The sequence below is a fragment of the Haliaeetus leucocephalus genome, unplaced genomic scaffold, assembly GCF_000737465.1.
Source record: "Haliaeetus leucocephalus isolate CR32 unplaced genomic scaffold, Haliaeetus_leucocephalus-4.0 Scaffold141, whole genome shotgun sequence".
NCBI classification, from domain to species: Eukaryota; Metazoa; Chordata; class Aves; order Accipitriformes; family Accipitridae; genus Haliaeetus; species Haliaeetus leucocephalus.
In genome coordinates, this window is record NW_010972577.1 from 2,764,850 (window position 1) to 2,836,938 (window position 72,089).

Genomic DNA, 72,089 nt, shown 5'->3' on the forward strand with positions numbered 1-72,089 from the left:
GAAGACACTGCACTAGAAGTCTCACCTTTCCAAGATTATGGTATATTTATACCCTGCTTTCAGCATAAGTCTGAGCATAAGTTACTGCATTTGACCTATGCCACAATTGATTAATTCATTGTTTTCAATGAAAAGTCAAACAATATACTATACTATTACAAAAAACAAATCAAAAGAACCAAACCAAACAAAAAACACACGTGAGCCAGCACACACACGCAATCATTTTTTCCCTTTTATTTGTTCATAACATTCAGTATTTTATATTGCACAAATTAACATATTAAGTATAGTCCTGTTCCCTTATATTATTTTCAAAGGAAAGAGTGAGAAGAAAAAAGGGATTTAGACAAGCTTTTGAAATAAACACTTAGGTCTTTCTCAACTGTATATACGAAATCAGTGGCAGAATTCCTATTTTAGAAGTATATCCATTACAAAGTAATAAGAATTTTAGAAATATCTTTCATTTGCCTTTGTAAAATCAGACTTAGCCTTAAATGTCATAATAAGACTGACTGTTTTATTACACTGTTTAGAGAGTTACTTGTCCTGGAGGGCCCTATGAGAGGGTTGTATTAGATTCTCAGTAAAGTCACCTGCATTAGTGTTCAGACTCTTCAGGACAACTCAGCTGAGTAACTCTGCATTTTGAACTCTCGGTAGTTTTTCGTTCTTCATCTAAAATGTCTTGAAAACCTGTTCCAGATGATTGGCTTCCATGGGACACTGATGCAAAAGTTTTAATTTTACAAGATTGTAAGAGTTTGCCCTTTGAATCAGTCTGTCTCGGCTGTACCGCGTGCTTGGTTCTCCGTCTCCTTACACCTCAGGCTGTATCTGCATCTGGGCAAAGTGAAATGGTATCACTCCTATTTTATAACGTTTTATTTCTACCTGTGAGAGCAGTGTAGAATGAAGCCTTGGATGTCTGTCACAGGAATACATGTAATTCTCAGTCGGGGGAGAGCAGTCAGAGCCCTTTCGCTTGCTGCTTTCCAGTTCACCACAAAGAGCTACTCTGGAAGCAGCCAGAAACACTCCCTTCCCCCAGGCTCGAAAGCAATCCTATCTGGGAAGATCTACCCTGCTACCTGGCTGAGAGACAGGATTCAAATGGAATTATTTCATATGACATGCTGATGCCAGCCTCAGATCTGGATTTTTCTTTCTTGGTCTATTTTTTAACCTCAGACTTCCCAAGTTCCTCAGAAATCTTGGTTTAATTGAACATTTAATTGGACTTTGGAGTATCAGTAGTGTATGGAGATTCTGATTTTCATTCCTTTAGGTTAATGTAGATAATTTACATTTCCTTTCAAGAAGGTTTAAACTGTTCCCAGCAGACAGTGGAAAGCAAATGCACTGTTGGCAAAAATATCTGAAAGGTCTTGATGTGAAGAGAGAATTGTGTTATGTTTATATGCCAGTAAATGAAATCAGAACTCCACATGACTATTCCTTGCTGTTATACTGCTATACTATTAATTAGGCTTGTAGGGAAACCCAGTGTTAACTTTCAAGCTATACTTTTTATATGCTTTTTGTAACTATTCTGCCTTCATTGGATGTCCTTCCTACTTCTGTCTTTCTCTTAAGCTTCATGCCCTAGCCCTGAAAGATGAAACAGTGCTACCATGTATCTCATGCTCATGGCTCTCTCATGAAAATCCTGCCTGCTCCCTGCCTCCCCACCTTTTTTTTTTTTGTGGCTAACCAGTCCAGTGCAGAAATTCATTGCAGTTTAGGTTTTAGGCGAACGTTAGAGTTGCTGGAGGAGTTGCTGGAGTCCTGTAGGCTTGCACAAACGTGAAGGAAGAAACATTGGCCATTTGTCCTCTCTCTACCTTAAATCCCAAATTGTCACAGCAGAAACCAACCCTCTCAGCTCTTATTAAATGAAGTAAAAAGATGGCAAGAATGAATTTATAAATCGGCAGCAGTAAACAATTTATTATTAATGTTTTTTGGGGAAAAAAAAAAAGGTAAGATTAAAGCAGCCGCTCCTTTTGGCAGAAGGAATGAGCAGGGTGGAAACTAGACATCAGATTGCTGATTCAGAGTTTGATCCCAGATGTGGGAGGAGAAATCTTTCTGGAGTTCCTCATAACTCACTGAAATAAGGTAGGCTGGTCCTGCTTCGGAGCAACAAAATGGATTAGATCAGCATGGGAGAACAGATAGATAAGGAGAAGGACCTGAATTACTGTGGTTTCAAAGAAGTCGGAGAAAAGGAATGTGCTGCAGAGAAAGATTAATGCATCAAAAAGTAGGAAATCAATGGGTTTCTGAAGTGTTTCTCTGAACACGGCTCTGTCAGTTGTTATAGAGTTTCTAAACACAACCTACGGTAGTGTATTGGAGCATACATTGGGTATCTATTGGTGTTATTGGTACAGATCTTCAGTGTATTATGAGCTCTGCTGTAGCTTTTAAAATAAGAACTTCATCAAATCACTTAATTATGTGTTTACTTTTGTCATATGTAGAAGAAACTCTTTATCTAGCTCTTTAATATTCATTTGACAATATTAATCCCTGAGCCTTTTCAGAACATTTTTAAATTCTTGGAAGGTGCTAGAAAAACTTAGAGCAACATTACCAGAAAAGTATTTTGAATAAAATCTGTGTGCATGTCATAGATCTCTAGAAATATTGTTTTCTTACTTTTCTCTCTTTACAGATACATTTCATCAGCTCACGAATGGAAGTTTAAGAGACTTTATACAAAATATATGTGAAAATGGAAACTTCATCTTTGCTATCGTCCTTACATGATGAATGCAGACCAGACAACTATATTGAACCTCATTACAAGGAATGGTACCGAGTAGCTATTGATGCTCTAATTGAAGGAGGTTTAGAAGCCTACAAAGAATTTCTTTCCAAAGAGAGATGCTCAGAATTCCTAGCCGATGAGGAAATTGATTATATTTTGAACAACGTTCACAAACTTCCCCAAAACACAATTTATTCCTCTAACAATGCCATTGATGACACCTCTTCCTCGGGAACATACTGGCCTATTGAATCAGATGTGGAAGCTCCAAATCTTGACTTAGGTTGGCCCTACCTGATGCCTGGAATTTCTGGTGGCACAAATATTGATCTGCTTTTTCATCCACCACGAGCACAGCCTTACACGATAAAGGAAACTATTCGGAAGATGATACGAGATGCAAGAAAGGTAAACATGAAAAATATTATTGAAAAGAAAAGTGTGGCAATAATAGTCTAGTTGGTGTTTTACTAGAGGCTTTTTTTTTCTTCTGGCAGGAAAAAACAGTCTGGCTGCTAACAATTCAGATGGAAAGGTTTTCCACAGACTGAGATCAGTCCATTGATATCACATGCACCAATGTTATTAACCTTATTTACAAGGGACCAGGAATTAATTGGATGGATTAATGAAGCATAATTACCATTTTATTGTAATGCTGACCAGTCCATGAGAAATTTGTAGATAATCAGCACACCTTTTCTTTGACCTCAGTTGAATATACCTCAAGTGATACAATTCTGTCTAACTTGAGGATATATCCTAAGGTTTCTCTTTTGTGTCAGTGGAAACATGCATCGATTTGGCACGGTAGACAGCTGTTACAACAAAATAACACCTTGGTGTACATCTGACTCATGTACCTTGACAGTCTCAGGTTTTGTGATTTTGCATGTCAACTGTCCTTGCAGAAATTAGTCAGAAAGTATTAAAGAGAGCTCAGAATAAAAAAAAAAAAAAAAAGAGGCTTAGGCAACAAGAAAATAGATTTTAGTTGGGTACTTACCTTAATTTCTGACTAATGACTAATTTATAAGAAATGTGGACACTTCTGCAAATGTACTTGTCTCCACTTAAGGGCACTTGCATCTTGAGTTTCATAAGGCACACCCAGCTTACACCTCAGTGTAGGGGGTGCTGTATGTATAAACCACCTTTTGCTTTCCAGTGTCAATTTTAAAAAAACACCAAAAATGTATTAGCATGCAGTCTGTTTGACCCTGGGCCACGTTACCTCTTTAAACAGATGTGACAAGGTTTCAGAAGTATTCCTAGCAAGTACATCGCACTCCCCTTTCTTCCTCATGAAATAAATTGCGTTCTGCATGACTCTATGGGCTTCAAATTGGTAGGATGGGTTCTAGCTTGAGTGCATCCGTAAATGCTTCAGTGCCTGAAATGTGCATGTAAACGTGTGCAATAGAAATGGACTGAAAAAGGCGGGGAAGGGAAGGACAACATCTTTTTACAATGTCTCTCCTTTATTTAAGTAAAGCATATAATTTGTTGGCATAATAGAGTTATCACTAGGCCTTTTATCTTGCAGTTTACAGTCTAGAATGACTGTATGCTCAAGGAAGAGGAGACTTAATTACTTCTCTACCTCTTTGTCCCTTTCAGAGTGAGATTTGGTATTTTCTGCTTTTGTATGTAGTGAAGCTTGACCGTGGCTTGCCCAGAATACTCTCCGATCTTTTTCAACTGCAGCTCCTGAGCTACCAATGTATCCACTGTATGGGAAACCACAGAAACTCTATTGCCAAGACTGGTTCAGTTTTGGTACGAGGTCTTGATACGCCACGAAGAAAGGCTGCTTCCCGTTAGTTGCCATGCTTTTTGTGCCTAGCTAGCTGGCTGCATGCAATCCAGTCCCTTTCTGATGGCTCTCTTAGCTGGTGGTGCTGCCTTGTAAAATGCCATTGTAAGGAGTATGCCTCCTTTGAATGCAGCTGTGGAGAAAAATTAGATCCAATTCTTACCCCTCTTCAGAAAAAGGTTGAGTGCATAGTATATTGGTTCTCCAATGTGTTTGTAGTGCTTCCACTTTATAAAGAGGATGTTATGTACATGTCACTGTCAAATCTGACAGCTGAAAGGTTTGTTCAGTTGATCAGCACAACCTAAACAGCAACAGCCATAACACTTTTGATACAGTGATATGGGTTGGTCGCTTCAGGAAGCAGCAATTAAATCCAAAAGGCAAAGTGTTGTTCAGTCTCTTCTGTCTGCAGAGGCATAGAAAAGTTTAAAGGATTTCTAAGTAAGGTAAAGTAAGGTATTTAAAACATGCTTACAGTAGGCAAACACTTTGTAAATAGGCTAACCTACTTGTCCTAAGCCACTTATAAAAATATAGTTATATTAAACAGCATTCTTTGTTATACAGTAGTGGAGATGTGTAGTCTTGCGAGAATATTCAAAGGAAATAGGAAAAGGTTATACATGAAAAACAGAAACTTGTAAAGAATAAACAAGTTCTTCAGCAAATCACATTAAACCAATACAGCTCTAAGCAAAATCTATGGGAATTTCGGCAAACTTCTGTGGGAAAATAAACAGACTGTTGGAGGTGGGCATATTCATACCACCTAACTTTAAGCACCAAACCTGAGTGCCTGAGTTCAGGCACTGATTTCCTTGGGCTACGTGAACACTTGGTGCAGTAGGAAACCAGCTCCTATAAGGGCAAGGCAGAGAATGTTTCTGCACTGATTCACCCCATGAAGGAACCCATTCTATATATTTATATGTATATACTAGCCCAAAAATTCATGAAGGAGAATGAGCCAGTTGCAACCTAGATTCTTTTGAGTATTTGGAGATATAGAAGGATAAGATGACATTATTAGTGGACTTACTCTTGACCTCTTTCATGCTTGATGCATCACAGTGTCACTCCTTAAAATGATCATTACATATGTTAATTTTGACCTTAAGAAGAGATGTTGTAAAGAACATTAAGCAACTTGCTTGCTGACAGTGGTTTTTCCTGACTAAAGAGGAAAATCATTTGTAAGGCTATGCAACACTAGACTAAAAACAGTGACTATGAAAAAGTGTCGTAAGAAAATCTTGTCACTTACGTGTTTCTTAAATGCATAATCTGCATAAAAATTATGCACATCACCTTCATGGTAAGTACAGGCAATATAATAAAGGAGTTTTTCTTACATGAAGGATCAATATTTTTAAATACTAGAAAAATGAGCTAACCATTTCAAAGAGATGAAACCATGCTTGTGATATGTTTCTGAACTTATATTAGAGCAGGGGAAATGTATTGTACATGGGACGGCTTTACATTGCAGTCTATACTACAGCCCTTCTGAGGGACAGGTGTGATGTTAGCAGAGTGCCTTAGGTCAAACCTAACATGTCAACAAAATGAGTTTACTGTTGGTGTAACTAGACCTCACCTCCAAATGATAGAGCTTGCCAGCAACCCTCCTCTGTCAATACAATACTGTGTTCATACACGGAGCTGTTTGGCATGGCTGCCAAACAACTGGGGAGACACGAGTCTTTTTTAGATGTTGATATAACCGTGTGGGGAAGAAAGCACTGCAAGGTCTGTCTGACCTTAATGATGGATGGACTTCTGCAAACAAGCCGGTGGCCTTATTTCTCGTGTGTTTTGGAGGCTTCTACCTTTAATCATTGGCAGGTTTCCGGCTTCTCTGAAGCTTCAGGTGCTCCTACAGACTGACTCATCCCGGCTGGGCTGTCTGAACCACAACTGATAGTGTTTAGTAGTTTTTCCTGAGATTATTCATCTGGGAAATGGTATCAAGATGATTACTCATCTGTGTCAGGTTAGCGTGAAACTTCCTTCTCTTGCTATAAAGTAACACAGAGACTTCAATAATGAAGCGTCTTCTCCCTGTATGACTTGTCCTAAGAGTTGCCTCAAAACCGTCTGTTATGAGGGTTGTACATGTGTGCAAGAAACAGCTCATACTATCTTCTCAGGCGTGATTGACAGGGTGAGGCAAGAGGGAAAGGACAGGACAGAGCACCAAAGGGTCCTTCTGGCAGTGTGTTTTTCTCTTACTTCATTAACTGGATTCCTCTCTCCACCACTGAGACATTCCTACACAGTTTTAGAGAGAATGTATAGCTCTAAGTCTTTTAGATTGATATCCAAATAAGGATCAGCTCTTCCTGGAGAGAATTCAAACCTGTTGTTTAAAGAACCACGTTGTTTAGACAACTCAAGGATTTCTGGTTTGCAGCACAAGACAGAAAACACTGAAGGACTTCCCTGACATACTTTTGGGATTTCTGATGGAATGTATGAAGTTGCATGCTATTCAATAAATATGCAGTACTTTTCACTGATTTTATTTTACTCAAATAGACTAGCACTCTTAAGCTTGGGTTCGTAAAATCAGTGATAGTTGTAAGACTTTTTTTAAAAGTTAATTGTTTAGAAGCTTAAATAGAAATTTAGATGTGTGTTACCATTTTGGAAAATAAAAAAAGGCAGTTGTTTTTGCTGAATTACTCATGATTGGGCTTCTTAATGTGAGAAAGGGTTGCAAAACTTGGACCCTTGGGAAAGAATTATGTTACACTGTAAACAAGTGCAACTTGTTATTAAGTCTTACCAGACCCACTGTAGGTAGGCCCTTAGTAAGTCAAAAAGGACTTTCTTTGAATTCTTGTGAGAGTGAGTTATGTACAAAATCTAATGCCTGTGTTGTCTTCTAGAGCACTGGACCTAGTCAAATAAACAAAAACAGTTGACTCATATTAGAATCATATAAAACGGAAAATATTTTCTTATAGTTTGGGGTTGTTTTGTTTTGTTTTGTTTTGTTTCAGGCAAGAGTGAGAGGTTGTGTATTACAGAAAAAATGGTTATTCACTATTGATCTCATTTGGTCGTGTGTATAATACAATAATAATAGTCTAGTACTGGCTGCAGTCTAGTATGAAAGAAAGTCAAATTCTTTACATGCCTATATGAAGAGTGATGTTTTTATACAGAAAGAAACTTGTAGAATATGGGTGTGTTGAGCAATCTTTTTTTACTCTCTCAACAATACTCTTTGCCAACGATTTTAAAAATAATTTGAACGCAGACTGGAACAATGATAATGAATCGTGCTTGTGGCAATGCTTGTCTTAGCTTATTAATTGCAACAGTCCAACCAGATGAGAGAGGGGCTGCAGTTTTTTGTTCATAAAAGCTAGAGCAATCTGCTGAAGGAGAGAGAATAGATAAATGAAATAGTCATCACACTCAAAAGTTTTCTGTGTTATCTGTAGAGTGTCTGATAAACAGTGGATATGTTTTTTAAGGTGAGAATAACAGGTAGAAAGACTCAGTTCCCAGCTGAAGATGTATAGGCAACATTTTCCCTGCCAAAATATTCTACCCCACAAGGATTTCAGCAGGGGTTGTTTGGTTCAGCTGCTACACTGAAGGGTGCATTCATCATTCACTTCCACTCACCTTCTGTTAAATGACTTCCTGTTGGTTGAAAACCAGCATGGCACTCATGAGTATGGTTTCCAGGTGAAACATGATTTTTAGCTTTTGATAGATTTATTAGAGAGAGTGAGGTCATGTCCTAGCTTTTCTAATCATGCAGGGCACATGCCACGCGTTGGAAGAGGACATGTGTCTTGCTCTTGGTGCTATTATTGTGTGACTCAGTATCAATTTTTTGCCATCTGCTCAGAACAAGTAATTATTTCAGGTATTTTAGCTGCTTGGGTTTGCCTTTGGAGTCTTCACACTATTTTACTTGCCTGTCCCCTTCTCCTTCTGCCCTTCCACCCCCTCCATGTAAGGGTAATCCCAGAGCAGTCACAGCACTGCATTTATAATGCAGACAGAGAGGGCTGCTATCAATGGGACACATCTGCAAGCACTTTTATAATCTGGACAGCCTGGGACTTCTGCAAAATGTATTTCTTATACCCAGTTGCTCTAAACATGAAACCCACAATTTTTCCTGGTAACCCTCCTGTTAAAATAATTTTTAATCAGCTGTAGTGGGTTTTTACTCATAGATTTCTATCAGGCCAAAGCATTGCAAGGCTGTTTTGACATCTTTGATACTGTTATTTTATACTAAAAGATGTAATTGACTAATTTATAGGTATTGCTATTTTTATGTCACAACTGTGCTAATGTGTTATCAAAATATCACACCTCCATGATGGATTTCAAAATGGAATAGGGAAAATTGAAGGCCAGATCTCACAGGCAGCTGTATTTCATTATTAATGTCTGTCTCATTCACATATATATATCTGAAGTAAGCATACACATACGCTTTGTAGCAATATTTTTTCATTAAAATATTCTCATTGACATAAATCTTTGTCAGTCAAAACAAAAGTGCTGTTAAAAAGTCATTTACGCTTTTTGCACATTCAATAGCTTAAAATGTTCTTTATCATATTCAACAGTAACTTTGTACCAGAATATGCTGAAGCAATTATAGGTCAAAATATGCTATAAATACAAACCGTTGATTTCAAATAATTTTGCCCAGGCAGAATGTTTCTTTCAGTGCCCAGTCCAGTGTATTTGGGTTCGTCCCTCTCCTCTTCTTGCTTGTAAAAAAAAAACCCTGATAAAGTTGAAGTGCTATTTTTGTTCTTCTGAATTCCTATCCTCAAGAGGTCTGAGTTTTTCTAATTTTTTTTCAGCCAGGGAACAATCTTTCCTGAAGAACTATAGGCTTAATCACTTCACATTCATATTGCCATAGGCCTTTTTTGATCTCTTGCAGTTTTAGCATAGCTTTTGATCTCTGATAGCTTTCCAACATAGCCAGTGATGCTCTGAGGGATAGGGGACACATTTTGGGTTATTTTAAACTTTAAATTTGTTTGTTATGTATCAGAATTTGGAAACTAAAATATTATACTATCTGTGATAGAATTCTAAAGGAGCCTACCTTGGTATACAGATACCTGCAATACTGCAGCAGTATTTTTGTGTTACAGTGTGATAGAAACTACATGGGAAGTGGAGAACTGCTGATGTGGAGCAAAACAAAAAGCACAAAAATCCAAAGAGAGCTGCCAGTTCAGAATTTCCCATTCTTCTGTTTTGAAGGAGCGGGATTGAATGCCACGGAGTTATGTGTATTAAGTTTCCTCATAAATCAGATCTGAGTACCAGTATCTACTTCACTTGTAATTATTTCAGAACAATTTGTTTAATGCTCTGTTATTTTCCCCGAGGAGTACTGCAAGTGTTCCAGCACAGGTGATAGAGGAGTCAAAGTACACTTCAGTATTTACCTTTCTAAAAGAAGGGCAGACTTTGCCACTGATACAAGTGTGATCACGCCTTTCCGTTTAGCCTGTTGATAAAGTATGTCTGTAACCATTTTCTAATAAAGAGGTGCTTTTCTGTACAATAAAAGTTAAAGTCCACATTTTCAAAAATGCTGTCAGCATGCTTGAGATCTCACAGGGCTTTTACTCTTTAAATTCCTACAGTAATTTAGCTTTGGGAAGAAAGAAGCAATGGCCATCACAACAGTAACAGGGTGTAACTGGCATTGAGCTTGCAACATGAGTAGGATCTGCAGACACCCATAAAATGACTCACCTGAATAGAGCTGTTCAAACTGAAGAATGGCAAGATGTGGCTATGGCTTGCTTGATCGACAAAGTTAATAATTTTTCAGTATACAGTCCACTGATCAGTAAGGCAGTTGAATTTATGGTAGTGTGATTTGCATTATAAATATAGAGGTAGAAGCAACCAAACTAGCCATCTCTGCTTTCCTTGCCTTTGTTTGACGTCTTTTCCCATATCCTGGGTGTTTGTTTTCTGAAGCTGTAGACATAATTATGTTTCACTGCATGTCTGTATATCGTATGGTTTACTGGTATCTTAGTCTTCCCGATTGGTGCCAGCCAGTACAGACATACCACTACTGCAGTATAAACAGTAGATGAAGAATTTATGTGCTCTCCTTTATCGCTAGCCATCAAAGAACATGACCAAAGTGTGTGCAGTTTTATAGATGAGAATACTAAGCCACAAAAGCATTAAATTAATATATATCACAATTCAAAAAGAGATAAAATTATAAACCAAAAGCCTGAGAGTATTATACATCAGCAAACAGTGCTCAGAGCAACTAGGGGTCAGATAACAAGCTTTTATTTTCTTGTCTCTGTGGTTCTGGTTGATAAAAAAAATCATAGTCATGCATTTAGTGTTATAGTTATGAAAACTAATTTCTGAGGAACATCGGTACTTCTCCAAAAAAGTTTGCATTAGTATAGAACTGTAGCTTTGTAGTGCTTACTTTTCAAAAATATTTGTAAAAGCACAAAGTCCTTTCTTATCTTCAGATAAAGAGGGTGTATCTTCAAGACATACACGGGCTGTTCTCATACCTTTGCTAAGTAAGTGGATTATCTTAACCAGTTCTGTCTCCTGGTCTGGAGAGCTTGCACTGACTGTCCAGAAGATGTAAGATGGGAGGGAACCAGAACAGATTCCTCAAAAACAGGGTCTGCAGTGACCCCTGCTCTCCCCAGCAAGGTGTGTGGGCATGAAGCTGCCTTCAGAAAACTTCTGTGGTGCATCTTTTATCTGGGGGTTTTTGCTAGCTGCAGCACCAGATCTCCTCAGGCCTTTGCACTTCTGCCAGCAAACCTGCTGTAAGAGATGAAGATGGGTGATAGGATAATATGAGAAGTTATGCACCGTATCTCTTAGAGATGAAAAGAAAACTTTGATATCTGCTTCATCCACTAGCAGTCAGGCTCAAACAGTAGCACAGGATTGTGCGTTCAGGTAGCCAAATGGGTGTGCCTTCAGTTCAAATGGCAGATACATCATCTCAGCCTTATTTTCATGCTGTTTCCTGGAGCTGCAGGCGCTCTGTGCCAAGCGGGCTGCACTTCAGCTCAATAAACTCTCTCTATGGCTTAAGCACCAGGTAAAGCACTAGACATCACCTTCTAATTCAGGTGAATCTGAGTGGCATCAGCCCACAGAAGGTATTGCAGTTAGTGTTTTTCTACTAGGCTTTTGATGCTCAATAAGCCAGAAATAATAACGAGGATGAGATGAAATAACCAGCACAGAAGAAGAGCAAGTGCCTACTGATTCTATGGGGGACCTTTCTCAAGAAATGCCCACTAAGGGACAGCCCTTTTTCAGCTGTGCAGAATTCACTGCGAGTGGGCTGTACCTCCTGGTCAGAGACATCGGAGGCAGCAAACAGAAACGTCACTGTCAGCCAGCAAATCTGATTTCCCTCAAATGCCAGGGGAATACTGCCTGTCAGAGCAGCCAGGTCCCCATCCAGCACGACAGAGTACAATAATATCTGAAACTATCTGCTGTTCTGGTAATTTCTTGGCACTGCCTAATGGTGGATTAGCACAGGCATGCAATAGTTGCCTGAAAAGTCACTGTCAAGGGTGTGAGTTTCTTTCAAATAATAGGCAGGTAAATAATAAATAATATAAAAAATAGGCAGGTAAATAATAGGTACTGTGGCTGCACAGTATCTGTTTGATAGAGATCTGTAACCTGTCTTTGCTGAGGATGGGCCTAAAAATACCAACTGTCAACGGATCTAACTCTTACAGTAGTATGTACTGTTAAGAGTCTACAGAAAGCTGCTTTAAAATTTAACAAAAACTATATTACTTTGCTCAAAGGAGATACTTTTGAAATGAGAAAATTGAGCAGAGAGATGAAACTGGGAATTATGACTGATTCTATTTGTTTATTTATTTGCTATCACCTTATTTCATGTTTTAGCACTGTATGATCACCAGTAATATCACTATATTTTATGATAGATTTTATGTTGCACTATATGATTGAGGTGATATCATTATCTATTTTGTTCATGAATTCTAGGCTTATTGAATGACAGTAAGCCACTTGTGCCAGAAGTCTTAATTAGTCAGATGGTTTGATTTCTTATGCGTAAGTTAAATTTAATAATGGAAGTGTAGTCCATATCTGAAGTGCTGTGATACAGGATTGCAATCTCCCGTTACAGGATTTCTGACCCAAGCAAAGTCTTGGTACTAAGACTTGAAGTTCCGAGGAGTTAATCAGTGCCTTTGCAATGAGCTCTTGAGAGCCCAGGAACCTCTTCTGTGTAAACGTCAGAGCCTTGCAAAGCCAGGGCTCCAAGTGTTTTCTGGAGGAATAAAAAGGAAGGAAAAGATGTGCTTTTCTTGGGAGTTGGGAAAGAGGCATGTCAGAGGAGCAGGGATCTCTGGTAGTCCATTCAGTTGCTGGAAGGCTTCCATTAGAAACCAGTGCAGCAACTAAATGCTGTTTAGACCTCCTGAGGGACCATAACACCCTGGAGCCTGCACCCAGGGTGAAAATGCTGGCAGCTTTGGATTACTTCAGTCTTACATTGTCACATGGAAGGGGACAGCTTAAGACAAATGCAGATGGACCAATGTTCAGTTCAGCCGGGCTCTGCTCTGTGCTGCCATGTGTCGATCAGAAGTAACTCCATGAGAATCAGTATCAAATGGATGGAAGCAAGGCATGAAAGTTGTGCATAGTGTCTGTAAGATGCAGGCATTTCTGCTGTCTCCCTAAAGTGACCATACTTACAGTACCATAGGAAACATACGCATTTTCAGTTGTAGTCCCTCTTTCCTTCCCCTCCCTCTTCGCCCCCCGCTCCAGCTCTTCCCTTTGGACAGCCCTCTCTCTTCTGCCTTTTCTCCTTTCATCGTGTACCACAGCCGGAGGTGAGCATTTACTGCCTGCTCTGGGTACTTTTGGCACCTTTCCTGACTGCAGTTCCAGGCGTGAGATGTGGGAATGTGAGCTCCCTCTAAGGTCAATAAAAAAGGGGGGTGCCTTGGAGGATGCCGGTCAGCACACCTGGAGCAAGTGCTTACAGGAGGGGGTTTGAGTCTTTTCCCCATCCTCCATCTCTCCCAGTAAAAAGTGGTAAAACACCATCTGTTAGAAACAGAGCAATGCTTTTGAATTTCTAGTCAAATCACTCAATTTTATTGGCAAGTTGCTGATAGTAGATGTAACAGATTCAATATTAGGGGAGGTATATTTTCTGAATAGGGCTGTCTTATTCGCCCTCTGTTTTATTTTGCAGTAAATTGAAGTTTTTGTCAACAAGGATGAAGTTTAGAGATAGAGCTTTTGTGTATCAGAAATTACAATAGACTATTTAATTACAAAAATGACTGGTATGCACAATTGATTTTCATCTCATTTTGTGAAACAATGCATCTAATGAAACTTGAAAAGGATTTTTTTTCAGTATTTAGTAAAGCACAGGGAGAGAAAAATATAACACCTGCTCAGAGAAGACACTTTTTTCCTACCTGAAAAGGATTTTTTTAGGTATTTAGTAAAGCACAGGGAGAGAAAAATGTAATGTCTGCTCAAAGAAGACACTTTTTTTCTTCTTTAAACAAAATTAGATCCCTAATCCTGAGAGGATTTAAACACTTTAATTTGTGTACATGAGACGTTCCATTAACCTAATGTGCATATGTGTTTCCAGGATTGATACCTAGGGATATGACCATGTATCACTAAGATTCTGATTTTAAATAATTAATTAATCTATTTATCTTAAATCATGCCACAGTACTCTTGTAGTACAAAATGAGCATATATCTTCAGTTGATTGCATCCACTGTGAGTTACTAAAAAAGAATAATGTGTGTCCAAGCAGACAGCTGTAATTTTTTTATTCTAAATAAAAACTGTGTTGAATAACTGAATATCTGAAACCCAAGCAAGGCGTTGAAACTGGTGGAAGGTTTTCCTTTCCCCAGATGCTATTCCACCACTCAGTTCTCCTTTACTGATCCCTGCACACACACGCAGGCCAGGTCCCACAGAAGACTAACCCAAACGAATGGACACACATATGAATGTTACAGAAGACAGGCTGGTCCCTTAAAAAGAAATTCAAGAGCAAGACTAATTTATCATGTTGATGCATAAAGAGCAAGAATAGTTTCTGCCAATATAGAATGTCTATCACAGAACATTTTTTTTCTCTTAACTTTGTATAAATGGCCTCTACCAAAATGATTGACTTCTCTGCAAGCAAACCTTAAGCGTTTGTACTGGGGATAGAGGCTTTATTATCTTCTGCCACATTACAAGTGCTATTACTGAGCTCCTATACAGTGCAAGGAAAATTCTGTAGAGAAGTTTCTCAATTTGTACTCTAAGGCTTTTGAAATGATTGCAACGTATATATTAAAAGCACACGTGCACTTTTTCATGCATGCTGGCATGCAAGCAAGCAAAATGAAAGAAAAAAACAGTAAGAAGTGAACATCTGGATTTTAGTTATTATGGCAGAACTGTCCAATAGTTTATGGATTTTGTTTTTTAAATGCTACATATTCTTAAATTAAAAAAAAAAACCAAAACAACAAACCCTAAACACGTTGAGAAATAGTTTCATGGACAATTATGACACTATGCTGATACAAAATTGTGTGTACACAAATAGACATTTTGAATTTTGTTAGTGGTGTTTCAAAAAATCCTAAGGATCAGAATTTCATAATCTGCTAAATTCTATGGAGATACATTGCTTATACTATCTGAGGAGGTGACTCGCTACTTTTAATCATACAATCATCCCTCTTGAGATACAAAGTAAAAGAAGAAAGCATTTCAGTTTGATAGGTTACTGTCTACTTTATAATACAGCTGTCTATTTTAAGGTAGTAGACTGCGCATAACAAAAATACAGGTATTTAGAAAAGGGAAAAGACCTAATTTCTGAAATATGTAATAGTACTTAAGTGCAGGCATTGAAGTTACGAAGCTGAGTAGTGTATCTGAAATCAGCATTAGAAATGATATTTGACAGACTTTTTTGCATAGAATGTAATAAGTCTAAAAAGAACACAAAAAGCTAGGTGTTTAAAGATTTGGGGGGATTTTCAGCAAAGTACGTTGACTGAAATGTTCTAGCAGCACAGGTATATAGCATTATCTGTTGTGGAAATACTATACTGAATGAGAAACAAAAAGTTATAGCATTTTAATTCCAGATACAGAAATCTCTCTGTCTTGTTTTAAAGAAGTAACAATAACATTGTTGGCTGCATTTCAGTTCACCCTGATGTTCACATAGAGTTTCTAGTTTTAAAAACCCAAATGGAACTTATTCAAAGCTGCTTGTTTTCATACAGTTTGTATGAGGACCCATACTATAATGCATGCAAAAAGAAATGGACATAGATTTAAGCATAATTTTTCCTGGGTCAGTAGATCCAAATTTCGGCAGACTCTTTGATCAGTCTTGGCTGAACGTGTGTCACAAAGTTTAGGCAAAAGAATCCCTGATATGGCACAGAAGTACAAAAACTTCTTGTCAATGCCTATTGGAGGCGTTGCTGTCCTAACAGTGGAGATGTTACTGATAATTATGCTAAATATTCTCCTCTTTGGAAATTTGGAAATTATGCAAGAAATTGCTTTGACCAGACTTTAAGTTACTTCTCTAGCGAAGAGAATTTCAGAAATATGGGAAGCATTGTAACATACAAATTAAAAATAATCCAGTACTTTTTTTTTTCTGAATTAGTGTCTTCAGTTGACTCTAAATCCTATAGTGCTGAGTTACAGTAAAAATACACTGAATTATATTTTTGTATCAAAGTATATCTATTTTTCAACAGCTATGAATAAAGCCCATAGCAATTACAATGTAAGTAACAAGCATTGATCTGGTTTGGTTTTGGTTTTAAATTGATTATCTGTGGCTCTGGATGGGATTTTAGCTTCAAACAGTAAAACATAAAGCATCCTGCTTGGTCCCTCTTATGACTATAACCTATATAAACCTAATAAGGGAAATTTCTTTACCTATAAAAAGGGAAAAAAGTGACATTAAATAACTTTCAAATGATCTGTATAAACAGGTTACATAATATTTATATAAATAAATATGCACACATAGGCTCTGGAATTTCATTGAAAAGCTTGCTGTCAGCAGCTCCCACAGTAAATATTGCACCACACAGGCTGAAATGCAGAACACCTATGAGTATGATGTATGTGAAAAATCTTTCATGGTAATTATTAACATATTCAACTAAATTAACACATTATAAAAATAGAGAATGGCATTTCACTTAGGACATTTTAATTCATTTCAAAGTCATGGTTGGCTCTTGAAGGTTGTCTGGGAAGGATTTTAATGTTAATAAACTATACCCTCTTTTTCTTTCCTTTCTCAAATTTGCCCAAAACCACAAGACCAAGAAAATCTCAAATTAAATGTTTCCTTTGTTTTCAAGTTGCCAAATATTCCTGAGTGTTTCAGGGAATCATTCATCTGCAGTTTTTGCTTGCTTGGTTGTTTCCAGGCATGCTTTTGGGTGCTTTGTGCCTGGGATTTTGAAGGGAATGAGTCTTCTGCGCTGCATCCAGTGAGACTTCCTACGCTCCAGGTTCATTCCCCTCAAAATCCCAGCAAGGCTTTAGTTTTGAGCTCGTTCATAGAGACATGTTCTCCTCCCCCAAGACTAGTAGTGATTCTTATATTTTAATGAATACGATTTTTTGTATTAATCACTTGTCTTTACTTCTTGATTTTATGCTGCTGCTTGTACTGTGTTCACATGTCCTCTCCATGGGTCATTGCTTTCGTTTTCAGGTATGATTTTCTAATTGATTTTATTGGAAGTTGTTTTGAAAAAGAGATGGGTAAACATGAACCTGTAATCAATGTTTGTATCCTTTAAAAACTCATAGTTTGTTACCAGTTTTGGGGGCCCTCCCTATTCATCTTCACAGCCATTTCCAGACTGCAGAATCAGCAGACGTTGATAAAACTGAGAGATTCACAGATTTTGATGCCAGAAGGGACCATTATGATAATGAAATCTGACTCCCTGCACAACACATGCCTGAGAGTGGTGCATCTTCAAAGAGCTGATACTAAGAATAAACCTGACCTTAAAACACTTGGGTGCTAGTCTTACAGTCAGCACTTCTGAATAACTAATTCATAATTGCTCAGGAGATCAGATGTTTTTTGGTACAATCACTTTTCTCTAAATGATGGAATTTGCTTGAAGAAACCCGTTTTGCAAGCCCAGACTAAGCCTGCCTGAGCTTTCTGCTTGTGTATCTCATCACTCAACATGACAGTCAGCCAAAAGAGAAGGTGCAGAGAATTTTAAATGCAGGACTGGAGGGTGAGGTGAGGCTGAGGATGCTGTGTAGCTGCAGGGATTGCTTTCGGAGGGACTTTGGGATGCTCAGTGTCTTTAAATATGGGTCATTAGCCTCTGAGGATCTGTTCGCATAGCATGGTAAAGTGCAGCGAGGAGATTACTGAGGAGCAGGGCGTTTTCACCTTCCCAGAGCATCACGTTAGTGTGGCCAGACTGTTTCCAGTAACAAAACTAATTAGCGATGGGGCTGACTCAGATGTCCCTGCACAGGACAGCGGTGTGACACACATACAGCTCCCCCCCATATATTTTCAGTTTCCCGGATAAAAATAGATGCAATAATGTTATTCCCACATTTATGAAATGGTTTGCACTTTACATATTAAAAGCTTTCTGTATGCACTTAAGTGTTATTGTAAGTAATTTAAGAGGAATTTAAAAAGCTGCTTATTTTTTCTGGTAATTTTTCTGAGTCTTTTATGACAGAGAAGTAGCAGACTTCAGTAAGTTTTAATTTTTTTAGTTATGCCATGGATGATTTGGAAGGCTATAAATAACAGTCTATGAAAAATATATTTCTATGCTAATATCTTCTAGAACTAGCTAAAATGCTTTTTTGGAGTGATTCACATGCTTTTCTAGTTCCACGCATTTCTATTGATTCAAAGACCTTTTCCATCCTTTAAAAAAAAAAAAAAGGTTATTCTTTATAACCTTTTATTTTTTCTGGATTAAAAGCATTGGTCTAGGACTTGCAAGACTTGTATACAAATTCCTTACAGAACACAGACTCCTCATCTGTAAGTGTGAATATTAGCTCAGCGTGATTTGTGAAGACATACGCATAGTTTGGCGTACTCATATACTAGGGGTCGTGAACAGTTTCAAGAGCTTAAGCTGGAATCGACCTTTTCAGGTGCTTCTAATGGTTTAAAACTTTATATTTTGCATCAACCTTTTGTGTATTTGTTCTTGTCCATGAGATTGTTTGTTTGCTTTAGAGCATTCAAGCAGAAATATTTGAGCCACATCCAAACACAAAGCAGAGAGTTGTTCACGTCCCCATTATCTGCCCATGTTCTGCTGTTACTTATTTCTCACAGTATACCTCTGTGCAGCTATGAGAAACAAGAAAATATCTTTGTTGTTTTTCACTTGAAGTTCTGTTTCTGATTCAGGTTGCATTTCAGTGAATGCTCAGTCACCCACGTGAATGTCATGAAAGTCTTACCTGTTGCATACCTGACTCATTTCATTGCAAAAATTGTTCCCATGTCAATTAAGATGATGTATATTGTATTTTTTATGATTGATAAGAGACTGGAGTATCTTTTAATTACCAACTACTGGTCACAGTTGACTAAAAATGATAAACTCCTTGAAAAATTCCTACCTGGCAGCTGCACCTCATCTCTCTAGTGATTGCCGACTGCACCATCTGCCAGCAGGTTCAGAATTACAAGGAAAGAGTCTGAAGAACAGCAAAAGATACACGCATTTTTAAGTGAGCAAGAAAAAAGGATAAAAGCTGTCCTGTTATGACATCTGAAACGACTGCTGTTTTCCACACTGTTGACAATACAATGCTGGTTTGAAAGTTTTTATCTAAAGGAAAGAGGCAAATATTCTTTCTTTTTCAGTCAGAGTGCATGCATGTGCATGCAATCCACTACATGCACACGTGCATCCCATGCTACAGAAAGCATGGTTTCGAGGTACGCACACGTGCACAGGATACATAGCAGTCTGGTACGGAGAGCCTTATTGGCATGAATTTGGAGTGGGCAGGTTACTCAAGGGAAGATCTTTCCTGAGATCGGAGAGGTACTTCATAAGAACAAATGTTTATTTGAAAGGCACTAGTTTGCATCAACAGACGGTTATTTTCCAAAGTGTTCTTGGAAAAAAATGTTCACCTCTCCTCCACAGAGGTATTGCAGGTTTTCATCTCCATTCTTATTGCAAGCAACTCAAGTCATGTAGTATAGTAAGCTATTAGCATGCTTGGCCCATTTTCAAGAGCAAATTTTCCAACAGAATGTGGCTTAATGTAAGACCATGCGTGGTTTGGTCAGTGATGTTTTTGCCTTTTGTTCCTTACAATTAGACAGGTTCTGTTTTCGATGGCAAAACAAGTGAATTTTCCTCTCTACCCCTCATGTTTGCTATGTGTATGAGGTATACGCCTATTCAGCATGGGAATGTTTTGTGGCTGCAAGGGCCTCACTGACACAAACAGGCAGTGAATTTCTCAAAGAAAGCTACTGAAGAGCTGCAGTAGGTGCCCCTGAGACTGATTTTCTTCTTCCTCCATTCTTAAATCCAGGTGCCTGCTGTGATGCTTTGGAAGAAACCCCCTTGTCCTAGCAGCAGCTTTGCGTGTCTTGCAGGTGTTCAACATGCTTCATGATTAGATCTCTGATTATCATTACCCAAACTGGGGGGGTATGTGTGAACCGGCACGCAATGCACATCAGGAGGAATTTCTAGAAAGGGGAATGATCTGACATACATGAAGTTGTACAATGGAAGGCTTGTGATAACATGTTTCTTTTCAACCCATTAATAAAACCCGATTATGTTGCCGTGTTGGTCACTAGCTCAATTGAGTACAAAGGGTTCAGTTCCTTGCACACTGATAACGCATTTATTTGAATAACTGTTCATTTTATCCATTTGTGAATGAGTGCTTCACATTATCCTTGTGAGGATGAGAAAAATGAGAGGAACAGACCATGAGCATAGGATGACAGCGCCCGTCTGTGGCTGAGGTGATGGGGTCTGCATCGCAGAACTCTGTCCTGCAGCCCGGCCGTGTGTCTGCTCCTCCCCAGACACGTCCTGGAAGTGGCCTAGGACTCTGATCTAAGAAAATATTATGAATACACTGAATAAACTTTTAAACATTAAAAATAAACTTTTACATTTAAATGGAAAGACTAGTAGATATTGAAGATGGAGCATTATGATTATCTGATCTGACTTTAGCGCAAAGACCAAATAATCTTTCCTGTGATTTTGCATAATTGAAGTATCAAATCGCAAATGATGAATTAATACTTCTCCTGTGGCCTTGTTGAGGACCTGTATGCAGATCAGTGAAAGCTGATCCTAACTGCATGTACAAAAAAATAAAGTGTCACCAAGATCATTTCTTAAGCTGTATGGTTTGTTGCTGTCTGACAAAGATGGTTATTCACAATTCAGCTCACGTAGAGACTAAAAGATCAGTTTAGCAAAAACCTGGCAGAAAGAAATAAGAAAGAACTGGTTTTTTAAATTTTTTTAAACTTGTTTCTATTAATTTCCTTTCTTATCCATTGACTTGCTACTCCCTCAAATGCCTCGCTATCTGTGGAAGATTCACCTTTGAACAAGAACTGTCAGGTTTCTCTTAAAAAGCTTTTAGAGGGTTTCAGAATTGAATTTTTTTTTAAAAAATACGGTATTTTAAAGCATAGTATTGCTACTGAAATTATAACTCTTTCAACTAGTAATAATTTTACTTGTAATTCCTCTCCTTTTCTTTTTTTTTTTTTAAGTGCTGCACTTGATCCAGGAATTAAATTTTGTGTAATACCTTATTTAGTTCCAATTCACTATCCACTCCACTGGGGTCTACGAGAATTACAGAATTACTTATCTGTTTCATTTCAGTTTGCTTCACAAGAGGTGTGAGCAGGGTTTTTTTAATTGTTTCCCTACTCTTTTAGATATCTTGCTCCATACAGTAATGTGCATAAAAATTTTAGTTTGTTTTCTTCCTGAAAAGCTGCACATAATTACTTATTAACTAGCTTAATCTTTTCTTATCTTTAGGACCTTCTGCTGATGCTTTCAGACTAGTCTGCAATTATTTTTTGTTTTTCATCTAATCTGTAATAAATAATCTAGCATACCAGGGTAATGGATTTCACCTGAGGATCTCAACATGATTTGCAGACAATAATTAATTAATTAGTTTCACAACCTGTCTTTAAAATAGGTGAAATTGAAACGCAGCCTGCCAGCACACGGTCATTAGCAACATGTTGCACCATTAACTGTAGCTGCCCTATAAGCAGGTGTTGTAATCTGCTTCTCCTGAGCGTCAGTGAAGGTTCCTGCTCAAGTGGCACCATGTTTAAAAAAATAAATAGTTAAAATCATCTGGTTGGGTTGTTTACCTTGTATTCAGATGTAATTATGTGCCATACGGACCTATGCAGGCATATCTTATATCTGTAATATATATTGCAGAATAGTGATCTGACATCATTGCTGTTGCTTTTTTTAGCAACATAAATGTTACTACAGGTATTTGTCCAGGCATGGTGTTTTTACTTATAAATGGATTTTACTATGTCATGTAGCTGAACTGGAAAAATTTTAAAGATACATATGAGGTGAACAGAGACTTTGTCAGAGTTACACCCTGAGGCAACTTCTTATTATTCTTCCTCTTCCATTTATACAGGAGAATCATTGACTTTCATTCATACTGACCCATCACTGACCTGTGGTCAGTAATTTTAAACAGCCTGGATTCTGTATTTTTCTGGTTTACCCCAATCATATTACTGCTTGAATTGAGCTCCTTAAACAGAATTAGGTACATCTATAGGGTTTGAAATTAGTGGCAGTGAAGTAAATAGCATCTGTAGCACGAAGCAAAAGCTTTATTGTGAATATCATAACATTATGGTCATAAAATGTGCAATAAAAAGTGATGTATTTTAAAGTTTTCATAAAATGCGTAGGAACCCATTTTAAGCCCACATTCAGTATCCAAAATAAGATTTTTTTTTTCCCAATCTCAAATTTAACTGAGTTTGAAGTTCTTGAAAGAGGGAGCGAAGGACATGAAGGGAGAAAGAAAGAATTAAGGGAGTGAAGGAGGAGAGGGAAAGGAGGGAAGGGGGAAGGAAGAGGAAGGCAGGGAGAGAGGAGGGTAACAGAAGTAGGCCATAGTAATTTGTAAATTATAGTTGTTTTGCTTGCACTTTTGTCACAGCAATATGAAAATCTTTAATATCATTGAGTCCTACAAGCTGCTAGAAATACTCACATGCAATCAAAATGTTTTCACAAGACAACTGCTTTAAACATCTGACCATTAACCAGTCCTTAAGTGTGTATACCTCACGTGTCTATTACTGACTCTTAATCACATGTATGAAGCTGAATACAAAAGCTGTAATCTTGAAAAAGGATGAAAGAAGCAATATTTGAAAAGATTTTTTTTCTCCACTTACCCTTCCCTAAATATATGATTAGCCTTTATTTCTGTATTCATTGACTCTTGTGTTGGTTTTCCTTCATAAGTCAGGCTGAGCAACCAACTTGGTCATCAAGCTGTTTTTTGAATATTGGGCATAAGTGTTATTTCCCTGATACTCAAAAGTTTAATTAAAAATGACCAACAGCAGAGCAGGGAATTCCTCCAGTGTCTTAGGTGTAAACTATCCAGGTCTGCTAATGGCAGTTGTTGTAAAAAATATTACTCTATTGCAACGGACTGTAATGTTTCTTCTTAACCTTGTAAAACAAGGAGATTATCCCACTTCTTTCCAGAGATGAACAGGAGCCTCTGTTGAGGACTGTTTTCTCCATGTTCACGTTACCTTTGCTGTACCATGAACGAGGGGACGTTTTTAACCAGAACTGGTTCTAATCTCAGTTGGGGTTGTTCTGTGGACATCTAACAATGTCTTCTGCGAGGACTTCCAATTTTTTATTCCTCTTTTTATTCTACATTTACCTCTGAGACACTTTCACTAGCAGTATTGCTTAGGATTATGAAATCTACCTTTTGGAAGAAGAAGTTTTGAGCGTCTATAGAGGACTAATCTCCAACAACTACTGATATAATTAGGGCTTGTTTCTCAGTATTAAGTATCATCAGGTCATGCTCATTGGTCTGTAGGCTTCCACTAATTTGAAATCTGGCAATTGAGTATGTTTTTTAATTGGGCACTGCCATCCAAAATAGATTTGGTTTCTCTTGAATGCAATGTCTTTTATGTTACAAAATAATAATAATCTTCTAATGAAGTTCTGTTACTTGCTGCAAGGTCACCCAGGTATGAAGCTGACAGACTTACCAGTACAACAGTCTGCAACTGTATGTTTTTATATTTTGACATACTAACAACATTTGATAGGCCATCCTTGTGGACTGTGGTTAACATACTGCATATAGGCATTCAAAAGTCCATCTTTCTGAATCATAAGTAACTCTGAAGCACATCAGGTTTGTGTCCTGACTTGGATCCACCAAAATCTTCCTGTGCTTAGAAACATAGAAAGTACGTCTTTCCCGCTTTTGAAACACTTATCTTCAACTACCTCCATTATTTTCCAGGGTCTACTATGGAAGCGGTGTTTCCACCTCTGTCTTAAGTCCCTGCCTTTCTTTTTTGATTCTTTTCTTATGTGCTCAATGTACCTGTAGTACATACTACTTCCTGTAAGTAACAACAATGGATTTCAGGCAGTATTAGACCTTTGAACAATCTAGTTATGTTTTATTGGATTTTTTTTTGTCTGAAATATATATATACTAGCAGCAACATTGAACCCTGTGCAGGATATTTTAAATATGTTGTTTATTTATAAAATATGAATATTAGATATTCAGCTCTTCCCGTTTCATTTCATTTCAGAAACATATGTTTACTATTAAGGTCTCAAAGATGACAAACAGGGCACAGTTCTTGCATAAGCAAACTTAAAAGCAAAATTATTCTTCCCAGTCTAGAAAAGTGGGTCTGAATCATCTCTTCTTCCTATAAATCTGCCTTTGACTAAGAGAATCTTTCGTTGTTTCCAAGTGTCTAATTAACAAATGCCAACAAAGTTGTCTACCTTAAAGAAATGTTGCTTGTTTTTATAGTTTAAAGTCTACAACCTATAAGTGTTCATTAATATTGTGGTTTTCCAAACATTGTCTAGTGTTTTTAAATATGTAAACTCTCAGGAAGTGGGGTTCAGTGTTTATAATGTGTTTATACAGGATTCTTGAGGAAACTGAGTGGAGCAGTGGGAAGGCAGGCTGACTTGGAACTTCATTCCAATCCCAGTCTGAGAAACCCTACCAATATGTACTCTTAAAGGTGGCAAAAACCCAAAATCTTTTCAAAAATTGTTACCCAGATTAACTGAAATCTCAGACATTTACTTTGAGTCTTTGATAAGCAGCAAATTATTGTAAGATTTCTCAAAGGAAGTTTCAGAAAGAGCCCTCAGAAGTGTTGGCATCCAGTCTAGTTTATCTTGGCATGAAGAATATTTGTAAGCAGGAGCAATTTGAATGGATAGTTTTAGTACATTTTTAAAAACGTTTTTGTCCCTTTGCATGCCCCCCCCCCAGTTTGAGGTGGCCTTTTCCCATGTTCTTAGCTGTGCGTGGTAATTTATGGCAGACATTCATAGTTTCAAGTATTGAAAGAGTTCTTAACCATACAGTAGTCAACTCATACTTCCCTTGGCCAGGTAGAAGCTAACCAGGAGCATCTACTGCTCTTACTAGTACTCCAATTATTTGATAGAAGTCTCAAAACTGAGACTGGTCTCTGAGGTTGTCGTATGAGGTTTTCAATCCTGCATGGTACATCAAAAAGTAAAATTTATTAAGAGTTTAGCTCTAATTACTATTGGCACTTTGGAAAAAAAATAATTAAGGCTTATCACATGGTTGCACATTGTTTGGTTTTGGGCAGTCATTAAGTAATGCACACATGAATAAATGAGTACTTCTACTTACAAACAAATTTAAAATAAAAAGTAAAACATTATAATAGTAATTCAAGTAGCCTGAACATTCCCTAAATATTAAGGGTCAACATTCCCTAAATATTAAGCGATCCAGTGAGAACCCACATATTAAAGCTGTTAATACTCTTTTAAATAAAAAAAATTATTTCTGAAGCAGCAAGTCTTTGAAATTCATCATAGAGAAAGCCAGAGGCTAGAGAAGTACCTTTTATTTTTGTAACGAATTTCCATTCTGGTATAGCTGAGTCGTAGGCTGTCAGAAATCCTGGCATTTCCTTTCTGTTTGCTTTCCTCAGGAAAAGGTTGGCAGCTTCCCAAAATAACAACTGAATAAGAACATTCTGAAGAGCTAAATACAAATGTTAAAATCCTGCTACCCAACCAGCTGCAGCCCACATGGCACTGAGAACAGAGCAACAACATCAATGGCAAGAGAAGAAAGGGCAGAGTAAGCTCCCAGACACGTTCCCTCCATCATGGCAAGCATTTTCTGTGCTGCGTTATGTGCTTCTCTGTAGGACCTCTGCCTGCTCCTGTGTACAGTGACAGAACACAGCTTGCTTGTTAAATACCAAAAGCGGTTTAGTTATTGATGGGAGCATTGCAAGCAGAAAGCGAGGTTTTAAAATTCAATGTTATGAATGCTTGTTGCTTTAATCACGCATGACGGTTCTTTGCAGATTTAGGTAAACCTCTTCTTGACCATGGTGCACCAGTCGCTGGGCAGCAGCTGTTTCTTTGCAGATCCTTTCTTCCAAGGATTACGTTTATAAGTGCTTCTTGGAAAGTCCCCATGAAGAATCCCCAGAATATCCCCTTCCCTCCTCTCATCTCTGTGACTTGCTGAAACTCGATTCTTCATGTGCGGAAGTAAAGCTTCAGAGGAATTATCACCTTTGCTGTCGGCCACATCGAAGTGGTATCTCCTTTAATTCGGCCAGCTCGAGCTGAGTTCTTACTAATCCTTCAGCCAGAATAACAACTACCAAACCCATAGATACAGATCACATTTATAGAATTAATGTAGCTTACTCCCATACGTTTTGCAAGATACTCACCTGTAAAATTCCCGGTTGCGTGAATTTGAAGAGGTGACACAGAAGGTGTCTTTTTAAGATGGTGCACGTATGACTTGCTAGTTCAGCCTGCAATAGCTTTCTGAAAGGTAATGCAGAGGGCTACTGTACATTCACTTTTCAGAGAAAACAATCTTATCTGCACTTCAGAGAACTTTTCTTTTGTGTTGGTTTTAGTTTCATTTGTAGAAGAGCTAATCCCGATCTTCTGATCTGCTTTTTTAGAGACACGGTAAGCTGCACAAAAATTGCCAAATTGAGCAAAAGGCAGAATTGTCAGGTAGTTGTTAGAAGATGGTACATTGTAAAAAAATGGATCTTCCCAGTGTATTTCAAAGTTGAATCACATTCTTCTTCAGAGCTCCTGTTTTTACTGCCATATCGTTCTTTGCTGCCAGAATTGGAACATTTTTCCCCGTTACTGAAAGCTAGAAAGTTCCCCTAACACACATCTTTCTTACATGTTTATTGGACAGAACGGATGAGGCTTCGCCATGTAGGCTACACAATTAAACTATTTATATAGTGCTTTATGTGGTTGCCTGCATTCATAATTTTCTGAGAATAGTTTGCATTGGTTTTCCATATTGTATTGCAGGAGATTTGTAGAATTTTAGTTTACCTTTTGTTTTCTGGACAGTGACTCTTTTCTTATGAATTTTCATTGATGTTGAGCATGTCTAACATCCTGTTACAGAGAGAAGCTGTTGAGGTGATTGAAGATTGCTAATGTACATGCTGAAGTTAATTTTTATTCCATTTAAACTTAGTTTTCACTTTCAAATGCTTATGTTGTGTAGGTGCTATATGACATGATAAACTGAGGCTTGGTGATCAGAACAGAAGATGTATTCGGTTCTGAGGTGCACACTTTTTGTATCCTCAGAATTGATGGTGGAAACATTTTGGAGCAGGAGGAAGAAAAGAGGATAGTGAGGGTAGGAGAGCTGGTTCTGAGGTAGTGTAGCTGCCTGTTATAGTGAAGTGCCAGAGTTCACCCTGTAGTTAATTAAATTGCTTTTAAAGAATGCAATAATGGAAGAACATTTCGAAGTACACTGTATGGTTATGGTTTATTGCTCTCTGAATGCAGGGCCAAGTTAAATAAATTAAATATGATCTCAGGGAGCCAATTTGGTGATAATATACTACAAGTAGTGACATTAACTTCATGGAAGTTACGTAAGTGTAAATCATCTCAGTATTTGTTCCATTACATTGCCACAGAAATTGTGGGAGAATGGATCATACTCAGATGTTTGATTACTATTTTTAATATTGTATCTAGGCTCTATCTACAGAGGAGGGCTCCCCCCATTATACTGCTCTTTGGCACTTTATTTCAAGACTTCTGATCTGCTACATTTGCTGTGGGAGATGTCAGCAATTCAGCACAGCCAAAGTTTACCTGAGATATTCAGGTGCAACTCACAATGATTTCAAAGTGTGTTTTGCAATGGACGGATGTGTTGTGCAAAGCATTTCAGGGCTTTGTTCAATTTTGGAAATTAATAGGAAATTAATGAACTATCATCTTAGAAGCACTCTGGTGTTAGCAACAGTGCCAGATAGTAAGGATATCAGATGATTTATTAGGATGCTGTTAATACAAACTGCAGCAAGCATAAACTGGATCTAGACCCTCAACCATAAACAACAGCATAATGTAATTAAAAAACCCCACAGTAATTAGTGGGACATATTATATAGCTTACCAGTGGGAAGGCTGTCTGCGTTGATCACAAAATTTGTCCCACTTTCTTTTGTGGTGCCTGAAACCCATCCAATTTGCTGCCTGCCTCCTGTTGCTAAGAGCAAGGTATGGAGTACTGTACCTTCTTTCTGCACTGTTGCAAGTGTCATGACCTGCCTGCTCTCTGAGAAAGACCAGATTCAGATAGCACTGAGCCTCTGCCACAAGGAGATTCTCTCCAAAACAGAGATCTGTGAAAAGGAATTTGACTGGAATACCAGGGAAAAGGTCAACGAAAACAGAGTTAACATTTCTGTCTGAAATGTGGTTCTTTGGTCTTGGGGTGAGGAGGAGTGGTGGCATTCAAAAGCAACTGCACAGCAATATGGATTTTTGTCATAGCATGCCCAACATAAGCCTCATGTAGGTTACAAGAAATCAATGCTCTTGCAGTGTAGGGTAGGTCTTTAGCGTTATTCCCTACTAGGTTATTGGTATAATGGGAGGTGTCTCTTTAGTAAAGCCTGACCTAAGGAAGCCTGAAACTGTCAGTAGTTCACAAAATAGACTTACAGAGCACTAGCAGTAAAGGCCTTTCATTACATCTATGCCTTAATTTCAGTACACACCCATTAAAGGGGTTGATTTTGATGTCCTAAAACTGAGCTATGAAGATTAAAACCCACTGATTTTTCTTACCAAAATTCTTACCAAAAATGGGAGAAGTAAAGCAGAAAAACTCCTTTACTTCTCAGTATTCTTTATTTATAGACTCTGTTTTCTTTGAGCCTCACAGCAAAGTTTATAATTACTACCAAACATGGCAAAATTTGCTTGGATTTTGATAATGATGGGAGCGGAGATCTCCGAATCATTGAACTGCAGACTTTGTCAGTTGGAAGGGACCTCAGGAGGTCTCCAGTCCAACCTCCTGCTAAAAGCAGGGCTAGCAATAGGATCTGACTGGGTTGCTCAGGGTTTTATCCAGTTGGGTCTTGAAAACCCCCAAGGATGGTGACTGGACAACCTCTCCGGGCAACCTGCTCTACTGCTGGGCTGTCCTTGTGGGAATAAGAGTTTTCCCCTATATCCAGTCAGAACTGCTCTTGTTTCAGTTTGACCGTTGTCTCTTGTCTTGCCACCACTGTGAAGAACCTGGCTTTGTCTCCTTGAGACTTGTCCTGTAGGGCACTGGGGACTGCTGAAAGATTCCCTCAAGCCACCTTTGCTCTGGACTGAACAAACCCAGCTCTTTCACATACTCTTCACAGGGCAAGTGCTCCAGCCCTGAACATCTTGGTGACCCTCCCCCAGGCCACGCTCAGGAGATGTTTAGTGATAGATGTATTCGTACCGTTGGGATTGGCAACTCCTTTCTATATAAGCCTTTGAACAGCTAGTTTCTGAAGGTAAGAACCATTTAAGCAGTTGCAATGCATGTCAATGGGCCCAAACTCAACAGCTGGCCCTGTGACATGATAGATAACAGAACTGAGCATCAGCCTCCATTTAGTCTTGTAATACCCAGTGTGGTGTCATGTTACCATGTACTTAAGCTCCTGTTTTGCAAGAATCTGCATAATTTTGCAGAGTATTTCAGCTATAACTGTTTATTTTAACCTTCAAAGTATGTGTGTGTCTGTCTTTCATGAATCTTGTCACTAGCATTTTATGTGGGAGTGAGTCATTTCCTGAACTTGGGGATTATTAAAGACTTTTAAAGAATGAAAAGAACTTGGTATTAAAATGATCTGATAGTTTACAGATAATGAGTTTTAAAATGTTACTTTACTCAATACTCTGCAAATTAAATAAAATACATCAACTTACCAAAAAAAATATGTGTTTTAAAATACTTGCATAAAAATAGTGCTATTCAACAAAATTATACTTTTCTGCCTATACTTAAATGTTTCTAAAATGTTAAAGTAATGTGTGAAGCTTTACTGTTCTGTTGCAAACCATAGTCTTAGTGTCAAGATAGTAGTAAGAATAATAGAATATGGCTCTACTGGTGCCTTCACTTAAATTGATAAAACTATTGGCTTTACTAGGAGTAATTTTGGTCTTATTGACTTCAGCAAATTTTCTTCTTCTATAAGAATGCCACTGAAACCAAATTTTAACCTTAAAAAGCATTCACCACTTTAAAAAAATAATTGTTAGATAAGATGAAAAGATTCGTAGCGACAATCTAAGATTATTTAAATTTAATTTTGGGGGACAGGACTAGTATAAAAATTTTTTTCTGCACTGTCTTCACTTTAGTTGATCACTGAAATCTTCTATCTAATACCAAATCAGGTGGTAGTAGTTCACTCTTGCTGTGCATAATATCAGTGTTATCTGATATTATGCACAGCACGTATCTGTTCTGCCAACTATCTTCTCCTCCCTGAAATTGTAAAATGTTTAATTATTCCCAACTGAGGGTTATTTTTGATCACAGTGATAATCAGTTTCTCAGAGCCTGGAAAATTCTTCCAGAATTCTGGTGCTCTCAGGAGAAAACTGCTGCACCCATCCAGTGTCCCCTGCATGGTTGGATGGCCTTTGTATTTCCTATAAAAACACTGGTGCTTGCTTTTGAAAAGACCTCTGCATTTTGGAAAACAAATACGCTTTGGAAAGAAAATGGCAGCTTATAAGGAAGCCTACTGTACCACACTGGAGTGTTCTGCCTTGGGGGATTGTCTTGACACAGGATAGTGTTATTATACCCAAAAGAAACAGAATTTGTGGAACAGGCAATTTTCTGACCTATTTTCTGCACTTTGAATTCCATTGGTTTTTCTTCCTTGGTGGATTTCACTGTTACGTGGCTTTTTCTTATAAGTATCAGGGTGGAAATTAGTTCTACAATTGCAAAAACAAATGTAAAACCACAGTAGTGAAATCTCTCTTCCACAGTGATGCAGCAACTAACTAATCCTGCAGCTGTTGTTACATCTTTAATTAAAGGTAGATACACATTATAGAATACCTCTTTTGAAGTAACTTCCTAGTCTTGGTCTCCTTAATCCATCAAAACTCGGGACCCTGAATACCGTATTGGCTTTTTCATTCCCCAAGCTCAATACTCCCTTCTGCTGCATAGTAGTCAAATGTATGGGGAAATGTACCCCCGCAGCCCCCCCAAAAAAAAAGTTTAATACATTTAAAAGCCAGAATATTCTATGATTTTTGTGGAATCCACTCTTTCTGCATCCAAATCTATAGTTTATGATCAAACAACTAGTCTGATTTATAGAAATCAGTATACAGAAATGACCTTATCACTGTAAATGACTTTTTCCTTATGCATGTTTGTCATACGCATTGTTCAAATTTGGCACTCTACTTCCTCCAGTGATCAAGCCTAATTATGTTTGTGTTGACTGGATTAATTGAGTGTTTCTAAGAGTGAATGGGCGGGCTAATGAGGGCATACAATAGGAGTCATCTTTGGTCACCAGGGAATGCAAAACTGGATGTCCAGTTGGTTGTCAGATCACGACTGTGGCTTTGCATACATGTCCTTAAATCCGGTGAGGATTTTTCAGCTAGCACAAGCTTTAGGTTTCAAAATGTCATCCCTATTCCTACTCTGGAAGTGAAACCTACTTTTTCTTGCAAGACTACTTTGATGCGTTGCGGAACACTAAATGGTTTAAGAACAATTCTACTAGTGAAGACAAAGAGGGTTTCCCTGTTCATTCCCACGTTACGATGTATCTGCATAGTACTGCACATGCATCCCTCTCATGCCACTAACTTACTGGCCTCCTTGCCTATGTATTTGTTACTCTCCTCCCCTCTTCATAAAGATAGATATGGCCATTCTAGTCAGTGTTGGTTTTTAGTTTTTATTATTCATTCTTGTTTTTTCTGTATATTTCCAGTATATTAGTCTTTGCAACCACAGATGCTGCAAACAAATTAGCATCATAGATATCTGCCATAGGAAAATGTTAGAATGATTTTTGCAGGCTGTACTGTTGATTTTGAATATTTCATGTATTCATGTCAGTGTACACTAATGAACCCATTCAGGATTTCTCTCCTACATTTAAATAGATCCTTGAATGTAATGAGCACCTATTTCTAAAAGATCTGAAGAAAAGGAAAGGTTAAGAAGAAATTAGGGAGTTCAGAGGGAGAAGGACACAGGTAGTAGAACAGAACAATTTGAGAACAGACTTTCTTCTTTGGTCTTTTTCTTAACACACTTGATCTGTCTTGGCAGATTTCTGCTCAGACATAAGTGAAACAAGACAGATGAATAAATAGAGTCGCCATGTTCAGTTAACGTTGTGTATCTCAGAAACAAGACCAAGCAGAAGGTGCAGTCTGAAAGTGATGAGGCCCTTAGCGTCAAGATAAACTTCTGTGGTTTTCAGTCTTTCCTTTCAAATTTAGATAAAGAAATTTGTACTGTTAAAAATCACATTGAGGTTTTATTTTCAAATAGTCAATAAAATGAATGAGGTAGTACGTGGGCATATTACCTAAGATTTTTGAAAGAACTGAATTATTTCATGCTATGCAGTTCCTCTCTGGTGGATTTGTAAAGTGTTTTTATTGCCAAGTGACATGTTACGTTAAGTCCAAGTCCTTTCATTTTTACTACTTCAGGAGCTGTCTTTTTACTTTTCCTAATGACATTGTTGGGGTTTTCGTTTTGTATGTCAGCTCTTATTAATATTTCTAGTATTTTAAGTACATTTGGCGTAAGTGGGTCTTTTAGTTCTAAGCAGGTGGGATTCAAAAAAGTTAATTCAGATGACTGACTGGAGACAGAACTTTTACCTAGGTGTGTGCAGTAGCATCTGCCAAATTTTGTGAGTGAGGTAAATGTTTCTGTTCCAGAGTAAGATGAGTGATTGTAACTTAACAAATACACCATTGAAGTTGAGGTACAGGTATTTTAAAGATTAGTGAAAATCATAACGCATGTTCACTATCAAGCCTGCTCTGATACCTGTGAAAGGTTTTATTTGATTTGAATTTGTACCTGAGGCATTTCATTGGAACTTTTCATGAAGACTTTAGTGGATGAGAATATTATCTTTAAAACTTAAACAGATACATGTTCTCCCTCTGTTAATTTCCTCTTAACGCTTCAATACTAGTTCTTCCCAAATTGCTAATGATATGTCAGTAGTATATAATCTCCAAAACACCATTAGCAGGACATTGCTTTTCCCAATCAGAAATACTTACTTTATCCCCATAGGTTGAAGGGCATCAGTAGCTGGTGTTCAGCACTCTAATCTTCTTGAATCAAGCTCTCACCAGCTGAGGAAGTTTCATCCCAGTAAGAGTACTGAATCATTAGGGATTCTGAAGTCCTCAACTCCTCCAGCTCTTCAATGTCTGATTATTGACTCCTTCAAGCTCTTGAGCCTTTAGCTTTAGAGAAGGTGGTGAAAGATGAACAAGCCCCTGGTACAAAAATGTTATCTGAAACTTTTTTTTATGTACACTGCACTTATATTATGATAGTTTAATTTTTTCCACTGTATTCATATTGCTGTTTCCCCTTTTCCTCATATAACCAATCGCTACGCACACCCACAACACAACTTTTTGCCAGACTTTGGTACTTGTGACTGTCAGGGTTTAAGCCCAGCTGGTAACAAAGCACCACGAAGCCACTCGCTCACTCCTCCCCCCTGGTCCCGGTGGGATGATGAGGAGAAAATATAAAGAAAAGCTCATGGGTCAAAATAAGGACAGGGAGGGATCACTCACCACTTATGGTCACGGGCAAAAGACAGGCTCAACTTCGGGAAGAAACAACATCAATTTAATTTACTAACAATCAAATCAAAACAAGGATAATGAGAAGTATGACCAAATCTTAAAACACCTTCTCCTACCCTTCCCTCCTTCCCAGCTCAACCCCACTCCCGGTTTTCTCTCCCTCCTCCCCCCGGCGGCGCAGGGGGACGGGGAATGGGGGTTGGGGTCAGTTCCTCACCCCTTGTCTCTGCCGCTCCTTCTTCCTCAGGGGGAGGACTCCTCACTCATCCCCTGCTCCACCGGGGGGTCCCTCCCACAGGGGACAGTCCTTTATGAACTTCTCCAGTGTGGGTCCTTCCCATGGGCTGCAGTTCTTCACGAACTGCTCCAGCGTGGGTCCCTTCCATGGGCTGCAGTCCTTCAGGCACAGACTGCTCCAGCGTGGGTCCCCCGCCGGGTCACAAGTCCTGCCAGCAAACCTGCTCCAGTGCAGGCTTCCCACGGGGTCACAGCCTCCTTCGGGCATCCGCCTGCTCCAGCGTGGGGTCCTCCCTGGACTGCAGGTGGGCATCTGCTCCACTGTGGACCTCCCTGGGCTGGTGGCGGGGGGGACAGCCTGCCGTCTCACCACGGGCTTCAGGGGCATCCCCTCCTCCCCCGCTCCTTCTTCCCTGACCTCGGTATCTGCAGAGGTGTTCCTCTCACATTCCAATCCCCCTACTCACTGCAGGTTCCCCTTCTGAACTCTGTTCTCCCAGAGGCGCTACCGCCGTCACTGACGGGCTCGGCCTGGGCCAGCGGCGGGTCCGACTCGGAGCCGGGGAAGCTTCTGGCAGCTTCTCACAGGAGTCGGCCCTGCGGCCCCTGCCCCGCTACCAAAACCCCAACACACAGACCCAAAACAGTGACACATGTCACACAAGCAATCACCTGACTTCTCAAAAAGAAGGTCCAGTGGTCTTGAAAAGCCTTCCAGGTGAAGTGGTACCACAGGGAGAAATTGTACCTTTTTGATGTGTAAAAAATGTTTGTCTGTTAGCTGCCCAGTGCAAACTTCAGTGAGGAGTTTTAAATATATGTTTATACAATGCAATAATTTGTGTCTTTTCTGTTTTATTCAGGTCATTGCCATCGTTATGGATATGTTTACAGATGTGGATATCTTTAGAGAAATTGTGGAGGCATCTGCTAGAGGGATTGCAGTGTATCTCCTGCTTGATGAGTCGAACTTCAGTCACTTTCTGAAAATGACGGAGAAACAAGGCTGTCAAGTTCAGAGGCTCAGGGTAAGGCTTCCTGTGTTCCTGTGCATGAACATTCACTACTCATTCTTCCACAGCCTACTGAAAAGGGAATATTATTCAGAAAGTGATTATCAAATACTGCTTTTTCAAATTCACTAAGAGGTATAAATTAGGTAAGCTCCCAGCAGAACCTTCTCTACAAATGTTTTTCTCTTTAGAAAGATTGTTGCGATTTTCATGTGTCAAAACAAGAGTATTTGATAGAATGACATCATTTTTCATATGTTATTTGTAAAATAATTTTCCATTCTTATGTATTTAGGAATACTACATTTTGAAAAACTTAAATTCTTTTTGCTTTCTCTTAAAGCAGCCTGCAAATAGAGTATAAAGCATACTTCATTTTATGAGCATTTTCTTTAAAGTTATTATCTATTAAAATACTTTAAAAGGCCCAAGATTCTATTTTATTACTGTTTTCCTGAAATCTGTATTATCGTGTATTATCATGAAATATGTATTATCATATCTGCATCATGTTTTAGAGAGTGTTATTTTTATACATGAAATACATAATTTCATCCTCTAAGAAAGATAACAAGACTAATGTTTACATTTTTCACAAGATGTCCTGTGTCACCCTAATATTTAACAGGGAGTAGAATACAAACCATGAGCTGCACTGAACTAACGTAAATGCTTCATAAATACTTCCAGATTTACTGTACTAGCACTGAAGAAGTTCCAAGGACGTTGCCAGAGTTTCTTTGCAAAGCTCTTAGCACTGCCTTGGCTGAACTTTTCATATAGTTCCATTTGCAATTCCTTGTTTCTGTAGCTAGTTAGGCTGTGTTTGCTCCTGGCAAAAATAATATGAAAACTCTTCTTAGCAGCATGCATTTTAAGAACCCAGTCCAAAAATCAGATAGAGGTGTGGTGTATTTGTGAGGATAAAGAAGGCTTTTTGTTAGAATTTTGGAGCAAACCTGTATTTTATACCACTTTTTGCTCTGGAGTGTTGACTTAGGTCCTTAGAAGTATTCCCACACCACTTTCCATGCCTGTTTCTTGTGTATGTGTGTGGGATTGCCCTCTGGTGGCCTAATAAACAGAGCTAGGGGAACTTTTGGAAAGAAAACATTAAAAATGTGTTGTGGGTCTGTCAACACCGGTCATGATTGCCTTCATGAAGTCAGCATTTGGCAATATTTCCATACTCTGGAACTTGAGATACCACCATTCGCTGATTACTTGGGTTAACTATGCCATAGAGGTTGCCAAAAATGGTGTATGTCTTTTTATGGCATGAGTTTTATCCTCCCAAAATAAATTAGGAGCATGAATTTCAAGTGATACCTCAAAAAATGCCATAGTATGCATTTTCAGATTAATTCTGTGCATGTGTATCTACAGCTGTTTCGAAAGCTTAACTTCTTTTGGGTGGGTTCAAGGTTGTCTTTTTAATATGGTTTATAGACCTACAGGCATTTATAATGCAATGGAAAGAATTAATGTACATACATTAGAGTGGATTTTGTATGGATTAGTGTGGATTGGAGAGTTTAGGCTTGGCCTCCAAAGTGACATTATGTATTACGTGTTTCTGTTTCGTAATGATGGGAGAAGTAAAAAATTCATCTTTACTCTGCAAGGTTTACTTAGAATACTTCAAGTTTATCAGAAAATGAAAAATATATGCCAAAGAGAGTTCTGTGCTGAGTTTCCAGTTTAGCTTGTAATAAAGCTGTTCAAATTAATGGTCTTCTCATCCAAGTGCTACTCCCAGTGACTGTTGCTCTGGGAATAGAAGCTTACTACTCCCACAACAATTCTCTGGTGCCTTTCTTGAGGATGAAGAGAAACTGCTGGTGACTATGGAAGAACAGTCAGTACTTTGGAGAAGCTGTCTCCCTTTCTTTTTCTCCCATTGCCTCAAGGTTCACAAAAAACAAACCATCTTTAACTTTTTGTGCTCTTGGTTTTTGGTCCTCCCCTTCTGTTCGTATGGATCTGTTTCTTTTCCTCAGGCTGTAGCACCAGCAGCACTGGTCTTGTTATTCTCTGGCACGATGCGGTTCAGTCTTGCAGGAGTATGGCAGACACTCCTCATGCCATGCACTCCTGATGAGGAGCATCTATAAAACTTCTGACTCAACGTCTTCTCTGGCTCTTTTTCTCTTCCTTTGGGTCAGTAAAAAACGAGATGCAGTGATAAGCGAGACTGCATTTTTGAATTCAGATTTACAAGTAGCCAGTAGTCTGTATGGAAAAAAAAAGAGGATTTTATTAATAAATCTACAGTAAATGTCTGTGCAGACATTTTTTCTCGTCTGTAGTCTGACTGCATATCAGGACATGTTTCCCTCTTCATTGAAAGATATAACTGAAAAAATGGAGTTACTATATATTTTGTGATTATTATGTGGATTCTGTTTGGGAGAATATGAAATCAGGGGTCTGCTAGGAGCCTTTTCAGTCTTCCCTACAGCATTTCTTCTTGTGGGTTGGTTTTTACTTAATGTTCACCTTAACATCACCAGTGGAACTCAATGCAAATAAACAATTCCTTTTTTATACTTTCTCATTTCTCTTTCCCCACTTTCATTTGTCTGTTTCCTGACTGTCCTACATTTTTCCCCATTAATTAATATCTCTTTTTTTTCTTGTCTCTATCTAAGCTTCTTTTGATTAACTTTTTCTCCAGTCTGACCTGTTGTTCAGTCAGTAATTCCTTTGCATAGAAAGATGAGGAGTCATTACAGATTCTGACTTTTTTCCAGCGATTTTTCAAAAACTAATAGCTAAATTTTTTGAGAGATGCTTTTTTTCTGCTACTGACAGGTACTGCAGCTAACTATGAAATAGATTTGCACTGCAAAATGCAGCACCAGGACAACAATCCCCAGAACCACCAAAATGCTTAATGCAGTAACTTCAATAACTTGATTTTGGATTAGAAAGAATGTACCAGTGTAGGCAATGTTGTTTAATGCCTAAGAAGTCAGTCAAGCTCCTCAGCTGATGCCAGATCTTCGTGTTTTATTTGATATGAGGTGAGGCATGTGGCAGAGGCTCCATGCTCTGCAGAAACCTATTTTCACTTCTCTGGCGATAATGAAGAATCATCTTGCTACAGGAGGGTATTGAAAGCAATCTGGCAGCAACTGTTTATCACCTGATACTCCTCTCAGTACTTTTAATGAATTGCAGGAATGAGAAAATAGAAACACTAATGAATTGATTTTATTTTCCTTTTGTGAAGTCTACTCCCAGATATGCATGCTTAAATGCGTAGTAGGAGCTGCTTGTGAGACCTGATTGCTGCCTGTTTTTTCTCACCAGTATTATCAAAATCATCAAAAGTTTTCTAGTACTTCCAAGTCTAAGTCAAATTTTGTTATTAAATACAAGTGCACAGCACAGTGTTGTATCTGTGAGCAAACTTCTGTGCTAAGGGACTCCAGATTCCAGTGGAGTCATTGAGATTTTGTCTTCAATGGTCATTGAATCAGATTCGAGGTTAGAATAGAAGCGAACTTGAAAACTACTTAGCATTTGTACACCAACTATTATCTCTTACTAAGAAAAGAGGCCCAGATTAATAAATAATATTGGTAATGATGAACAATATGAGAAATGTGTGGTTTTTTCCTTTAAAGCTGTTAGGCTAAGTATTAGGTAGACATCCATTTTCTTCTTTGTGCATTTTCTTGACAGCAAGTATAGGGTGAGTAATTGAACACTGATAAAAGCAGACTCTACAAATAAGAAGTGCTGAAATGAAATGTTTGAGACCAGTATATTCACTGTACTTATCTGTCATATTGGAGGGGGTTTACTGATGAAAATAAATGTGTAATGTTGAATTATACTTCAAAATTTTAAATCATGCTTATGTGGCTCTCTCTGGGAAGATAGTGGTGCAGTTGTACATAAAAAGAGGTTAGAGCTTGTTTCCTGTTCATCATTTGGGTGTCATTTAACTGGATGGCCCTGATGGCCATCCTTAAACTGCAGCTGCTGGATGTTTCAAATGTCCCTGAGTGTCCTACCTACAACCTGCTTTTGGAGGAGGGAGAAGAACCTGTGTCTGCCTTCAAAAACCTCCTAAAACATCAAGTTCTTGATTAAAGTATTATTCCATATGCATCCACTAGCAGTCACTGACATAAACATGTTACAGGACCAGACAGACTTTCTGTTTGACTCACTGTGGCTGATCTTACATACGTTTGTGTGTCCCATTGGGTTGGTTCCTTCATTATGTGTGGGTTTGTTGGTTTCTCATTTGCTTAGGATTTTCCTCTCAGGATTCATAAATGAATTATTGCTTTACCCACAATGATGCAGTGATCAGTGACATGCTACTGTTAGCAGGGCAGTCCTCTAGCCTGAGGATGAAATGAAGTAGGAAGGTGAAGCCCAGTATTTGATACCAAATGGGGCTTGCAATTCAGTATGTATATATTTACTGCTTCTAATCCTAAGTGGAACACACTGTTACTATATGTCCTCAAATACTGTCTGTATTTTGGGTGATTATTCAAAGTATGCATCCCTGGCACCTAAAGAGCGGGTTTGAAGTAGGTGAAGAATGCCAGATGAACTGTGGAGGAAAAGGAAGTGTTATGTGAGAAAGATGAGCATGATCCCTGGCACATGCCTTTCTAATGCCATGTTCCTGTCTGTTAGTGGATGACCTACCAAGACAGGGAAAGAGTGGAGGATTAAGGAAGCAGGACAGAAAAACTGCAGGAGGAATAATACTGAAGAGAAGGAAAAGAAAAAGGAGAACAGAGGAAGCAGTGGCTACGATTTTTTTTAAAAAACAGCAATTTAATGTAAATTTTATTCCTTTTCTAGATATGCCTACTGGAAGTTATATTTCAGTTTAGGAGTACCTAAGGCAAAGGATTTTTTTGTATAGTACGGTAATTTGCAAGCCATTAGCCTTGCTTGTGCCTCTAGCATTCCAGATTCCCAAGTGATATCCCATCCAATACCAATCAGGCCTTATCTCAATAAGATTTGATGTGTTCAACTGGCATATCTTTAGGCCAGCATTACTTGTTATGGTTATTTGAAAAGGTATAAGCTGCCTCTCAAGTTACCTTTTTCAAATTATAATGACATAAATATAATTTAATATAGTTACATAGAAATCTGACATACAAAAATAATTACATGGTATATAGAATTGGGTAAAACAATCATTGAGCTAAATGCAAATTTCGTGACTAATTCACAAAATTTTATTTTATAGTAAATAAGGGTTCACTGTTGTGATAATCTTTAGAATGGGTGAAGTCCAGTATTTTCTTTTTTTCTTTTTCAGGAATTACTTTTTCCACACTATTTAACTTTCAAATAAAAACTTTTTATTTAATTACTTTTACTTAAAGCTTGAGTAGCTGCTGGAGAAAGAGTAATTTTCTTCAGTGGGATTGGCTTGTTCAAAGTTCAACAAAAACTGCACTGGACAAACAGGGAAATTGACTTTCATTGATAAGAAAACTTCTAATCAAAGTGCAGAAAACTTGAAAGACACAATGCTAGATTATGAAAGGTGATTAGCAGGTAGAGATGCAAAATTATGTTAACCTCCCATTCAATAATGTAAATTGGATTGTTACTGATTCTTTCGTAGCTGTCCCTGAAAATAGACCTAAGCATCCACCTGTCTTTTCACTTTTAAAATTTTTACTTTTTAAAATTTTACAGCACTTCTAGATAATACTTCTTCTATTTACCTAACTAAGAGATAAACTTTAGCTTTTATATTTGTAGCACATTTGCAAGACATTTTGGTCACAAGTCACAAACAAAAGTAATTTTTAAATGCTGTCTTTGCACATTTTAACTGAGTTGCATTTTTGTTCACACACATCTTGACAAAAATGCTAAGTAAAAACTCACCTAATAAATAAATAAAATTTAAAGAACTTGGATAACTTGAGTCAAACCATAATTTGCCAACTCAGCAGCTTTTAAGTGTAACTCTTGCTTCTTTGATTTGATTTTTCTTGTGACAAAAGTTTTAAGATACCAACAGTGAAATATATACTGATTTCGAAAGCATGTGTTATTTGGAAGTGTGCTATCATTTCATGGAGATTTTCTCCTAATTTTTTGTATTTTCTTTTTTGGAGTGACAAAGTTCATTGGATTGTCATAGAAACTGTCATTAAAACTCCTACAACCTTGATCTATTAGAAGTTAATATTTTTTAGGTAAATGTGTAAGTGCTCCCATAGACATAAAGGTTTATGTAACTGTATTGCAAACTCAGTCATACTTTATAGGCTGGAGTCTTAAATACTTTTGTAAGTTTAAACATCTCTACAGCTTCCTGAGGAGGGGAAATGGGGAGGGAGTCTTCTCCCTGGTATCCAGCAATAGGGCACATGGGAATGGTTCAAAGCTGCACCGGGGAGGTTTAGACTGGATATGAAGAAGCATTTGTTTACCAAGAGGGTGGTCAGACACTGGAACAGACTTCCTAGAGAGGTGGTTGATGCCTGTCAGTGTTTAGAAGGCATTTGGACAATGCCCTTCATAATATTCTTTAACTTTTGATCAGACCTGAAGTGGTCAGGCAGTTAACTAGATGATGATCGTAGGTCCCTTCCAACTGAAATATTCTATTCTATTCTATTCTATTCTATTCTATTCTATTCTATTCTATTCTATTCATTTTATCCCCCTGATTTTGCTGAATTTACCCTGTACACAGTCTTATCCATTTTGCTTCATGAACAGCCCCAATCCATCTGTACGTGGCCTTTACAGAGCACGTCTGCTGTGATTTTCAGCCTGTCCTTGTAGCAGTCCCATGAAGCAAGACATTCCTCTGTATTCACAAGTCTTATATTCCACTATTTCCATATATACAGTCTATGTAATAATCATATAGACTCTGTTTTCCTACTGCCAATGGTGAACTACGGATTTCACTCCCACTGGAACACTTGTAAATTAGCACAAATTAGCATTGCTAGAACAAATATTGCAAGGCTAGAAACTGCAGTAAATATTGTGATCATTCACAGCTATATTCCAAGCTATTTTTATGTCTTGCAAAGTATTTTGTATTTCACAGCCACATGAGGTAGATGCTGTAGGTTGCTTTGCGTTGAATATAAATTTTATTTTTTCTATAAATAAATACCTTTCTGTAAGTTTCTGATAAATGCATTTTTTTTTCCTACGTCCATGTAAGGACTTCTTGAAAATTCTTATTAGTACATTCCAGAAGGTGTTGTAACACTTCTTTTGAATTATTTTATTTCTAGGAGCTTAAAAAAACAAGTGATGGTAGAGAGAAAGAAAAAAAAAAGACACTGACTCAACTGAATCAATTTCATCCACAGTCTGGGAGAAAAAATTGACCACATTTTTGAGATCCATCATGGAAAATTTCCACAGTGCAATTTACTGAGTTTGCATGAGTAAAACATGAAGCTTCTTAATGGAATTCAAACTTAACTGCTGCATAGAGTTTGTGCTACCTATGCATGTTGTGATAGCATCTCTGAATTTAGAAATGTGATTGATCCCATGGTGCAAAGCTGATTGAGAAATCTTACTGGTGGTAAAACTGCAAGTGATTCTGGCACCAGGTGATATCATTCAATAGATCATCTCAGAGTGGGGTATCTGTGTTTGTAGATCTAGCAGCCGTGTTTAAAAGAAGAGTGATCCTGGCTCTTTAGATGTTGTCTCTGATTAGCTGAGATGCTTAGAAATCTTCTAAATATTGTACATCAGATGATGAAAGATTTATATTTTTTTTTACAGTACAAAACCTCCTTCTCTTGTTGAAGAATTGTTGTGCCAGAACCTCATTTCTGGGAGTGGTGGCTATGGCAAAGCGGAATTTCATTTTTTCTGTGGCCCAGGGAATCTTATCAGTCTTGAAGACAAAGCAATGACCTACCATTTTGGGTTCCTAGGGTACAAGTTTGATCAGAGTTTACTTCCCTGCAGAGTTTATTAGTATGCAATGATAGAACTCTTCTACTGTACCTCTGTCTTTTAAAGCCCTAGATGCTAAATATGGAATAAAGTATACCAACTAAAGTATTTCAATTGTGTTTTTCAGAACATGAGGGTACGGACAGTAAAAGGACAAGATTACTATTCTAAAACAGGAGCAAAATTCCATGGAAAAATGGAACAAAAATTTATTCTTGTTGACTGTAAGAAAGTCATATATGGTTCTTACAGGTAAGATCAGTCACCGAGGTGTCCATAGAAAACCTGTCATCTCAGTACCTCTCCTATTGCATATTTGTTTTTTTTCTATTTCTGAAAATTCTTCCAGGGAACTTCATGGGCAAATTTGATTATCTTTTCTGTAATTTAACAAGTTATCATAGATATTTATTGCTAACTAGCCTAACACGGAGCCAAATTTTGAGATCTTTTGTTAGTTTTTCACAAATGAGAAATAAAGGATATAGTTTTTGCTACAGCTGGAGACCTGCTAAAAAGGGAGAAAAATCCTGATTAGTTTTATATTGTCTGAATTATTCTTGTTTAACATTCACTCCAGAAAAGGCTGCTAAAATTATTTCATAAGCTCTCTTGGGTAGTTCCTTCTCATAATAATCTTCTAAAGCTAACTTAGACTTATTCTATGGCACTCTGTAGTGTATCATGGTCAAAGTCAGAATTGCCCAAGTTAAGTTGACATAGTCTCTCTTCATATTTGACTAAGTTTCTTTATTCCACTTTCCATTTTATTTCCAGTGTATGTGTGTGAAGCATAGGCTGGAAGAACTTACAGCTTTGCAGAGCTGGAAAAAAACTAAGTTAAAGCAGGGACAATTTTATCTCACACATTATTAAATATTTTCCTTCTTTTCATGCTACGCTTCTCTCCTTTGGCCTACTGAATTAATTTCTGCCAGCGTAGAGCCAAGGTGCCAGATCCACAGCCACTGACTTTCATAGACTACCACCACTGTAAGCTTTCAAAAATCTGGCTTTTTATTTCCTCTGAGTCTTGGCCAGTCCCAAATTCAGACTGATGTGTATAAATGGTAGTGAAGTAAGTGACAAGTTCATAAATGAATCAGTGTAAGAGAGTCCAGGGAGAGCCTGCCTGCTTTGACATCTACACACAGTGTTAGAGTCTGTGAGAATGTGATAGTTTTTCTCATTTCACCTTGAAAAATAACACTGCTTTAAGACCTAGCATCACAGAGGCTGGAATCATCAATTTCTGTAGAAGTTAAGTTTGCTTTGTAAAAGAATCCAGTGATTCATAACAGGAAAGATGAGTCTTTCTGAATTCTTGCTCTCTGAACTCAATTCAAATTATAGGTTTTTTTCAAATATTACAAAATACATTATTCTTAATTGTGAAAATTAATAGAAAAAACTTATACGGCATGATTTATTTTAATTGCAGCACACTATTATTTCCTGTAAAATACAAAACTAACAAAATAAATAAAATGAAATCATCAAGCTATTTACATGAATACAACAAACCTATTTTCTAACATCCAGAAGACAAATGCAAATAAAACAAGTTCATTGATTTAATTTAATTTTTTCACTTTTTTTTCCCTATGAAAATAGGATTGCAAAACAGATTTTTTCTTTGTTGTAATCTACAAATTGCATGCTTTCAACACCATGATGTTAGGCTTGTTGAAACATCCCTAAATGTACACGTTAATGTATTTTATCTCATTTTGTAGCTATAAAGTAGCTGTAGCTACTTAGTTTTGAACCTGTGTTCGTTCAGCCTTTCTAAGTAAAGTAGAAAAGAAGAAAATTTCCTTCATCAGAATGTCACCATTGGAATTAAAAGAAATGTTCATATCCAATCTGGTGTGCATAGTAGAAAATGTAAACTTTTTCACAATTCTGAGATGCATCTTTTTGAAAATGTGTTTAGAGTGAAGGACATTCAGACCTGTTGAAGCAATTCTGCATATTATTTCAAATGTATTTTTTTCACAGCATAACCACACATTAACATTCTCTGACTCAGGACTAAATGCAGTGGGTCTAGTCAATCCTGGCTTAGTCTTTGTAGAGGTAATTTTGCTCCATTAGGTATTTGTACTCCACTGTTCTACATTTGTGAATACTTTTTGCAATATCCACTTTTTATAAGGGCAATTATGTAGTTATAGACTCATTCCTGCTCCCACTGAAAGCAGTGGAAAGTCTCCAGCTGAGTTTGACTGGTATGAGATTAGACCTTCCAAATCCAAATTACATGAATCATGCCTGCAATTTATTTATTTATTTAGAAAGCATTTGTACAAAACCCAGGTTTATGTGAAAACTTTCTTATCAAGAAGGACCAGTGTAATACTTTAATTCAAAAGAACTGTTTCTAATGGTCATTTTGTTCTTCTTTCAGCTTTATGTGGTCATTTGAAAAAACCAACCTCAGTATGGTTCAAGTTATCACAGGACAGCTGGTTGAATCCTTTGATGAAGAGTTCAGGACACTGTACGCCCGTTCTTCTGTTCCTAGTTCATTTGCCCCAGAATTAGTGCGTGTAAACAGTCGCAGGACACTCTGGGATAATGATACATACCAACACTCAGTGTCTTCCTTGGCTTCAGTTTCTAGCCAAAGAAACCTTTTTGGTAGGCAAGACAAGATTCACAAGATAGATCCTGTTTGTTGGAAAACTCATGGAAGATACGCAGTAAATGAAATAGATAAATATGGCTTGAGAAATCAAGCCTATAATAAACAACCATTTCATCCAGGTTTTAATATGCAAAATCCAATCCAGCAGTATCAACCCAGTGAAAAAAATGAGCACTGGAAGAGACATAGTTATGCTGGAGAGAAGCCAGAAAGGACACCTTACCTATTGCTCAACAGAGCTATTAATAGAGCCAACAATCCATCAAATACTTGGAAAATGCCATCTGATAGCCTTAGTATCGTTTCTTCATTACGAGGAGGATATGCAAATAACTACAATACACCCCAGCAAAGTTTTGCCGATCAGTTTTCACGACCAAAGGTAAATCTTGCAGAGAGAAACTCAATTGTACGGAGGTCTTTTAATGGGACAGATAATCATATCCGCCATCTGCAGCAAAGGATGCCAACCCTCGAACACACAACTAAATCATTCCTACGTAACTGGCGAATTAAGTCATATTTGAATGATCAATCAGATTATCCAGTAGAGTCTAATGGCTCAGCCTTGGGTGACAGATATGATAGCTATGACACAGCTGAAAATATTAAAACTCATGCGCTGTATTCTCATTCTCGCTTACGATCATCATTGGTGTTTCAGCCAACTTTACCTGAACAGCAGGAAGTAAGCAGCTGTGCAAGTTCTTCAAATTCAACTATAATTGGGTCAGAGGGAAGTGCAACACCTAAAGGGACATCTAATCATGCCCCAAGTGTGGAAAATGGAACAGGTAATATTTCAGAAGAGCTTAGCACAAACGTCCCACTTAAATCAGATGCACCAAAAAACCACAGAATTCAGACTGCAGACAACACAAAACCTAGTGTAAATTCAAATGCAACCGGCGACTCATCTCTCTACTTGTACACAACACTGCGTGCAGACAAACGTGCAGAAAATTTGAAGAACCTTCAAAATGAAAATATGCTAAAAAGGAGAAGTTTTCCCATGTTTAATTCAAAGTCCATATTAGACCCTGGTGCCAACAAACATGCATCCAGTTACGTTTACAGCACATTGACTAGGCATAGACTTAAGGAGCCAGTTAGTCCAAAACTTCCGGAAGATACACTGAAGAGCTCTAAAAGTTTGCACAGTGTGACCAACCACTTGCCACAGGAAGAAAAGAACCTCAAAGGGGAGCTAAAGAGCCCGACTGCTAGCAAGGCGATCTCTATGGCTGCTCTCTCTGAAGCTAGCAAAGAGGAGTCTTGTAAGGATTGCACATCAAAGAAAGAAAGTAAGAATTCCCCAAGTTTTCTAAAGAAAGGATCCCAGAAACTGCGGTCACTTCTTAATCTCACCCCAGACAAGAAGGAAAATTTGTCAAAAAACAAAGGTCCTGCCTTTTACAGAATGTGTAGTAGTTCTGACACATTGGTTTCTGAAGAAGAGAATCAGAAACCAAAGATTTCTGAGAATAAGACAGATTCTTCCCCAAGGAGAAAGAGAAACACATCATCAAATTCTCAAGGTAGCTTGAACAGAAGTAAAGAAGATGTCACCGGGAGCCCAACAAAGTCTCCAAAGTCACCAAAACCTCAAAAACCTCAAAAACCTCCATCTGATGAAAGCAATAAAAAGTGTCCTCTCTTGTGCCCCCTTGAAAGTAAGTTCATAGAAACTGCAGGAGATGCCTCTACCCCAAGATTTAATACAGAACAGATTCAGTATCAAGACGTAAAGGAAATCACCACAAATACTACTCCCGAAAGTGCCCCTCTTTCTGCTCTTCAAAGAGCAAGTTCAATGACACCACAGCTGGCAAGCTCAAAACGCCAAGAGGAGCTAAGATGTCGTTTGAGTGAAAGGCGTGTTTATAGCCGCTTTGAGCCGTTCTGCAAGATGGAAAATGCTAACCAACCTGCAGGAAATGCACCCAACAGCAGTTCACATCTCTCAGATATCAAAAGCAAGACCTTAGGGAACAATTATGGCAGGAGTAATCACATGGTCAGCTACAACTCAACTGCTTACCATCCATTGCAGCCTAATGAAAATAAGCTGAGAGGATTTATGCAAAAGTTTGGGAACTTCCTACACAAAAACAAATAAAACTTTTGTTGATTATGTTGAAATACAGCAAGAGTAGTGAAGCTGAGCATAATCTTAACTGAACCAGACTGACAGGCAACTTTTGTAGAGCTTACTTGGGTTTCTTCCTGGGTCTAGGACATTGGAATGAATGTACATATTTTTACATACTTATCCTAGAATTGTGATACTTAAGTCTTTACGGAAATTCTGTGTCCAGAAGATGTCTCAAGGGAGTTGTTTATAGTGTTTATATTGTAAGATTAATTTTATACATTTTCCTTGTGAAGAAAGTACTTACTAGCATATTGTAAGATTAAGTGTGGAGAAAAAAAGATGGAGGATGTTTTTAAACTTCAAATAATACTGTTTCCAAAGAATTGGCCTTTAAAAGTAGGATAGCACTAGGAATAGTGGCTTGCATTTTTTCAGCATTTATGTACACAAATGATAAACACAAATGTTAATGCATTGCATGTTACTTATCTTTAAACTAATTTTTGAAAATGTCTTTTAGGCTTCATCTTGTTAATAATTTAGCCCATAGCATCTATCGAACTGTTTGGGCAGCAGATGGATCTATCTATCTTTATTGAATTTTCCATGTAATATGATATTTTTCTGAAGTATTTGGCACACAGATCTTAAAGTGACCTTAATCTGAGCTTTCACAGACTTGTTTACATGGATAAACTAGTGTGAATGTAGAATGAACGTTAAAAAAGCTATTTATAAAAAAGGTGCCTTGAACATAACTTACAACAACTTTAAATTTCAATGGGTTAATTACATTTGTATAACATGCCAGTATTCTGTAATGTATTCTAAAAATAGCATTTTGTTACATTTTTCTATTTGGTGTTTCCAAAAAAAATTGTCTGTGGACTTCCATTTCTCAGGTAAGTTTTTGAGTTTCACATGCAACAGTCTGTTTTAAATGTCACCAGATATATTTGCAACTTTGGCTTTAATAACCTATTTTTTTAAATAACATTGCAAGTGCTTAGACTAGGCATATGAGGGAGATTGCAAGCTCAACCCTGCAATGCTGCCTTATGTCAGGATGAATATTACAAGGCTGGGAGCAATTGGGCATTTAAAAATGAGTTTCATAAAAGTCACCACATCAAACACTAAGGCACCTCTCCTATGCCAAAGAAAGTAGCAGTGAAGGGTGATAGCAGCAAGTGTTTAACCTTAATGAAGTTATTTAAGCACCTAACTGCAGTCTAAGGGACACATTTTTGTTCATCTGAGCCTCTCGGTCATACAAAATTTCCTTATATTAAGTGACTATGCCAGGTTAGTGCTTACAAAAAACACAGGCAGGTTGATGTGTTTGGGCAGCAGCATGGCATCTACTTCTCCTCTGCAGTGTGCAGCCAGAACATCCAGCTGGCCCATGCCCTTCTGGATGTGGAGTTTGTCTCATAGAAGAATGCCGTAACCATTTATCTGCAAGATGCTCTGTGACAGCTTTGTTCCAAATTCAGAAATTTGGGAAAATCAATTGCTGAAAGCTTGTAATTCTTATACAGGGTCTTCATGTTTCAAGAACATGTTTTAGGAGACCACTTCAGTCTTAGACCTGAAAGGTCCTACAGTGTTCTATGGAGGAGTCCCACTGTGAAGGTCTTGGCTTTATTCTTTAGAAAGAAACATCAAAAAAGCATTTCATGCACCAGCTAGGTTGAGTTCATTTGTCTCTTCTACTTGTGGCCCTGGGAAGAGATTTTATATGGAAACCTACTTCTCACTGAGAATCTGCTCTGGCTCCTGTGAACTCACCATAGTTACTGTCAGGGATTTCAGCGAAGCAGTGTCAGCTTTTTATTCAAACTGTTTCTGGGGCAACCTTATTAGGCTGATGCATCATATCAATAACTGTTTCACTGTGGGGATGGTATTTATTTATGAGAGTGACAAAGTCTTGCGTCTCAATCCTCTGCTGAAAGTTTAGGTGTCCCCTTTACCTGTGACCGCAGAAGAGATGTTATGAATTTCTTGACGAACACTGGTGACTTTGTTCACTCCTTTGCTATAGTTAGTATTTTTCCCAAATGAACATTTATACTTAAATACTCTGCCCCAACAGAGGTAGCATTTTCAGACCCAAGGCAAAGAGTGTCTTCTTAGTACTCCAGGCATATTTTCAATGTAGGCCCAACATAATTCCACAGCTACACAGCCAACAGCAATGCAATACTGTACTTTATAGAACTCTTAATATATTTCAGCAGGGCAGATAGTTATGCAGGATAGTGCCTGAATTAACAGTGCAGCAAAGGAACTTAATCAAGACACAGGTGGTGCTAAAAATGGTGGGGGTAGGTTTTAGGAGGATCTTTAGTTTTCCCTCATATACTTACAAGCTCTGACATACACTTGTAGACAGTTTTATATTTGGGAAGGAAGTGAGAGAGATAACAAGGGTCTTGGGGCAAGTTTTGAAGTGACAGTGCTTTCCATTTTGTAGTAAACTTTGGGAAATCTGTTTTGATACAGTTTGGAAATATTTTACTGTATTATTCGGAGTGCTAATTAGGGAGTCCTGAGAAGGCAGATATTTTAATTTACCAAGAAATCTATGTTTATAGATTTATACTGCTGTTTGTACCTACACAGATTAAAAGCCTTCAGTGAAAAGCCTGCTCATAGACTTAATGCAAAAAGAATCACAGTAGAACCAGCTCTTTTTTTCATTTTTAGGTCTCTCCTCACAGATCCTGCATAGGAATGTTGCTACATTAAGGCCTGATCCAAGGTTAATTGAAATGAATGCAAAAGACCACCACGGACCTCAGTGGAAGTAGGATCAGGCACTTAATGTACTGACACCACTATTTTAGGGATGTTACAAGACCCAGCCGTGGGAAGAGGAGCCCAATGCCCTGCCTGCAGTTGGGCTTTTGGAGGTGGGGGAGCACACTGGGGAGCTCCACTGGTGGTGCAGGGACCAACTGTTACATCGTTCCCTCCAGAATTGTGTTAAAGGTGGGAAAAACAGCACTCGCCCAGTCCTGTCTGATTTGCCTCATGTCTCTGTGGGAAACCAGCTGTTCACAAAATAGAAGGGAAAAGTAGGGGGGGGAAAAAATGACCTGCATCAGTGAAGAAAAAGGATTTGCACATTTCTGGAGGGAAAAATAAAGTTTATATTTTTGCACTTCCTTTTCTCAAGCTTGTCGTGATGTTTCTGCTTTTCCAAGGCGATGCATTTTGTTCAATGTGTCCTAAACGTGCTCTGCACGTCGCAAGCTTGTTACACCCTGCACACACCCAACGCACTCCCAGTTTTGTAAGGCTGTGAAGTAATAGCTGTTGCCGTGTGTGACGGTCATTTGGCCAAATGACTTGGGAGTTGTGAAACCCATAAAAAATGATGTGTCATTTCTACATTAAATAAAACTCCATTAGCACCGTAATAGATCTAGGAGGGTGGCCGTGCAAAAGCTGATCAGTTTTGCAACACTGAGCGTGGCCCTCAAGACCACCGTGGGCAGTGCAGCTGGGAGATACAGGCTCCCCATATGGTGCCCATTCAATTCATGTCATAAATAAACCACCCCTACATATGGTCATAATACCCAGTCAATCAATTGCTTCATTTCTTCAGCCTTGTAATAAACAATTTTTACCACCTCAGATTGCAAAATGTTGGTTGTTCTCTTATTGATGTGCTTACACTGCACTCTTTATTCATGCTGATGAACATGCACTAGATGTAATGAAAGGTTAAAAATTAAGAAATATTAAATTTCCAGCTGTCTAATACATGAAGGCAGTAGTATTTGTTACAAACCTTGAGAGGAAAAAAAAGCTTATTAGGCAATAGATGTTTGTGCATTGATAAGTGAAAAAGTACTTTTCAGAGAAAAAAAATGTTTGATCATTTTTTAGCTTTCTGAAATGTATTAGGAAATGTTGTTGTTTATAAAAGAAGTCATAAGAAAAATAAGACCAAAATCTGTTGCAAGACAATGTAAAAATAAAATCGAAAATGGCTCCACTAAGCTGTATAAGAATTTTATTTTTTTTCATTTGTAGCATTATGTGGGATAAGCTGTACAACCAACAAGTAGCTTTGCAACTGTGTAATGCAGAGAGATCAGTAAGATTACTGTGGTACTCACTGTAATTTATTCCCCATACCAAGGTTGTACTGCACAGGACAGTATCTGGGGTTTTTTTAGTTTTCATTTAAGGCAGGAGAGTTAGAGCAACATAAAGCTGCAGTAATTCACGGGTAATTGAGACGTTACTCCAATTTTGTCTTCGCTTGCATAAGTACATATTCCACTAGCACTCTGGTGACAAGAGAGGAGACTGCAATGCTCAGAAGGCCCTCTTGCCATTTCATTTTTTATTTCATACAGGTGCTTACAGATGTCTTGGTACCTTTCTATAGGGTCTGGCATTTTGCATCATTTTCAACTCAAAACTAAGAGTTACAGTTAGGTCTCTCTTCTTCACATTTTAACATGTTGCCAAAGACATGTTGCATGTTCTGAGAACTGTTTTCTGTGTTGAGAAACAGGATGGAAGAAAACATTTGCTCTTGGACAGCTCAGAACAGAGCTGCTTTGCTGTTAAGCAAAGCTAGTAGTGCAGATTTCTACTTTAGTGATGTTGACTGCTTAAGTTTTAATCCCCTTAACCTCCTTCTTGCTTAGAATGATCCCCTCAGGTCATATTTAAAAGCAATTTTCATAGATGTAACACTTTAAAAAGTGGTCAAGTCCTATTTCTGAAAAGCCAGGGGGATACAGGAGGCTACACTCCCAAATCAATATGTGTATATATTGAAAATATCTTTGCATATTTCTGGAAGAGAATCTGATTTACTAAAAATGACTGGATATGCCTTCAGAAGAAGCTTCTCTGAAACTATGCATCTTTTTTCCCACCACATGTGTTACACGAACTAAAAATTCCATGGATAAGTGCAAAAAATATTTAGGGGGGGAAATAATCAGTTCTGATAAGAGGCCCATGAAACATGTTTATTTTGATAGTGTTGCTTCCATATGTAAATACAGCTGGGATAAAAATTGCTTCTTTTCTCTCCAAAGCAGATAAAATTTATGACAGTTGAAGTAGAAATATTTTCAAAGACTGTGCACCAGTGGCAATATTTTTTTGTGTTTGAGAAATGAATGCAACTCATTTATTAGCATTCAACCACAGGACTCGCATGTCATTTGTACGTTGTCTCTTCTTGCCTCGTTTAACAATCAGCATGCTCAAAATTCAGACTGTCTACAGCTTCCCAAGCCCTTGAATAATACTCTGAAGAACCGATCCAACAAGGCATTAAACACACACTTAGCGTTTTGAACTAGGCAGTCTCTGGATAAAGCATAACACCAAGCATACATGTTTGTTAGATTTTGGTGTAAAAAATCTCAGTGTAGTCCTAGCTGATGTATTTTGGAAGACTGCTGAATATATGGTTTCATTCTTTTCTTTGGGCCATGTCTAATTTTGACCCATGGTGATATCCTGTTTCAACACCATGTCTGACATGTTTCTTCCAGATGTCACGTTAGCTGGTGTTAAAATATCATTATTCTGGTTTCAGAGTTTAGATCAATCTTCCTTAGTGCAGGATCTGTGGATCCCTCATGATCCATAAGATTTCAAAGGTGACATGGAAGTGAATTCAGATGACTAAAAAACCACAACTAGACAAAACAGAAAAGCATTTGCACATATTTCCATGTACAGCAAAGGAAGCAAGTAAAATCAGAAAACTCGTAAGTGAACATTCATAATGTACTTTTTACCAGTTGAAAATGAAAGCTGGTACACCAATGCTGCAGGAAAAAAAAAAAAAAGAATAATCAGGTGCTCTTTGATTAAAAAAAGCTGAGAAACACCACTCTAGATGGTGTAAAACAAGTGTGAGGGGTGCTACAGACACACAAGGCCCAGAATAGATATTACTGGGTATTTCGGGGTGTGGGTCAGGGAGGGAATTCCATCAAGTTGGTTTCAGTACTGATGGATGTAAAAGACTGCTGGTTTCATTTAAAATTGTTACTTGATATGTAAATCCTTTTTCTTAAGATGGAACTCCTGGATTACATAGCAGCTATGTTATGGATATACTGTGTATGTACAGATACAAACCAAAACTTGTCTTGAAATAATTTATTCCTTTATTTTTTACCAAATAAAATGTTTCTTTTAAAGCTCAGCTCTTTCCTGTGTTCTTGTTTTCACTGGCTCATGATGTTATTAACATTTCTCATTTCAAAATGTAGAACATCTTTTTAAAAACGCTGACATCAGATGTGTTGAGTGAAGAGTTATAAACTGAGGTCTCAAAGCTGCTTTGTGACAGCATCACTGCACATCTGCTGCACCTTCTACGGGACCAAGAGTCCACCCAAACAACAGAGAAAGCACCAAAGCTGACATTACTTCAGTGTAACATTTCTGGAATAAAATATAGGTAGCAATAAGCTGGATCAAAAATTAAACAGGGTGAGGTCAATTATGTTAGCATCCCATGTTTACTTGTATCACCTCCTTGCTCTGACATTTTGGATTTGTTTGCCTTCCTGTTAATTCGGCCTTGCTAGCTATGTCAGGTTCAATAGTCTCTTCTGTGTCCTCCTTCCACCTCCACCTTATTTTCCTCTTTCCTATTTACATGAAACATCCTTCAGAAATCTGTTTGCCTACCTCTTGCCTTGTAAATGCTATTGGAAAAAATCACTTCCATCACATTGCTTGAGAGAATTGGCTTCAGCCAACTCCATGCATAAGTGCATGCTACTACTGAATGGCTAATGAGAAATTGATTTTAAATCCTGAATATTTGCTTGGTGCCTTTGAAAAAACAGTAGGAAGCACAGTAGCCTTTCTGAACAGCTTAGGGTCTATATTTAGACTTAATGGAGGAAGGAAATGAAGAGAGGAAGTGAAAAGTTAAAAAGACAAAGGTTATAAAACAGTGGGGTGGTTACTCAGCACATATGAAAACTTTGATGGTTGGGGTTGTGGCAGTATGTATGCCAGCGCACATGCATGTACCTGTGTGCATAATACCAAGGCTCCTACTTGTACAGGAACTTCTACTTACATAGTAATATAAGTAAAATTCATCTCAGGTAATTGAGCTCAAGCCTTTTCTCAGTTCCCACACACAAGAAGTCATTATAATTCCCATCTCTTCTTCTTTCCTTCCTGTTTTCCTCACTTAGGTCCAACCTAAACTTACCCTGCCAGCAACTCTGTCTGCAGCATTGCAGCATCGCTAGGTAAATATTTAAAAAACTGAACTTTTTCATTTTCTGGACATACTGATTGGACTGAGTAGGAAGCTATGCCTATAGCCAAATGAGGACAGACTGATGACTGTATGAGTTGGGGATTTCTGAAGGGAAAATACTTGTGTGGCATTCATTACTGAAAATTAAAATGTGCCAGTCTTTGCAAAGCCATTGTTGAAAACTAGAATAATTAGAGTGAGTTACGGCAGAATTGCTTGAATCTCAAAGAATTCCTTGTAGCTGAGTTAGAGCTGTCATCCTCTTTCGGCAGATGGGAAGCCCGAGGCTGCACTGCTCTCGTTCGCCGGAGCAGCTCCGGGTGCAGACACGGGTGTTTCCTCGTTTTACCTCCATCCAGTACCACTGCCTTGAATTTACCAATAATATGAGGGACTTGGAGAGTCCATTTCCAGGTGTGTAAACTGGGTCTTGTTTAGTACAAGCACATACTGACCGAAAATCTTGTTTCTATTAAATGCCTGTAAAATTGTCACTTGATGTTGCAGATCTTTGTATATAATAAACAGCTTTTCCCTATGTATCAGAAATTACCAACTTTCACCCTGTATTTGAGACACCCAGCTATTTTTTATCTTGAAGTAGTGGTACTTGGGGCACCACACTGTGATAAATGTCAGTACGTAATCAACGAATAACAAAAAAGATTAACCATTACTCTTCATGTGCAAAGGCCAGTTTCAAACCCATCAGCCATGGTCTTCTCAATTGTTCTGTTTGACTTGCTCTTCAAAGTGAAAATATCTCAGTGCTTTCCAAGGTGGAACAGAAAGTCAACTCTTACAGTTTGGTAACAGCTTTGTTGAAGTCCCTGGACGCTTGCTTCCAGGAGAAGCTGAGGACTCGGTCTTTAAGTGGACAAGTCAATAAGACAGCCAGGGCTAGGGGTCACGGTGCGCTCAGAAACTCCTCGTGATGTTTTCTCTAATTAAAAGCATTACAAAGATCAATATAAGCCATAGGGAAGCAGGTGGTTGCTTCCCTATACTTATTCTCATGCTGATAACCCTGTCAGCCAGAGAAGTGCTGTAAAGGTGTTCTGGACACCTCAAGATTCATATCCTCTGTTCCTCCTCTTCTGAGCAGGGCAAGGGCTTTGGGAAAAAAAACAAGGAGCTAGAGGAAAAAAAACTGGGAAGATCAGAAACCTGTTTGTCAGCAGATTTTGCTCTCACATCCTACATAAAAAGCCTTTAGGAGGACAGCATCTGTCACTGGGTATTTGACACTTAAATAAGTATACTGCTGGGTTTCAGTTATTTCACTGACACCCACCTTTGGCTGAGATGGTCCCTGCATTGCAAAGTCTTAGTGGTGGTGGGAATATTCTGGAGAAATGTCACTGCACACAATCTCTTTTCAGCCAAGTAACTCACAGCAGAGCCTCTCTGCCATTGTCCAAGGGACCACGCCATCATCCTTTGATGCTTCAAATGATTGGGCAGAGACAGGACCACAAATCATAGATCTAAAAGTGTGTCCTTTCCACTTGCTGGGAAGACATGAGCTGCAAGAGAGAACCGTGCCTCCCTCTGCAGATTTCAAGAACGGATGTTCCACAAACTAGGGTTTTTTTAAACTTAATTTCCTTATGGTTTCATTGTACACAGTGTGCAGACTTAGAGCAATAAAACTGCCCAAACAATAAAGTATTGAACCTTTAGGAGATTATAAACAAAATGAAAGTTTTGCCTGAAGCATTTTTGTCCTTTTTTTTTCCCCCACCTACCCCACAGATGTGGCCAGAGAGCAAAAAGCAATGAAAATGAGAGTAAGCCAGAGGACACCTTTGTGTTTCATACATGTTCATACTTTTTCTACTAGCAGGGCTTCTACACTATATATTGGTTTTAGCTCTCTGCTGAAAACCCATGGGCACAAGTTGTACCTCTTACACTGGTCTTCAAACCTACTTTTCACAGACTTGTGTTTAACCCCCCATTTATTGCATTGTTTCATTCACCCCTCTGTGGGATTTTTAAAACAAAATCTGTACTGAAATATATTTTTCCTGAGGAGTATCCCTTGTTATAGAGCTAATATTTTGAAGGTTATATATGTGTATATATACGTATGTACATACAAACACACGCTTATTTTCCAGCTTGACCAGCTCTAGAGACATCAGGTATATTCAACAATGATCTACAATTCAGAAGAGTTTACTTTCTCAGTAGATGAACATTTACAGTCTATAATCTTTAGATTAACAGGCAATATCTTATTCAGTTCACAAGCCAATAATTTGTTTGTATTATTTTCAGATCAATTATTTATAACAAAGTTAATCTCATGACCTTGAGACATTAATAGTAAATGAAGTTGATAGGTGACAGTCTGAATTCAATCAACATTTACTTAATTTGCATTTCCTTGAGCAAGCACTATTAAACCTCATGAAAAAGAGTGAGCATTACACTTGGATATACACTCGATATACACTCGCATAAGGTCTGACGCACACCTGCTTTTACTGACCTAGTAGCAACAAAAAGAAATAAACAACAGCAGATGTGATAAATCTCTCGTGTTCAGTTTTGAAGTAAAATGTTAAAAATCATGGCAGGGATTTGGAAATTGAAGATTTACACCTTATATTTTGCAAACAAGCATATCTTGAAAAGACTCATTGTGCTCAACTCTTACTGATTTTTAAGGGAGAGACATAAATACTTTTCAAATCTGTAAAGCCTGAAAATTACTTTTGTAATTTTGGAAAGGATGCTTTCAGTCACGTAATGAGAGTTCCAGGGTTCACACGTGAGTCTGCACTTCAGAAAGGTCATCTTTCTAGGGAATAACATACTGAATTTTGGTCACATGGACAACTTGGAGAGCTTATTTTCAGAAGAACATCAGGAATCTATAGACGTCTTTAGATGGCAAGTCTTAGAAAGTCTGAATAATAAATAAATTAAATAAAAAATAAATTTATATGTTAGAACAGGAATAATGTATTTGTTTCTCTTTTTCGAAATAAATTTTAATTTTTCCTCCCCCAAGATCAAATACCTTTTATTAATTAATAAATTCTCTTCCTTTGAATTGTAAATAACTCCATTACCACGATGCCTTGGGTTCCAGAATTATAGGAAACACAAAAGACATGACCTTGCAAACTTTAGCTACCTCAAGTTTCAAGAAGTATACCATGAAACATGTTTTAGTGTGCTCTTTCACGAGTAATTGAATACTTTTTTCCTCTTACTTGAGAAGCAAGAACCATTATGCCCTTGAACCCTTTAGAAATTGTTTTAATGTGAGAGGAAATGTAGGTCAAAGCATTTATGTCATAATACTTGAATACATGCCTACAAATCTCTTAATTAAACAGGAAGAAGAATCAGAGAAGAGAAGATATTAGTCCCTCCATCTGCCTGAGGCAGCCAAAACGAACATTGGCATATTTTAATTCCCTGCCAGCAGCAAGCCAAATTTGCAGCGCTTTGAAGTGACAAACAAAATAAGGTGACAACTAAAAGCGTTGTAAAGCCCAGGCGAGCATTTCACACAGAGCACCATGTTTACCTGCGTCTTTAGTCTTCGAACGCAAATCTCAGAAAATTACAAAAGCTACAACCCTCTGTTATTTACGTGAGCGAAGAGCTGAGTTTGCCCACGCAGGGCACCGCGGAGGTGAGGCAGAGGCTGTGCCAGCACGGTGCTCAGCGCGCAGTGGAGGGGGAACCTCACCTGGGGTTTTTAGTGCTTCCCAACAACTGGATGAACCCCTGACCAAACACTCTGTAGGTATCCCCTATCCTCCCTGGAATTGTTTCTATTTATTTATTTCAAGAGTGGAGCTCGGATCTAGAGGTAGAAGACCTGCATCCTGTTCTGCACTGTCAGGTTTAATAATTAGAAAATCCAGTCCCAAAATCTTTTCTCTTGATGTTGATGAATGACCACGCCAGGTCTTGGTGAGGTTTCTGTTACTGGCAGGTGAGCAGTTTGCGAAACTGAAACATCTTCGTGAACATCACAGAAAGGGAAAAAGCGAAAAAGTCTCCCCCCACTGATACTTCTGAAGTCCCTTTTCAGGTGGGAGCAGACTGTTGTGGCAGGGAGAAGCGCTGAGGAGGCAGGAAAAGGGACCAGTGGTGTGATTTGTCATTTCTCCAGTGGAAAACACAAAATGCCATAGAACCATAAGAAATAGGAATCTGACCTTATCGGTATGGTGAGTTAATAGCTCTACTCCTGTAAGCACTTCTGAGAAGTCTCAAGCAAGTCTGGTCTGCAGTGTTCCTCATCTGATGAAAATTTCATGCACGCAACAATGATAAGAGGCCTGGTCTTCAGTTTTTTTCCTCATTTCCTGAAAGAAATTCCTTTCCTCCCCACACTGCTACCCATGCGTTTATGGGTACAGCATAGCAACAGCATCACTGCATAATGATACTTCAGAGGAATGTTCAAGTAACAGCCAATTTTGCATTTATAATGAGATTGCTAAAGTATCTGAAGTGTCATAGTTCAAAGCCTGCTCAGATATCTCTGTTCTTTTGTGTTGGCAAAAGTATAGACACAACCGTAGAAGAGATGACAAAACTGTCATATAAGCCATTCTTGGTTTCTGAGGTTTGGTACCCATGTATTAGTTTGATACCAGTCTTCATATGATAACTGATTATAGCCCATGGTTTTTGTGTATATATAATATTTATAGAACTAAATTTAAAAAAAATATGTAATATTTATGTGTTTGACCTGACAAGGTGCTAAAATGCCTCAGAAAAAAGGTCATATTATAAACAGCTCTGGTCTTGCAGATGGTTCCTCACTGACCTCCAAACTTAAGAACGGAGCATTCTTTGAGGTTTACTTTAGCTACTAATCAATTATATGAAGTGATACTTAGGAAACATATAATTAATTTGCTTTCAGTATGATGATGATGCAGGCATAAAAGGATCATCAGCAGAAGAAAGGGTATAGAAAAGAGCAACCCAATGACAGATTTTTTCAAATATCTTTTTGGTTGGGATTTTTTTCATGTACCTGATGCATATTCCCTGTATAGATGAAAAACCAGAGATGAATCATAAAATAAAAGTAGTGTGAATGAATGGGTCTTGCTTGCTGTAAAACACAGTTAATAATGTATTCATTACTTCCAGCTATTACTAGAGCCTGCAGCTGCTACATCTAAATAACACTGAGGCAATTTCCATGCTGATTTACACCCAAGAGAGGGCAGTTCCAAATCCTGATTTTCAGGATGGGCAATATTTTTAAATGAAGGACTGGACTAGCACTTGGGAGATTAAGATTCAGCAGTTCTTCCACAGGTTTCTATGTAGCCAGCTAAGACTTGACTTCTAACCAAGCCATGCAACCACATTTTTATATCGTCTATTTGTCCTCTAAGCTAAAATAAAGAAGCAGAGCTGGATGCAACGACCAAAAGGCAGGATTCCTTCTTCCCCTGAATAAACGCCTCAGTCAACAGGCCCCTCTTTTTTTGTCCTTATCTGTTTTGCTACCTGATGGCTCAGCTCCAACAGTGGTGCTCCTACAGGGGTAGACTTGAGGAGCTACTGGTTTCCCCTCAGCTTTGTGTGAACCTTCTACACCAACCAGGGACACACACAGACCAGGCAGAGATGCACCAGGTAGCTCGAGTGCTATAAATGGAAGACAGCTTAACTCGGAAACTTGAAAGGCATAGATGTGAGAGGGGTGATGATTCTCTCTCTGCCAGCAAGATTCAGGCCCCTTAGGGGTGACTAAAAGCAGAATTTAAGTGATCAGAAGACTGTAATACTGACAGCTGACTGGGCCCCAGTGACTTCCCAGTCAGACAGAAACTAGGCTGGCTTTTGAGGCTTAAAAATTTGGATCAATGTAAAAAAAAAAAAGGGTGTTGTGCAGGTGGTACTTTCGCTGATCTGGTTTCTGGTCCATTTTTGCTCTTCCCAGTACGTAGTAATGCCACTGCAAAAATAAAATTAAAAAAATCTTCCATTTACCTCTCTGCAGCGGCCAGGGACAAGTTGCAATACTTTCCCCGTGCACGTTGTACAGCTGGCTGCTGCCATCTCATTTCCTTTCTGTCTAGCCGGTAAGAGATCCTAAATTGCCCCTTAATGTCTCAATTTTTTAATTTTCTGAGTTATATGCATTATAACCTTCAGGACAGAGTGCTGAATAAGTTTCTCCTGCTTCATTATTTGACTGAAATACTTCTGTAACTTACAACTAGGTTTATTTGAATAGGTTGGGTCTAACTTTATAGCCTTGTAAAAAAGACGGGAACAACTGTGCTGCGTAAATCTCTTTTAACATTAGTCATTGTAATTTACAGCACTTGCAGCTTTGAATAAATATCTTTGGCTTTTTGAAATTTTAACTAAGGAGGTTTCTACGTGACTTGTTCCACAATCATTGTATTAGTTTCAATGGTACTCTTAAATTAGCCTGTTTGATTTTGCATTAAGAAATCTACTGTGGCAATAAAAGGGTAATTCTTTGTTTGTTTCTTTTTTAAGCAATATTGCTTAACATTTGTAGGATGAATTCTACCCAGAAGATATACACACCCTCTGCAGGGTCAGGAAGGGGCTCACTGTCCTCCTTCATCAGCCGCGTGTTCTCTTGCTAGCCACAGATAGAGGCAGATTCCTCTATGGATTAGCTCCCAGGGCGGCCAAATTCAAGGCACCCTTGTTAACAACTGGTGAAGAGACGGAGAGCCGAGCACCTTTATCACCAAGCCTGTGCCAGTATCTCCCCATGTTTTAGGGAGGTGTTTGTTGAGCCGTGCTGAGGGAGCGGCCACACTAATTGAACAAGTAATTGAAATACCTGCTGTAAGCCAGAGGCTAAGCTTGACTACAGAACGATGCTCTACGCTCCCTTACGAACAGCTGGACTAGCACCAATAAACGCAACCATCAGTCTGAAGCTTCTTTCAAAATCAGGCGCTTTGCTTTGGTTTTCCTTCTTTGTAACAGATTTCTTTGGTTGTAGATCTGCATATTGTACCCAGGGTTCACTGAAGCAGCAAAAGTCTGGGAATGCATTTTAAGACAACCAGTAAGAAACCCTTTGAAAGGGACAGATTTTTATAAAGTGCTAAGCACCTCTCTGATTATAACTCTCTTTAAAGCACTTTGAACTGAGTAGCTATATAGGACCAGAAATACTCAAAATCAAACTGGTTTTGGCTTTTATTTATCAGTTTTACTATTTGTATGTTTTCATTGTTTATCATGCCATTAAACTACTCCCATGCACCTATACCTTTATCAGTACATCATTGCATAAGTGAATCTTCTTAAGTTTGCATCTTGGTAATTATAAAAAAAAAATATCTAATCACTCCTTAATGAAAAAAAAAAATATTATAACTAGACTGGATATGAACTGCACAGACTACAGCTAGTCAGGGATTTTTAGCTGAAAATTTTTTGGAAGAAGATACCAATGCCCTGAAATGAAAGCTTTTTCATTTCATTTCTCATTTTTGTTTTGCCCTTCAGGGTGAGCTATTTCTGCGAATTTTTCAACTTGAAAAGATTTAGAAAAAAATTTCTGAAGCAGCTTGACCACTGCGTTCAGTCATTCTGGAAGTGGAAATTCCAGCCCATCCAGTTCAAAATGAACACTGGCTTTCAAATAAGCCTGCACGTACAAAATGACAAACATAAACAACAGCCAAACATGATTGACTGGAATGACTTTGTAAATATCATTTTGAAACTTATTTTACTAGAAAGATTTCATTTTTCATCTGTGGTTTTGAACCAGAATCTACCCTCTAAATCTCAAAAACACAGTCAGAGATGGAAAACATGTTTCGTTCCCAGCTCTGTGGAACAGGTTAAAGACAGAAAGTAGTTATTAACCATGCAGATCAATAAAGGAAGATTTAGCGTGAGTGTTACTATCAAACCTTCCTTGTTTTGCTTTCCAAAGGAGCAGAGTGTTACTGCTGGTTAGTAGACACACAGCAACGTGTGTGAACTAAGGAGGACAAGAGGCAAAGGATGTAAAGTGAAACGAGAGAGGTTCAGCCTAGACATAAGGAGAACCTTTCCACGAGGACAGCCCAGCTCCAGAGCAGGTTGCCCAGATGCCATCTACGTCCTTGGGGCTTTTCAAGACACAACTGGATAAAGCCCTCAGCAACCTGGCCTGACACCACAACTGGTCCTGCTTTGGGCGCGAGGTTGGACTGGGGGCTTCCCGAGGTCCTTTCCAGCCTGAATTATCCTGTGAGCCTAGTTTATCAGGAAGGCTAAAGGAGCTGCCTTTCCACCTGCCTACCAGCACTTAGGCCTGTCTCCTACACTCCCATCTCTCTCCCCTTGTACTGTGATTTTGGGGCACTTTCAAACAGCTGCTGCATGGCCCCTCCAGCATCCTCGTTGCTCTGCTGAAGCTCGAGGAGTCAGACTTTCCTGCAGCAGCCCAGGGTGGTGTGTCCCGTTCCTGCCTGCAACCCCCAGCTTCAGGCACGTCCCTAGCATGTGCCACAGGAGGCAGAAAGGTGTTCTGTAGGGGAAAGAGAGAGAAAAACCTCAATTCTCCCCTTCCTGCACGAAGCCTGAAGCCGTACCTTCTGCTGCACGTGGAGCTGTTGCTATTCTTCTCATGCAACAATCTTCCTTGAGCGAGTATCCTCAAGGGATGCACGGTGTTTATTTATGGTAACCTTTGGGTTTAACGTGCGAGCTGCACTGCGAATTTTATAACTGTTTTATCTTCTGCAGACTATGTCTATGTAAGCCATCTCTGTGGGTACAAAGTTTGCTCTGGGGTCTTACTTTGACAGATTTAATGTTTCCTGATTTAGTTTCGCATTATTCAGCCTGTGATCTGTGAACTGCTGCTGCTGCACAGAACATTAAAGATGTTCCACAAAATGATTGCAGACACCCCCCCCCCAAAAAAAAAAAAAAAAGCAAACAACCCTCTTATGCAATCAGGCACAAAATGAAGCAAAATGAGGGAAATCAAATGAGTACTTAAATGAGAAGAGTACTTAAAGTTTACACTGTTGTTCTAGGTTGGAAATTAATAGCATTGTGCTAGAACTGCATGAGATAGTCCTTTCTTTTTCTCTCCAAATAGTAGATGGTCCTTTAATTAAATAAGTTAGTTGACACGTCAGTTAAATGAAATTAATTTAGATTTAGTTTTAGATGTTCTGAAAGGTTTTTTTGCACCTTATTAATATTCCAGCCACACCAGAGTACCAATCTGGGCAGTTAAAATGTCTAAGCATTGCTTTTTTCAAATAGTATATGATGCTAATGACAACTATGCTAATAATGAGATTTTTCATGAGCTTGTGAGATAATGGATAAAACCTTCAGAAAATTCCTTTAATTGTATCTCTAATGTTTCTGTAATTGCCAACTGAGATACTGCAGCTGTATTAAACTTTTCTGAAATAGAAGGAAATGATTGCTCGCTTTCCACTCCGCATTAAGAATATTCCGTGGAAAAACTCTTAGAATAAGTTTTCGGGGATATGAAGGATATGTTGTGTACTTATCCCAAAGAATATTTTTGCTCTCAGCTGGAGTTTTATCAATATACCCTCACGGAAAACACACAGTTAGCCCCAGCTGCTGTTCCTGTGGATGAACAGACCTCTCCTAAGCCTGATTTGCTCTGCTACTACTCCTGAGAGCTTCGGGATTCTTCCTTCACCCCGTGGCCTTAGAGCAGGGCAAGTCAGGGGGTGCTGCTCTCACAAGGCGGAGACCATCAGCAGTGAGGAACATTTTTTCTCTGTGAAACGAACCAGCATGTACCGATTTCCCCAAAGCAGTCAATAGTACAGTCCTAGAGGGAGGCTGTTGTATTAGCCCCCAGTGTTGGTTGGAGGCTGGAGCCGCTGGCCAGGCTCCTGTCTGCAACCCCCAGCCCATCCCTCCCTGTGTCCCAGCATCTCCTGTGGCCCAGGGTCAGCCTTTCCCTTCGCTTCCTCTGTCTGTTTTAATCACCTGATCTCTTTGAAGTCACTTCAAAGGTCTGCTGTTAAGAATTCAGATCCAGAAGATGATGCTTCCTGTTTTTTAGGCAGGGAAACTGCCTTGAGTAATGGTCCTGCTCATTTCTCAATGCTTCATTCAACAGCTGGCTACGTTTCCCAGCATGTCCTTGCCTCCTAACTGTAGTTAACCCTTCATAACCTCTCACAAACCACATGCAGGAAAGAAGACAAATAGTGAACACAAAGTATTCTATTATACTTAAATGTGCAGCTATTGTACAAAGTTTGCTAGGCATTAAGTGTTTAGGCGTATTGCATATTAATGATGATCAAAGTATCTGGAGGAAACTGCTTCTTCTTCCACTGGTTTTACATATGAACAGATCCCCTGGCCTTCACGGTGACATTCCTGCATTTCAGTGATATAAGAACACACAGAAGGCTCATGTGTGTTTGTCACCGATTTGCCATACCACTGTGTAAGCCAGGATCATCCGCACTGGAGTCATTACTCACAGCCATAATCCATAAATATTCTTTTATTGCTGTTAATGTTGTAATTTTGTGTGAAGTTGTAATCATTTAATATCCACAGTTAAAATTCTACTCACTATTTTCTAGCTATAGCTGTCAAATGTGTGGTAGTGAGACAGTTTTATAGGACTAAAGCTGAGACGCCTTAGAGCAATCAGCTGGTGACTCTGACCAACAACTCAGAGGACTCGATAGGGCCAAATGGGTAAATTTTAGGCCTTAGACATCTGTTTTGTCCAGGTAATTGGCTACAAATGGTGAAATGAGGAATCCCTCTGTGTACCTTCCACTTGCAGCAGTACCTGCTTCTGTTTCAATTTTATCACCTTCCAGTACAGATGTTTGGGGAGGGAGCAGAGACCAAAGCTCCCCTGATCTAGCTGTTAGTTCACGTGATCCTCTTTGAATTACAGCTAATCTAGTTACCCTCTTGCTTTCTTCTCACTTGTGAATATCTCAGCCCTAGAGAAAATATGACTCATGTGCTGGGAGTCTTCATTTTATCACTTCTGTTTCCGAAATTTTGTGTGCTCTGTAATGGCATCTTCATGTTTCTGAATGCAGGTTCAGTACATGGTGTTAAATTTTCAGCTTTGATCTTTTTATAAAGAAGTGCTGCACTGATTTATATTGAATCACAGTATTCCTCTTAAAAACACCTGGTTCAGGTCTCAACTACAAGTGTCAGTAAAGTCTCATAAATAACTCATCTGCGACATAAACCATTAAGGGAATGCGAACTATATCAAAGTGGAATTGATCAATTCTTCTCTAAAATTTCTTCTCTGAATTTATCCTGAAACGACCAAGGAGATTTCTATATTCATGTCAGAAAGTGCGACCTGGAGCTCTCCTTAGTGTAAAATATTGAGCTCTAAGGAGGGGAAAAAATCAAGAACAAGTCTATATTAATGACAGTGGCACAGTTGCAGTGAAGGTTTGCCTGCAGAACAACAACAACAAAAAACATTAGAAAGGGTTTTCACTAGAATTACATTTTTTATTCATCTCTTCTGAACTTTCTTAGACTGTCCTCAGAGATGGCACACCCCATATGGACTATGAAGTCGTAAGTCAAGGCTCTTGTTTATGGGCATGGCTATCCATTTAAGGATACTCCCTGTTGACTCACCTGAAAGTGCAGCTTACAAAATATCAAGAAAGGCTCATATTCATTGGAGCAATGTGAGCATGCAGAATTTCTCTGGGGTGGTTGTCTTGCATGCTGCACACCTGCCTAATAACAAAGGAGTGGAAGTCATTCAGGGATGAATGCATTCAAAACCTGCATCTCCATGGAAATAGATGTAAGATTAGGGTAGGATGCAGAACAGGCCTTCAATTAAGTCATGAGGTATGAAATCTGACCTAAGTTATCTCTTTGCAGTACTTCTCAGGCATGATGCCATCTCTATGGCAGATGAAGGAAGTATCGTTCCTTGGCATACTTGTACCTCCCCCTACCTGCAGGCCTGCTCTGCTAAAGAAGGGAGTTTATTTTCTGATGTCACAGGAAAACACATATTCCTTCATGAATATTAAAAGTTTCATTCCTACTAAAGGTCTTGGACTTAGCAGACACTGTTTTCTTGAGTGGGTTCATCCTGAGTTCTACCTCAGAAAGGAATGTGTAAATATCATCCTTAATTAGAATTAAATAGTTCCCAAACTGTGTTATTCACACAAGTTGTACTCTAAGTAGTAAATAAAATCTGAGACAGGTTTGCCCTATCATCTGGTATGATAGCTCATTCCAGCTCTGCCAACAGAAAGGAAAGAGAGAGAGCACACAACAGCAAGACTTCTGAAATAACGCAGCGAGACACTGAACAGGTCTTCATTTTTATTTATTGCCATAAGCCCATAAAACTCAAGCCAAGGTGTGTCATGAGGGCAACACAAAGAGAGCCGCCATAACATTTTTTGTCTTACTGATAATGGAATCAAGTGTGACTTTAAAAGTAAAATCTCTGAAATGGTGAATACTGTAGGATAATGAAGACTACTTACCATTACACAACTTGTTCACTAAAAGTCATTTGTCAGATAATTTAAACAATGAGCAAGCTAACATGAAAAAGAATCTCAATGTTATTTCCCTGTAAGAAAATTCACTTTGTCCAATTATAGAAGTTGTGGGGGTCACCAAGGGAGGGTTGGGAAGAGACGTGCACTGTGTAATAATAGTCCTGCCACTCATATGTGAGCATGCATTTTCAGCTTCACATATCTTCTCCCTCTTTATCCTTCTTAAGTCTTTGAATGCAAACACTGCCCCTGCTCTTCTTGTGCTAGAGAACCACCTTTATGCCTGTGAAGAGTTGATTTGGAGTAGCTGCTGGCAGAAAAGCTGCTGACCTTGCCTGTGCTTGATCCATGTATTTACAGAGCGGCATATTAGTTACGTGGTGGGGTGCCAAGTGTTCTCAGCTTCTCACTTTCCAGAGACCTCTGGATTTGAGTCAATCTCTGTACCTACGTATGAATTTGTGTGCAAAAAACTGTGGGAGGTCAGGAGATACTAAGTGGAAAATGGTTGAATTCTGGCTTATCTGGGTGTTCAGACATATCCTTTATCTCTGTGTGCCTCTTTATGTCTATGGCGTAACTCTGACTCCCCAGATACTAGCGCAGTTAAAAGAGATAACTGAAAGTCTTTTACAGCAGACTGAAGTCCTAAACCCCTTTACTTGTTTTGTTATACTATACTTGTCTCAGATAAGCTCCTTCTTTGCCCATTCTTGAACACTTCCTTTCTTTCAGAAAGATAGCTACAAGATGAATCAAAATGCCCTTTCAATAAAAAATAGCTAGAGTTTAATTTGATTACCACCTCAAACAAGGTCCTTTCTATAACATAATATGCTAACAGATGCATTCAAATAACATGCCATCAACTTTAGGAAAGTTCTAGGTAAAAGCAAGAGATGCTTTTAATAGCTGTTTTTATTAGATATTGTTCAGATTTTTGTAGATAGAATAAAGGAGTTGCTGGTTCTAGGAGGCATACTTTGAGACAGAAGCTAATTCTCAGCTTAGGGTACTTAATGAAGAATGAGTGCACCTTTTGCATAGTATATCATAAGCAAAATGGCAAACTGCAAAGACTAGTGTGAAAAAGGATGTCTTTCTCATCCTAAAATACAACAGTTGAAGGAACTGAGTGCAAATTCAAGCTTAACATGGACTCAGAGGCCAAGGTAAATCTGGGAAATGAACTCCGCAGCACTGGAAAGATCTTTTCTCAAAAATCATTGATTCATAGAACTATAGAATGGTTTGGGCTGGAAGGGACCTTCTAAAGATCATCTAGTTCAATCTCCTTGCCACAGGCAGGGACATCCTTCACTAAATCAGGTTGCTCAAAGCCCTGAGCAGGTAACACGTATCAAACACTTGCCTTTATCTGGACTTCTGTCCTTTAGTACCCTTAAGCCCACATCTTTGCAGAAGCAGTACTTTCAGACACATCAGAAATAGTTCCCTCTTCCTCATCCTGAAGAACATTTTAGGAAAAATAAAAAAGTACAACTTAACAAGCATCTAGAGATTGTAGCATTTGTACTTACAGTAAAGTTGATAATCCTGGATCTCAAGTCAGTGTTTAGAGTCACAGATCAATATCCTCAGGAGCCAAATCTTTGCTCATAGCAACAGCTTTAACAGTTCCTAAACTATTATTCTCTTATTCTAAAAACAGTCATTAAAAGTCACAATTAATCATGCAGAAAAGGAGAGAAAAATATCAATTAAAAGTTTTCAGATATGAAGTACTAATGACTTAATTTTAATTATTTCCATTTGACTGTTGCCATAATTTTCCTAAGGAAAAGCTCCTGCCATATGATGATTTTAGACAGTGTTGTAGATTATAATATATGGCTTTTTCCGGTACATGAAAATAAATTAATTGAGGTGCCCTGTAGGTTGTTTTATTGTGAGCCTCTGTTTTCCAAAGTTAAAGCAAATGTATATGCATATATATATATATATATATGTGCTAGTATATGTGTAGAGTGGGCAGAAAGAAAGGAAACACTGATTCTTAACAGAAACTTAAGAAAAAAAGTAGAAGATGCATTAAAAGAACAAGTGCTCTTTTTACTCTAGTCTAGAGATCAGTTTTCAGTACAAGAACAATGCAGAAGTATCTAACAATCACCTGATGAGTTTGAAGGACATTTCATGCCTTCCTTACACCAGCTTCATTGCCACAAAAGAAAAGTTCTTCAAACTAGTAATTTGGATTCATGTGCCAGTTTCCACAAAGACTGAAGAGTCTGAAGATCTGCATTTTGCAAAGTCAGATGCTCACTGATGCAGAAAAGACACATGTACCAATGTGGTGAGTGGCTCTTACTTAAATTACTTACTTATTTTCTCTCACTGTGAATGCAGTAATGAGAAAGGCCCTGTAGGTCAATACACATCAGTGAAATTCATCAAAAATTACTTTAATTCCTCTGCTATACCAGAGGAAAATTGTAGGACAGAATAAAAAATAGTGTCTCTTTAAAAGTATCAAGGTGTTCAATCCATCTAGCATGTGACGACTTCTTGTTATCTGTCTTATGGTATCTTACTTGACAATCAGCGTTTGGTTACAACATAAGTCGTTTGGGTCTGTTGTTGGAATGTGCATACAGTGTACTACTTCTATGGTGTAACACTGCCCTGTCCTACAAATTGCCTAGCAATGAAGGGCTTTGGATGTTGTTGTTGACCTCCAAAGGTTTTGCTCAATTAGTCTCATGTTAGGTTGGCTGTTTGTGGCGGAGAGATTGGAGATAGCTTGTAAATCCTTTTCTAAGATCGTAATCATTGTGATCACTGTAGTCTACTATTATATTTTCCATTAAATATGTTCCAAAATCTAATGGCTACATTGCACAATACGTAGGAATAAGATTCTTTCTCAATAGTGGATCAACATGGGAGAATGATGTATCATCTTTCATGATAACAGAATACAATTTTCTTGTGAAAAAAATAGATGCATTTACTAGTTCACTCAAATACAATTTTTTTGCAGTTTCCTATGTGACATAGGTATGAGAAAGTCTGTCCCAGTAATTCCTAGAGGAAAAAATACAACCATTTTGAAAATGCAAATTTTGTCCTGAAAGCGAGTTAGGTGCTTGCTTGTGCAGCACATTGGAGTGTCCAAGCTAGCAATGACTGAGCCAGATCCAGGACTGGAAGAATGACAGATGCACGAAAGCAATATGCACCAGCCTTACTGAAACATATTTACCAGCTGTGGTGCAATGTAGAGCAAATGCAGCTATAGTAGTTTTTGAGACATAATTGGTACATCCCTGCTGCCTACATGCATACTATTGATATAGAAAACAGATAGAGCTAATCTGGGATTTTTTTATATATTATATTCACCTAGGCACTTATGAAACTGTTACCATTTGAGCTGGACCCCCACTGTATTTATTGTTTAGCCATTGGTTTATCCCATATTTGTGCCTCTGAAGCTGTTGTCTTCCATCACAATGAAGAAGATGAGCTTTTGTCCACATGCAGTTCTTTTCACCTGTCGGGGTCAGGTCTCAGATCTTTGTACCCTATTTGGACTTCCTTGTGGTTTTTCTCTGTCTGTATGTGGGCAGCATGGTTCCTGCTTTGTGTGCTGCATAGGGAATAATAACACCAGAGAAGTCAGGGCTTATAAAACTAAATTAAGGTGGCGTGGCTGCAGGTAGGTTCCCATCAGCCCTGTGCACACAAATTGGTGTCACAGTGGCACTTCCAGCCTCTTCCTTCCTGCAATCTGTGTACCTCCCTCCAGGATCCAGTCTTTCTACATCTTTCCCAGCCTTTATTTGATTGCAGTCTTCATCGTTTTCTTACTTCCTGGGGACAAACCTAACTAGAATTAGTCACACCGTGGGAACCTGAAAGAAGCTGTTAAGCTTCATATACCTTGTATATGAATGTATATGTATATGTACACTGATCTACAGCATGACTTGGACTACTGATGCTGCTAGAGAGCCTAGGGGGGTCATAAGTTGTTTTGTGATTACTATTTGGTACTAAATCCATTCGAATATGCTGGCATGTACTGTGACCCATTAGTTCATATGCTAAACTTCAGCATGCTACACCTTGTAAAACCTGCTGTTAATACCTTATCACAATTCTTGC

The 72,089-nt window shown here is 38.4% G+C and overlaps 1 protein-coding gene across 1 annotated transcript; it reads left to right on the forward strand.

The window, feature by feature from the left end:
* Nucleotides 1–2,743: 2,743 nt before the first annotated feature.
* FAM83B (family with sequence similarity 83, member B) lies at nucleotides 2,744–48,170 on the forward strand. Its single transcript, XM_010561096.1, has 4 exons — nucleotides 2,744–3,187; nucleotides 35,305–35,469; nucleotides 43,529–43,653; nucleotides 45,812–48,170. The coding sequence occupies exons 1-4, from the start codon at nucleotides 2,744–2,746 to the stop codon at nucleotides 48,168–48,170; spliced, it is 3,093 nt and encodes a 1,030-aa protein (XP_010559398.1).
* Nucleotides 48,171–72,089: the final 23,919 nt, after the last annotated feature.

Bases quoted from the DNA above. Each gene is read 5' to 3' on its own strand.
- FAM83B (XM_010561096.1), top strand. From the start codon at position 2,744: ATGGAAACTTCATCTTTGCTATCGTCCTTACATGATGAATGCAGACCA. The intron at 35,470-43,528 runs GTAAGGCTTCCT...TGTGTTTTTCAG, and splicing joins GTCAAGTTCAGAGGCTCAGG to AACATGAGGGTACGGACAGT. The intron at 43,654-45,811 runs GTAAGATCAGTC...TTCTTCTTTCAG, and splicing joins GTCATATATGGTTCTTACAG to CTTTATGTGGTCATTTGAAA.